The 72089-nt window shown below is 36.1% G+C and overlaps 1 long non-coding RNA gene across 1 annotated transcript; it reads left to right on the top strand.

Moving 5' to 3' along the window:
• The first annotated feature begins 34299 nt into the window (after window positions 1-34299).
• Window positions 34300-55340, top strand: LOC141374080 (uncharacterized). Its single transcript, XR_012380645.1, has 4 exons — window positions 34300-34418; window positions 34957-35011; window positions 54678-54781; window positions 55025-55340. It is a non-coding gene; the product is annotated as an uncharacterized lncRNA (long non-coding RNA).
• Window positions 55341-72089: the final 16749 nt, after the last annotated feature.

Here is a 72089-nt window from a genome sequence, read left to right as displayed (position 1 = left end):
TATGTTTCTTTTGGGGAATATTTTTGAAAATAGATAAAACAATTGTAATTATAATTCAGAGAAAATTACAAACAAACATCAATCTAAATAATTATGATATAACTACATGTGCTAATGAGAAACTAAATTTTCCTGACATAATCATGTTTTAAGTTTGCATAGCATTTTATACATTTATTATTTTCACTGACAATGGTTATACCTGTTATCAACATTCTATGCGGGGGCAGGGCAGGTCACATGTCCAGCCAAGTAGAATTCCAGTTTCCTGTCTTCTGTTTCTGTATTCTTTCTGTTTCCCCACCTCACCTTTCAGGCATTTTGCTGTCATTAAAAGGGCATGGATAATTTTTCATCTTTCCATGAATATGTAAAATTACTACTTTCAGCTCAAAGTTCATTAATTTAAGCTTAAAGTTTACTAATTTCAGTTTACTTTTACAGGCTTAGAGATGCCACCCACATTCTGAAGCATTTACCAACTGCTTTTTAGTGGGTAATAATCATAAAATATTTATTTGTACACCACAACACATCTGAAATTAGCTGAAGCTTGGATTTTACATTTGTGATAACAAATTCCTCTTTTCTGTGTAGATTCTTTACAAGTCATTCCAGGTTTAATGACTTTTGTCATCGAATTAAGATCTCCAGTGAATGGTGGACTTCCATATGTCTTCTAACTATAATTCACCCTACTGTATAATCACAAACTACTGATAATTTAAAATCTATCCAAATGTGTCCGCACATTCCATCTGATGATCAGATACTCTCCAAGAACTGTCAGGCCATTCACTAAGCTTATTCCTGTGATTTAATGTGGGTGAAGGTTCAAACACTTCTATTTCTCACTATCAAACAAGTAGTTTGTGTAGAAGTAATTCAGTGTCTAGCAAGGGAAACCAATTTTCTACCTTCGTTAAGAGCACAATATTAAGACATGCATGGGCGGCTCAGTCAGTGAAGCGTTGGATGTTTGGTTTCGGCTCAGGTCATGATCTCAGGGTCGTGAGATCAAGTCCCGTGTCGGGCTCCCCACTCAGCAGGGAGTCTGCTTGAGAATTCTCTCTCTCCCTCTGCCCTTCCCCTGACTCAAGTGCATCCTCTCTCTCTCTCTCTCTCAAAAAAAAAAAAAAAAGAGTGTACACTCTTTTTATTCAGTGTACACTACAAAGAGCACTAATTATAAATTGTTTTTACTTATTGATTTGAGCATTAGTTTGACTTTAATTTTAAAAGCCAATTTTCATTTCAGACTTTTTCATTAAAACTGTTGTTTTAATCAGTTTGCAGACTGTTTTGGCAACCCTTTTCCTTCTCATGTCAGTTATCTTTTGGGAAGCAGAAAGTGAAAATTGTACTACAGAATTCATAGTATCAACTCCAAAGTATGGCATTTCGAGTTACACTCCTTTTGAATTGCTGCTTAGTAGTATGCTAAAGAATGTTAATGACATGTCTGTCACATTTCTGGAGGGACAGATATCACACAGTCATTAAATCTTGCTTGGTTAGCATAATTATATGGAATTCAGCATTATTTCAGTTTATCAACAGAGTGAGTCACTTGGGAACTGTACAGACAATGTGATCAAAGGGAAGATTGCTGGTAGGGAAGACAGAGGTTAATTCTATTTCACGTTCAGGTGGTGCTCTCATGATCTTGGGCATGTCACTAGCTCTCATGTTGTCTCAGTTTCTCTGCCTTTGACTTGAAGATCAGATGTCCCCCTTTGTGGTTGCTGAGAATATTGTGAGTAAACATTAATAAAAGGAAGGATGTGCTTGAGTTCATTAGATGAGAGATGCTGTGTAAGTCTAGAAATGTGTGATTGAGTCATGACAGGGTTCAGGGTTTCAAGATTCCATCTGGTATACATATTCAGGGAAAAACAACCCATTTTAACAGTTCGGAATCCATTGCTTTTAAGATCTCTTGGGAAAATCACGTCATTCACTTCCACCCTGCTTCATGTAAGGTTTGCATTCTTCTTTAAATTCCCATTGTTCTTTTCTTAATAGTGAAAACACATCTAGGCTTTTTCCCTGTTACAACTCAGTAAACACAATTCCCCAATATGTGATCACCTTTGCAGCATGTCTATGAAGTTGTTAGATTTGGTGTAGTTCATGGAGAACTTCTACTTCAAGCTGAAACATATTTGACCATCGTGGTGTGCTATGTGTGTAACAAGCAATAAATACCAGTTAAGTCATCAATTAGATATAACGTTAATTTGAAGGCTTTTCAAACAATAGTATTAATAGGAAAGTTAATACTAATGAAGTTATATGTAGGTAAAATATCCTTAATCTAGTTTGCTTTATGGTATCTAGGCATTATAGCGTCTATGGCAGGATTGTATTCCTTAGGACTCTGTCCCCTCACTCACCCTCCCAAGAAACAGACTATAAAATAATCCTCACTTACCATCCCATCTGCACAGCCCTTCCTGTCCATCTGGATGTCAGATGGAAGCAAAGAGATCCATGGCACTTTGAAATAACTGAGGTGGCCTGGCTAGCATTTTATAATGCAATATACAAAACTAGGTTCTAATATCCACCTCTCCATTTGAACTATTGCTAAGTGGATAATGGAGGCCACATTTTCCTCCACAGTCACTCTATTACCACATCTTCTAATTCACTATTCTTGAAGTACTTTGAGAGAGCTGGAATAGAATTAAATTTTAAGCAATACTCTTCATTCTCCAATAAAGTACATTGAAGAATCCTCTTCTTTAAGCCCTTGAATTTTTAGTCTTGGGAATGCCTGCCCAAGACAAAAGGGAAAAGGAAAACAGAGAGAGAGGGGGAAAAAAAAGGAAAACAGAGAAAAATTAAAAAAAAAAAAACAAGGAAAATCAAGTGAGGCAGTAAATCTCCAAGAAAATCCTTAGAATATAGAATAAATGAATATGTCAGTCCTCAAAATTTGAAAGCTATCTATTAGATGTCTTCCCAGAATAATATCAATGTCTTGAGAAAAATTTGACAGAAGCAGCACTGTTCTGGTCCTCCTTGCCCCAGGTTTGTTATAAGACTGTATTTCCTGTTTATGGTGGTCTGGGGCCATGTAACTAGTCTGGCAAATAATGCATGAACAAAAGTGAAGTATTTCACTTCTGGACTGCAGTGAGACTCTCCAGGGTGGTCTTTTCCCTCTAACACAATAGGCAATATTCAAACTGTAGACGGTTCAATTTAGCCTGTGTACCTGTGTGCCCATGATGCGTACCTGGTAATGTGCATTTGTCAAGTAGCATGAGCAAGAAATGTCGATTATTTTAAGGCATTGAGATTTGGGGTTGTATTTTATGGCAGCATAACCCACACTAGTCTGACTATTACAGATCCCAAGCTTCATTACAAAGAATTAAAGGATAGTCCTCAGCAAGCACGTTCCAATGTGTTAAGCAATGTTCAACTTCTATTCACTCTAGTTCTTAGACTTTGATTTAATGTTAAATAAAGTGATAACTTTGACCCATACAATAATGCTCATTAGACTTGTGGGGATAATATAAATTATCCTCATATAGTAATTTATGGAATGTTTTATGGTATTTGTCAGATGTATTCAGTAGTTATACCCATTTGTAGAATATGAGTCAATTCTAGGATGAAAAAATATCTACCCCTTATATAATGAGATAGGTTCACCTGCCCCTAGGTGGCTGGTTAGTCAGCCTAAAATATGCTGCTATCCTAGGGGCTCACCATTGTCCTCTACTAATGCCATATCTGGCACACTGCAGTATAAGCAGTCAGATAAAATCATCAGTAAGAGGAAATGTTGAGCCCCTGCCATTATGTTCACTTTGTTCATGAGCCCAGTGGGCATGAACTGGAATTGTTGAAGAAAGACAGTGGAATCCAGAGTGTGAATTATGGTTTACTTGAATGGGAATATCAGAATAGGGGTCCACTGATGGTGATTTACATCTTCCATCTGGTCCTATTTCAAATTCCATCTATGATCTACTCCCTGAAGCTTCTTGTCACCAATCTTAAAACCTTCTTTCCAAATCCCTGTCCTTCTGGTCCAAGAAATTCTTCCTTGTTCATGAATCACCATAGACCTCTATTTCTGACAATCTATCCAGTTGCAAAGCCTTCCACTTTGACCTTCCTAACATAGATAAATTTTTTGGCCTCTGGTAATATAGATCAAGTAAGGAATTAATGGATTGCTCATCTATTTCAATTCTAGAAATGCCATGTACAACTAGTTACCACCAAAAATAACTGAAGATCAAAGCACTTTTATTATCACTTTGGCTCTGCTGCCTGTTAAAGCAACTATTACAATCTTGTCCCTTTTTATTAAGTGCTGCTACTTTGCCTCTGTTGCTCAGGGATTCCATAATCCCACTGAAATTGGAGAGTCTATTTCAGTGTCACCACTACCTTCATGTGTGTCCGACAGAGAACAGACATTACAGGGTTTTGGCTAATGTATTTATCTAAACTGATATATTTCTCAGTTCTGTGGTGAGGGGAGTATAAACTGGGACCTCTCAGAAGACATTATTAAGAGATGACTGAGCTGATTGCCTATAAAAATAATCCATGTTAGCAATCCTATTTCCCTAGGACTTTGGATTTTTTTTCTATGTTATACTAAGGAAATTCTGACATCCCAATTTATTTCATCATAGGCCAATATTGAGTCCAGGTTTTAATGAATTGAGTGAGAAAATATTTAGAAGCACTCCTAGCTGTTCAAACTAGAACTCTAAATCAAGTAAATTCTAGTTATATAAACCCATATTAACAATACCAAGCCTATCTAAAAATGACATCCTTCCCATTCTTATCTAGAACTTCAGAGTACATTTCCATAAATGTCCCATTTTTGCTTTACACATTAAAAATACCTTGCAATTATTTTGATATGGAAGCCTTATTTCTCCTGGTTTACTTGGGTTTTTTGTTTTTGTTTTTCTTTCTCCTGGTTTACTTTGTAATTGGCTCCCTAGGGCATGCTGAAACCCAACTCCACTTATTGGCCTTGAGCAAAGAGTGGAAGTAGATATATTGAAATGAGAAGAATGGCATTCCCTTGTAAGATTACTATTTCATGTGAGGCATTTACTGGGTTATCATGGAAAAAAGAACCAGACACATGAGCCAGAGACGGAAAGGTTGCTTCTGCTGGCCCAGGAGGCAGATTAGAGTTAAGGGGATCAAGGAATTCAGTTATTCAGTTCACCAAATGTCACTGACCAACAATTCAAGTTCTTCTCATTTCCAAGCATTGCCTTAATTTTCACTGAAGAGATCTGGTATGGCTGTGAGTTCTACCTACAGTACAGCTCAGCTATCCTGGTACAGTGAGCATAAGGGACTCGGGGGCTGATGAAAAGAAATTATAATAAGGTGACAGTAACACACAATGAGCTTTATCTAGATAACACATTGGCAGACTTGCACGTGGGAGAAGTCATGAAACTGTCCAGAGGCTATGGCGCAGGGACCACTATTCAGAAAGATAGGAGGATAAGAAAACTCCCAGGGGAGAGAGAGATCAGAGAAGGAGGAGGTTTGTGTCTTTATATAATGTCACTCAACAGTCCAACTGGGAATCTGGGTCAGAGAGCTTTGAAGGGCAGCAGCATGGCATCTTTTACACCTAGAAGACTTATCTATGGCTAGCAGATGTTGGGTATATTTTCATGAGGTATGGAAAGCAGACAGGCTTTCTATAGCTGAAAATATATTCACCTGGGCTCTGATTAAAACAATTGGATGTGTAATAATTTGAGATTAGTGATGACAGGGTTTGAGCTAACAGGAATCATTCTTCTTGCTAACAAACAAGTAAACAACACAGGGCCAATATACAGAGGCCATCTTTGGCTCATTTTATATAACACTGGGAAACCAGAACGCTTCTGATGTTTTGCTACTTCAACTCTGCTGATATAAAAGACAAGATACCATCTTAAAACAGCCATAGAAATTCTTTGGTTCCCTGGTGATAATTTGAGGCATTTGAAGCTCTACATTGCAGTTAGAGTTAGCCATTCCACTCACGCAGTCCTTTTATGCTTGAACCAACATTAATGAATTATCCAAACAGTCACTCAATCTGAATAACTTTGTCTTCAATAGGACTTCATTCTAGGATCAATGTAAGAGATAATTTAAACAGCTGTTTTACCACTGGTTATGGGAATATATCACTTATCATGGGAATATATCCCATCTTCTAATAATTGGACTTTGGTACATAGCCAAACAAAGATTTGCATTTTTTTTAAAGATTTTATTTATTTATTTGACAGAGACATAGTGAGAGCAGGAACACAAGCAGGGGGAGTGGGAGAGGGAGAAGCAGGCCTCCCGCTGAGCAAGGAGCCTGATGTGGGACTCGATCCCATGACCCTGGAATCATGACCTGAGCCGAAGGCAGACGCTTAACGATTAAGCCACCCAGGCGCCCAGATTTGCATTTTTTAAATGTTGATTACCTGCAACCACTTCATGAAGCAATTATTATATCACTTAAATTTCACTAGCAGACAGACAACAGAATTCATTCTAGTCAGTCCAAGGTAGGAGGGGTTTAATAGAAATTAGATGAATGCAAAATTGTAGAGGAATAGGCTCTAGACTAAGTTTTGAAGAATACCGCTCATGCTCTGGAATCCTCTATCACAAGGACACCACTAAAAAGTGTTGAAGACTCTGAATGCTGTTTTTGCTACTGAGCATAAAACCACATCACTTCTGCCATGATACAGGTCAGGAAAAAAAGGATGCTACATCTTCTCTTAACATGACACAGTTCCTAATTAAAGTTTTTGGAGATTGTATCTCATTTATTCATTCATTTATTTATTCTTAAAACACCTACCATATACTTACTACTCAGGGTGCTGGGGACACAGCAGTGACAATATGAGCAAATCTCTTTCTTATAGAGGCAGGAAATTAACAAGGAGAAATTTCTTTATGTACTCTGCCATATAGTAATAAAAGTAAAGTAGTATAAGAGGGAAAGGATAGTGTTTAAGAAAGAGAGATTACTTGGGTGCCTGGGTGGCTCAGACGGTTAAGCGTCTGCCTTCAGCTCAGGTCATGATCCCAGCGTCCTGGGATCGAGCACCGCATCAGGCTCCCTGCTCAGCAGGAAGCCTGCTTCTCCCTCTCCTACTCCCCCTGCCTGTGTTCTCTCTCTCTGTCTCTCTCTATGTCAAATAAATAAAATAAAATAAATCTTAAAAAAAAGGAGAGATTGCTATTCCATGTACCTCTATGAGGGAAAGCTTCAATGATATATGGTAATTGTAACATTTGAGCAGAGAGATCTGAAACAAGGTAAGGGAATAAGCCATAAAGCTTAAACAAGAAGCTTTCAAGCTTTCATATCTTTCAAGAAGATATGATATGCTGTTGACAAGTCACATAAAACAAGAACAGGGAACTAATGACCATTAGATAAAGCTATGTTGAAATCACTGGTGATCTAGACAACTGAATTGGGACAATTACCAGAATGAAAGCTTGATCAGAGCAGGTTCAAGGGAGAATGGAAGGAAAGGAGATAGGAGACAACAAATATAGAGAACCCTTTCAAGGGGCTATAGCTGAAAGGGATGTGGGTTTTTAAAACAGGAGATATTATGAGCTTTAAAATAGGAGATATTGCAACATGTTCATGTTTATATTCTGAGGCAATGATTCAGCAGCGAGTAAAACATTGATAATGCTAAAGATAAAGGGGGGACAAAAGTAAAGGGATATCATTAAAAAATCAAAGTCATAGAATGCAAGTAAAATTTATTCAGACTAGCAGGAGACAACAAGGGTATATGGTGGTGGTATTTGGAAAATATTTTTTGATTGCCTATATTTCTCAGTGAATTATGAGTAAGAACAGGAGGGGGCAGAGGTGGTGTTTTGGAGTTTTGAAGAAAGAAGGCATATAATACCCCATCTAGGTTAGGAAGGGTGTCAATAGACGGTGAAATGTAGAATTGCAAGGCAGCACAAAGAGTACAGTTGAAGCTAATGGTCATGAATTTAACTAAGACTAATCAGCATGGTTGCTTGATTTTCTGCAACCATTTTTACTTCTCAAGTGGCTGGCAGAGTATGAGGAGAATTGGACTTGAGCAGCACTAGTACTTTTCCAAGTGAGTGTGAAAGAGAAATAGGGAAGCAAGGTAGTTGAAGTCATAAGCAGGGGTGTGCTCAGAAAGATGAACCATGCAATAATAATAGTAAGTCGATAGGATCATTGAATTTTATGTCTCAGTTATATAATGTTCTTGCAATTGGGATAATAGAAGCTGTGAGCTACAAATGTAGGAGGTAGTGGACGAGTGAGGTGTTTGAAATAAGAACATAGAGTTAATACATTGTTTGCTAGTGAAACAACCTGAGGTATGACCTTAATAATAGGGGACTGTGGCAAGGCCAAGAAGACCACGGGAGAACAGGAGGCCAAGAGACAGAGAAAACCAAACATATGAAAGAAGTATCTACACAGATATTGAAATCATTATGAGTTATAAAATGTACTGTGTAAGAAGGAATGACAAGATATCCAGAAGCTAAAATCCTGAAGCAATCCCGGTATCATCCTGAGGATGGCTGCAAGAAGGAGGGATAGTAGGTAGTATATCTTGGAAAATGGAATTCTAAAAGCAGAGATGAAAACTTCAAAGGAATCTGGTTCTCATGAGGCTAGGGTGAGGATATATGTGAAGGAGAGAAGCCATATTACGAGGTTAACTTGAGTAAGTGCTAAGGGGAGCAGAAGGAAGGTGCTATGGAATTGTAAGTGAAGAAGTTATTCTTTGTGACTAGATGGTTTGGAGAAGCCATAAAGGAAACCGTATACTTGATTTGAACCTTAAAGAATTGGGGGGGGGGGTTCTTATAAATAAAGGGAAGTACAACAATCCGGGCCCAAGACATAGTATTTAAAAAGTCATAGTCTTGGACTTTCATTATCTTTTCTAGAATGACAATAAACTTAACATGATTGAATTCTACAGTTCATGAAAGGATGCAGTAGAAGATGAGTTTCCTTTTGGGTCTTTTCAGGAAATGTTTAAAGGTGAGGTTTAAATTAGTACAATGGTAGTGAGGAGTGGACAAAAGGACAGTCTCATAAAGAAATAGAGTAGAATCTTTAGTACCAGGCTACTGATACATTTGCCCAGGTGAGAGGAGGTAGAGAAGGTTGAAGAAGTTGGAAGAATGAAAAATGACTAGTGTGTATAACTGTTGAAACTGGATCCTTGGTAATGCCATTGCCAGAGAAGATACTCAGCATGGGCAAGATTTTCAGTGGATGCCAAGAGTTAAAATTGTTCAGCCTTTGTGCTAGCAAGAAACTCAGGTCTGGATCTCAGGAGGAGTCAAATACAGGTTTGGAAGTCCTTAGCTTTGAAGTTATGTTAAAGTAATTTATTTCATTGAATAATTTATTTGAGGAAGAAAATGTGAATCACAGAGGGTTAACAGAGTAACTTGGAAATTAATACTGCCAGTAATAATAAAAAATAACTCCCCGTCAATCTGATATCCCACCATCACTATCCAGTAAGGCCATTCCTGTTGATTTGTTTAATGTATACCTTTTTATTTTATTGTGTTCTTGCAAAATATGTACTATTTTGTGTAACTGTTTTAACTGAACTAAATGGATCTTACATATCCTATTTTTTACCAACCACTGTTTTTAAGTTCCCATTGTGTTACTATTGTGCATGTACCCATTTAGTCTATCTGCTATATAATACCCCAAATGCACATCGACCATATTTTCCCTATCTCTCTCAGGGGTAGACATTCAGGCTGTCCCCACATAACTTATGCCACAAATAACTTATTTACTGGCAAAAATCATGGGCCCTTACCATGCACCAGTCACTGTTTTAGGCATATGAGACACATCAGTGAATAAAGGACATTGCTGCAATAAACATCCTTATACATGGCCTCTTATAGATATGTAAGAAAATTTTCCTAGCACATATATTTAGGAGCACAATCCAGCAAAATTCCTTATGCTTTGGATTTTATTTGGCCATATGCCCCATGCCTGTACTAATCGCCGTATTGGGGAATATAATGACCAACTCAAGTTACATAAATGATTACCCCTAAGCCAGTAGGTAGGGCTGTTTTGGAATGTAGGCAAATGAGGCTAGGGATATCTCACAGAAGGAAATTGGGGAAAGTAGATGGTAAATGAATGCTGAGTAGCAAATACAATAAATATCCTCTATATATGGGACGATAACTTGATGGGGAACCTCCCACCCCTATGCCTCAAAGATTTGAATACATCATGTTGAGGAAAAACATTTTGATATCAAAATAAACAAACAAAAAACAGAGTTCTGATTTGGCACATCTGGATAGCACCAAAGGTTTCCATTTCTCTCAAGCTCCCAGGTGATATTGATGCTGCTGGTACAAGCACCACATTCTAAGAACCACTACTCTAATCTAAAAGTAAAAGTCATTAAATGTCATCATCTACTAGTGCTGTGATGATCAAAAGAAATAATGTCTATTATAGCACTTGATAATCTTAATCATGCCACTTTTAAAATTTTGATTATTACTACTTGTTATGTGAATCTCAAGATAAATAATTACATTAATCTTTGATGGGATTTCAAGAAAAAAGTATAAAGAAAGAATGGGAATAATAAGTCTGATTAGTCTAAATATAAACTTCACTGACTTCGAAAAATTTTCAATGACCGTCTAGGTTTTTAACAATTATTGTTGATCCTTACTAGGATTTCCAGAGAGACTGTGCAATCGTATGTTTAATTTAGTGACAAGTTCAGGTCAGAAAGCTCACTCTTTGAAATATAACCTAATAAAATCAATATAAAATGAATAGGCTCAGCCATCTATAAGATGGTATTTGAAAGGGGTATTAATGAGACTCAGCAAGCCTTTTTGCAAAACCATCAAGCCATCTCTTGTGCCTAACAAAAACCCAAAGTGCCTCAATCTAATTAAGGTGACCAGAATATATTCTCAAGACTACAATTTAACCATGGGAAAAGGAAGCTGTGTTGTTACCTGCTTAATACTATGATGAGCTAAAGTAGGGAGGCAGTTCTCATGGAGAACACAAAAATAAATGACTGAATGGTAAGAATGTATTAATGTATAATCCAGCAATGTCCAGAGAACCTGGTGAATGTACCTGTTAGACATAAAACACTAGAGAGGAATAATTTAATAAATAACAAGGAGAATTAATGAATGTTTACCTTAGTTTTCAGCAAGTAGCTGATAAGATGATGAATAAATGGTTTTCTCGAATTAAGCTGTATTCTGGTTATTGTTTGGCTTTCTAGGTGCTCTAAGAGAGAAAAGGCAGTACCCTACTAGGCACTGAGAATCTCTAATGTTACAAAAATCTAATTTCCCTCTTTTCTTTTCTGCCATTTAAAAGCTGGATTTCTATTACATTGACCCCAAGGAGGTATGTGGAATCATGTAGGCCCTTAAAAATATATTTTAAAAGTTGTAGAGGAAGTAAAGAGGAGAAAGGGGGTTCTTGGGATAGAAAATGTATCTTGGAGAAGCAAGGGGCTCACGGGGGCTTAACTGATCCCATCATTTCTAGAAACAAATTTTCCTAGACTATGGTCTCTGAACCATACATATATCATTGCACATATTGAGAGTTTGGTTAATGAAAGTCCGTTTCCAGGTGTTATTCAATTTTGGATTAATTAGCAAATTTATGTTTCTAGCACAGCAAAGTTTAGGGCCACTCCCTGTGTCCTGTGCCCCGATGATTATATCAGGTTTATCACCACCTTAAGAGTCCCTGATTTAGCAGTTTAGTTGACTTCTTTCTTTAACATTTTTAAGAGATGAAACAGTTTAGTGCATTTTCTCTTAAAATATTTTTAAAAATGTATTAGAGTCTTTATACCTCCCAGTATAGTAAATAAAATATACTTGGGTTTTGAAAAGCATAAATATTACAAATATGATGGTGAATCTCTGGCTACAAATAAAGCTGTTCTTTCATATGTGAATATGTTAATGATATTAATTCAGAGCATCCATCAAAATGCATATTATATTGATGTAGTAATATGTAAAAAAGAATAATAAATTACATCCAATTTCCTAGACATTAATTATGAGGCATTACTAGGCAAATCATCATGATAAATTTCTGCTTTTGGGGGCCATCCAGTTAAGCACCCAATTCTTGAGAAATATGTTAGTGTCCAACATAGCTCCATAATTAATTATAAGACTTTTGCAGTGTCAGAGTGATTAAACTTACTTTGTTTGGCTCCAGAGGGCAGAGTAATGGCCACTGAGTAGAATTATAAGAAGTACAGTTTTTATTTTATTAGAAAGATATTTCTAAGGAATAGAATCTGTTAAAAATTGAATGAACTTGGACGCCTGGGTGGCTCAGTTGGTTAGGCGAATGCCTTCGGCTCAGGTCATGATCCTGGAGTCCCGGGATCGAGTCCCGGGATCGGGTCCCGCATTGGGCTCCCTGCTCTGTGAGTGAGTCTGCTTCTCCCTCTGACCCTCCCCTCTCATATGCTCTCTCTATCTCATTCTCTCTCTCAAATAAATAAATAAAATCATTAAAAAAAAAGAAATCATATAAAAAAATTGAATGAACTTACCCAAAACTGAATCTTCAAGCAATGATTATATGATCACTTATGGGTGATACCGAGGGCATTTGGAAATTACATAAGGAATAGAGCAAGTGACCTCTGAGATCCAGTCCCATTTGGCATTTATGATTCTGTGAAATTAAGGTCTGAGGGGTTTCTATCTGTTTGACTCTAGTTAGTCCTAAAATTCATAAATCTAAATGAGACCACAGAAAAATATACTCTGAATATAAATTCATTCCTTGTAATGGTCCTTTTTCTTCTTTACATTCTCCCACAAGACCATGAGAAACTCCAAGCCACAGTAAATGCCTTGCTTATCTCTGAATTCACAGCACAGTGCCTGACACATTGTTAGCACTAAATCATCGCTGTTAAATGAGTACTGGACAATATTTGGAGATAGTGACATACAATTTTTTCTTAATATATTTATCTTTCCTTTCCTACCATTCAGCTAGAATGGATCTCCATCATATGAGAAGGTATATGGTACATCTAAACCCTTAGAAAAACATTTTAATGGTTATGAAAAAAAATAAAGAAAAAATGGGGCATTCTTGAGAATAGAAAATGTGTCTTGGAGAAGCAAGGGGTGGATGGAAGCTTAACCTCTTCCACCATTCCTAGAAATAAATTATTTTGGGCTGTGGTTCAGTGTCTTTGCAATAGAATTACCAGGCAAAATCAGCAAGATGGGTAAGCAGACAGGCCCAGTGGCAGATCTATCTGTGATTCTGTCCCTCTCCTGCTCTAGGCATCTTGACCTTCTTTCGGTTTCTCAGTAAGGCTGTAATCCTCCTCACTCAAGTACTTCACAAAGTCCATTCACTTAGACTGGTTTCCTCAGTCTCTCTCCTTACTTCCTCCCTTCTCTGTAAGTGGAAGTATCCGAGAATTTCATCCTGTCAGGCAAACAGGAACAGACCAGAAGAATGGACATTGAGTAATCCCCAGTGTGATCTGGTGACCCAGAACTAGAGGCAAAGCATAAAGCCTCAAAAACTGGATTGTGGCCCAACCCTGGGGAAGAGAAAGAGCCCCAAGAGAAAATGAGGTTAGCGTTTTCCAATAACTGATTGAAATTCAAAGTCAGAAATTAAGTGGTTATAGAAAATAAAAGGATCTGTCTTCTATACCCAAGTTACATACTGAGATTCAATCCAACCACTAGTGAATGAAAAGAACCTATCAAATTAGATCAGCAGTTATAGAAAATTATAAGGCTTATATTCATTCAGTTTTTAATGTTTTCACTGGGCATTTGTTCTCTTTTTTTGTTCTTGCTGACTGAAGCTCCACAATGTCACACTCTCTGCTTCCGAATTCTGTTTTAATTAGTGATGACACAATCTAAATCATATTATGAGAAAGTTCCTAAGACTGTGTTCTATGTAGTGTGTGTCTTCCTTTCTTCAACCATCCCATTGATAATAAAATATAGTCAAAGAAGTCCTTTTTTTTTTCTTTAAAGACCCTCAGAGTCATTTCAGCATGTAGTGGATTATTATTTAATCTTTCTTAAGGAAACAATGCCAAGTTTCTGTCTTAGAAGTGTAGTAGAACGATGGCTTCTCAATCCTCCAGTGAATATTTGTTTAAATGCTCCTTAAGTTGAAATTTTCTCCATGCTTGACCTAAATATTCTCTAATGCAGCACATGACCATTATATACTCTTCCTTTCCCCTTGTCCGGAAGAAATATTGTCTCCCTGGCCTCTATTTAATATCCCTTGATGTCATTATATACTGTGTTTTATCTCCCCTCTTCTCATTGTGAGTAGGTTAACAGTGCTCACATCCCTTAACCTTGACCCCTTGCTTTCACTTCTCCACCTCTTCTGCTGTGTAACATGTGAACTCTTCGTCCTGTCATTCATTTTCACCTCGAGTGTACATCTATTTCAAGAGGCAGAGGCTGCTGGGATCTTACTAGAGATTAAAACTGAAGGAGAGCTATTAATCCCAGGGTGGCACTTCTGAATTTTGAAATCAGTTTGAAATGATCAGGCTTATCAAGTGCTGCATGAGGTTTCCAGAGCCCTTTGAATTAAAAGCAACTTGCTCCACAGCATAACAGAAAGTCACTGCTGAACTTAAAGATTGCTGAGGGCTGTAGAATGATCTGACTTTGATCTTGTTACCACTCTTGCCTAAAGTTCTTTCCCTTGCCTAAGAAATAGAAGTGAAAGGTCATTCTCTACACTGAAGCCTTGAGCTCCAGTATGACTTTTTAGTTTTATTATGTAGTACTTCTGGTACAGAAGCTTTCACTTTGGTCTCACTGGACAACTCAGTGTATAATTGTTCCAAGTTATATTTATACATTCATATTTAGTATATAACTTACTCAATATATTAGTTTAATCTTATTTAGTCATATAATTCTATGTGCTAAATTGATATATTTGTTACCCCTCAGTAAAATCTCAGTTCTTGAGGATAAAGGGTATCTCACTTGTTGAACTCTTTAAAGAAGTGACCATTCTGAAGATGTTTTAGGTGATTTTAAAATTGGTACCAAGAAAGGATAAAACATCTAATGTTGATATGTCTATTTTCAGCCCAAATGAATAGCTCTATTCTATATAAATATCTCTTGCTGTTCTGATTAAAACCATTATAGTTTGTATATTGCAGGTGGATTTATGTAGGGTACTATGTCTCTGGGCCTACCAGGTAAAAAAAACAAAAGATGTGAGGTCCACTAATAGGAAAGAAGAAAGGAGCATGCTTCTCTCATCTTACCAATCGATTTACATTTCTAGTCTTGTGAGGGCCTTTGTGAAGGATCACCCAATACCTAAGAGTGAGGTTGACTCTACATTTAATGTCATGCTAATATCAAATAGGTAGACCTTCTCAATTATTAGCTTCCCTAGCAAAGAAAATGCCTCAAATGGGGATATATTTCAATAAACTAATATATTTCACACAAAATCAAGACAATTATGTTCATTCAGGAGCTATTCCAAACCTACAGGGCTAGCCTTATGTGAAATATCAGCAGGGACCATCTGGGACAAGCATTCCATTTGGATTTTTGTATGAAGTAGGAAACAAGACAGGAAAAACCTCTGCATTTGGGGAATTATATTTTTCAGTTGGATAAAGATCAGAGCACTCAGTGGAAAATCCCTGATAATGCATAGAAATGTTCCAACCAATTTATATTGGTACCAAATGGGATCAAATGCATTTGTTAGTTGTGGAGAGATTTGACAAAGTTTATTACTGTTAAGTGTTTTTAATCTTTCAGTGTTTTAATGTTGAAATTATTATTTTAAACTACTTTTATATACAAACTGTCCTAATAGATTTAAAAGTTGTTACTTTAAAAACAAGTAAGTCTGTATTTTACATTTTAAATAAATTGTCTTTCTTTAAAGATCAGTAAGATATCAGTAATTATAGTGATCATAGCTGAATGAATGTTGATCAGATTATAAAACAGCATTTTTAAATAATGGCCTTACTGAAATCTATCAATTTCATTGATTCTATAATTTTTATTTTTGTTTTTGTATTGAAGTATAATTAACATACAGTGTTATGTTAATTTCAAGTGTACAATATAATGATTCAACAATTCTATACATTAAGCAGTCCTCATCATGATAACTGTACCTTTAAGCACCTTTATCTATTTTCCCCCAAACCCCCACCCACCTCCCCTCTGGTAACCACCTGTTTGCTCTCGGTATTTAAGAGTGTTTTTTTGTTTGTCTCTTTTTTGTTTTTTCCTTTGTTTTGTTTCTTAAATTCCACATATGAGTGAAATCATATGGTGTTTGTCTTTTTCCATCTGATTTATTTCACTTAGCATTATACCTTCTAGGTCTATTCATATTGTTGTTAAGTAGCAAGATCGCATTCATTTTATGGCTGAGTATATACATATATCACCTCTTCTTTATCCATTCACTTATCAATGGACACTTGGGCTACTTCCACAATTTGGCTATCATAAATAATGCTGCAAAAAACATAGGGATACTTAGATATTTTTGAATTAGTGTTTTTGTTTTCTTTGTGTAAATACCCAATAGTTCAATGACTGAATCATATGGTAATAATATTTTTAATTTTTTGAGGAAACTCCATCTTGTTTTCCACAGTGGCTGCACCAGTTTGCATTCCTACCAAAAGTGCCTGAGGGTTTTTCTCCCCAAAACTTCTTATTTCTTATCATTTTGTTTTTAGCCATTCTCACAGGTATGAGGTAATATCTTACTGGGGTTTTGATTTGCATTTCCCTGATCATTAATGATATTGAACATCTTTTCACGTATCTGTTAGCCATTTGTATGTTTTCTTTGGAAAAAATGTCTATTCAGGTACTCCGCCCATTTTAACTGAATTATTTGGCTTTTTGGTGTTGAGTTATATAAGTTCTTTATATATTTTGAATATTAACCCCTTATCAGATATATCGCTTGCAAATATCTTATTCCATTCAGTAGGTTGCTTTGTTGTTTTGTTGATGATTTCTTTCACTTTGCAAAAGGTTTTTATTTTGGTGTGGTCCCAAAAGTTTGTTTTGGGTTTTGTTTCCCTTGCCCAAGGATGCATATGTAGAAAAATGTTTTAATGGCTAATGTCAAAAAATTACTGTGTATGTTTTCTTCTAGAACTTTTATGGTTTCAGGTCTCACATTTAGGTCCTTGATCCATTTTGAGTTTATTTTTGTGTATGATGTAAGAAGGTGGTCCAGTTTCATTCTTTTGCATGTAGCTGTCCAGTTTTACCAACACCATTTGTTGAAGAAACTATCTTCTTCCCATTGTATATTCTTGCTTCCTTTGCCATTGATTAATTGGCCATATAAGCATGAGTTTATTTCTGGGCTCTCCATTCTGTTCTCTTGGTCTATATGTCTATTTTTGTGCCAATACCATACTGTTTTGATTAGGACAATATATCTTGAAATTTGGGATGGTGATACCTCCAGCTTCGTTGTTCTTTCTCAAGATTGCTTTGGCTATTTGGGGTCTTTTGTGGTTCCATACAAATTTTAGTGTTATTTGTTCTAGTTCTGTGAAAAATGCTATTGGCATTTTGATAAGGATTGCATTAAATCTGTAGATTGTTTTGGATAATATGGACATTTTAACAATATTGGTTCTTCCAATCCATAAGCATGGAATATCTTGCCATTTGTTTGTGTCATTGTGTCATATTCATTTTCTTTCATCGGTGTTTTAATAGTTTTCAGAATACAGGTATTTCATCTCCTTGGTTAAGTTTATTCCAAGGTATTTATTCTTTTTGGTGCAATTGTAAATGGTGCAATGTAAATTGTTTTCTTAATTTTTTCCTTCTACTGCATTATTAGTATATAGAAATGCAACCAACTTCTGTATATTGATTTTGTATCCTGCCTCCAACTTTATTCAATTAATTTATTATTTCTAGTAGTTTTTGGTGGAGTCATTAGGGTTTTCTATATATAGTATCATGTCATCTGCAAACAGATAATTTTACATCTTCTTTTCCAATTTAAAGGCCTTTTATTTCTTTTCCTTGTCTTATTGCTACAGTTAGGATTTCCAGTCCGATGAATAAAAGTGATAAGAGTGGACATCCTCATCTTGTTCCTGATATTAGAGGAAAAGCTCTCAGTTTGAGTCGGTAATTTCAAAAGCAATTAATTTCCATGTTTTGCTATACAATTACATGTATGATCAAACACCTAAGGACTTAACATTATATTATCAACAACTTTTATTTTCAAGGGGTGAATGCTAGATCTCCTTAGCCATCATAAATGGTCACTAAACCTTACACAAATTATGAGAGGCAAGAACATAAGCTAGCTTTAGGCCATCTTTCAGAAGATTTTGGAACTTTTTAAAACTCTGTTAATAATATTAAGGAAGATAATATGTATCTGAGAATGTTTTCAAAAACCAAGCTAAACAATGTATAGTAGTAATATATCATAAAAGAAGAAACACTGGTGTACAAATATGTGTTTTCTCAAGATTCGTTTTCTATTGATTTCAAGTATTTCTGCAAAGAGGTCTAAATACATAGTGCTTGGAGTTTCAGATGACTTTTAAAATATTATAAATGTATATAATTCACATGTATATAATTGTATAACTAAAATGGAAGCAGTAAGTTTATAGCTAAAACCTCATGACCAAGGTATACTGTTGTTTTGTTTTTGTTTTTCCAAATGGAAAGGGAGATAAAATTGAGACTAATAGAGGGAACTAAGATTTTCCATGAAAATATATGTGGACATGAAAAAATAGACATTTCTAGTTTTGTATTTAAATTACTGAGTTTATCAGATAAAAGTTTTATCAAACAAAAATGATACATTTTCAGATAAAATGAAATGTATACCTCAAATGTCTGCCTAGCTTTGATATATCACTTAGTTGTTTTAATAGAGAAATTGTTAAGGATGTAAGTCTGTATATTTCTAGTGGCTACATTTTTTTTTTATCGTTGGTACTTCTCTTCCTGCAAAATGTTTTCATTGCTTAAAGAGCTTTACAATATAGGAGGCAACACAAAAGAGAAAGGTGCAGAGAGTAAGGAATAGAAATTGTCACAGGCATTAAATGAAATAATGGATAATTAGCTATTTAATATTAACTACCATCTCTTATTTAGAATTGCACAAAACCCAGTGGTAGATGTTAAAGATGTCAAACACATTGTCCCAGCTGTGAAGGAGTTATTTATTCAAAAAGTATCATTATAGTTGTAGGTTGGTCATTGTCTAAATGCCAGGCATTGTATTAGCCTCTGAAGATGCAGGTCTAAAAGCTTAAAGCTCAAGAGAGAAAAACACAAAGCACAGGTAAATAAACATAAAACAGTGAAAGTGACTAGGGCAGAAGTTAGCAGTGTGACTCTGGTGGCAGAGTTACATCAGAATGTGGGTGCTGTGGGGTGAGGGGAATACAAGGTCCAGTTGGTGGACAGTCAGTGAAAACCTCCTCATGGATTGACAGTTGGGCTGGGTGTTGAAAGATGGAGTCAATCAGTCAATGATGGTCACAGGAGCATCCACACACAGAGAATAGTTGGTACAAAGGTGCCGAGGTTAGAGGAAACATGATATAGTCCAGAACTAGCAAATTTATATGTGTGGCTGGGCTTGAGAGTGAGAGGTAGAAATGGCAGCAGATGAGATTTATACATCCATGTATTTATTCATTCGTTCAAGAAATGTATATTGAGAAGTGACTGTGAGCCAACACCTTTGCTAATGCTGGAGATACAGTGGTGAACCAGAGAATCCCTGACTTTATAAAATTTAAAACACATCAGGTCAAATAAAATGTAGATAAGTAATTATAGAAATCAATAATTGTTTATAATGATGATATATGCAACAAAGGAAAAAGTACAAGCTATTTTAAAGATATCTAATTAAGAGGGGTGACTAAAGTGGTGTGGAATTACTGAAAAAAGGTAATTAATTTAGAATGAGCAGGAGTTAGCTAAGAGAAGAGGAAACAAGTGGGGAAGGACTGAGCATCCCATGCAAAGTCTTATAGATTATACTAAGGCTTTGGTATAATTCTAAGAGCACACTGGAAGTCACAGAGGATTTTTATTTTTTATTTTTTTAATGATTTTATTTATTTGTCAGAGAGAGAGAGAGAGAACAAGCAGGGGGAGCTGCAGGCAGAGGGAGAAGCGGGCTCCCTGCTGAGCAAGGAGCCCTATGTGGGACTCAATTCCAGGACCCTGGGATCATGACCTGAACTGAAGGCAGATGCTTAACAGACTGAGCCACCGAGGTGTCCCACACGGATGATTTTTAACTAGAGAAGTGACATGATATAATTTGCAATATCATAAAGATGCCTTGGTCACAATGTGGTGAATAGATTGTAGTCAGGCCGAGGGGAATATGGGCACTATTTAGAAGGCTATGTTGGTAAGTAAAGCCTTGTGCTAGGAGGGTGGCCATAGAGTTGGAAATAAGTAGAAAGATTTTTAAAATATTTTGGAAGTTGCGTCAACAATGTTCAATGGTTGATTGAATAGTGAGAAAGAGAGAAGTATTTTGTGTTTACTTTCAGGTTTGACTCCAATAAACAGGTCATTCATCCTTTGTTGAAATGTGGAATACTAGACATAGAGAGGACTCGGAGGAAAATCAATGACTTGATGTTAGATGTATTAAGTTGAATTGTATTTAAGATATTCAGGTAGGAATGTTGAGTAGGCTGTTTGGACGGGTGGGCAGAGAACTGAAAGAAGATTGTATCCTGAAGAAATAAACTTGGGACAGTAAGATTATAAAAGGGAATGGATTAGGGGTGCCTGGGTGGCTCTGTCAGTTAAACGTCTGCCTTTGGCTCAGGTCATGATCTCACGGTCCTGGGATCCAGGCTTGCTTCAGGCTTCCTGCTCAGTGGGGAGTCTGCCTCTCCCTCTTCCTCTCCCTCTGCCCCTTGCCCCCACCCCTGCCCACCTGTGCTCTCTCTCTCAAATAAATAAATAAAATCTTTTCAAAAAAGGGGGGATGGGCCAAGTCACCTGGGCGGGGGAGGGGAATATTGGAATAAAACAGAAGACGGCTTTGAAAAGAGCCTTGAAAATCTTCCAGAACTCAAGTAAGAAAAGATGAGTTGGGAGAAGAAATAGACAAGGAACAACTAAGTGAGGTATAATGAAATCCAGGGTGAAGTGTTTCATGGAAGTTAGAGTCAGATAATATTTCAGAAAGAGTGCAGTGATCCATTGAATCTGATGAGAATGCAAATAAAATCAGAACTGAAAAGCATCTGCTTGATTTGCTAACATGGCAATTATATCTTGTCAAGGGCTATTTCAGTTGTATCTTAGATATGGAAATCAATATGGGAAAAAGATGTTTGAGTGAGAGATGAGAAAGTAAAGATGAAGGGAAAGAAAAACATTTTGAGGAGTTTGATCTACGAGGGTAGAACAGTGGTACGGCAGTAAGTACAGGGAATATGGAGTCAAGAAAGATTTGTGGAGAGAAGCCGAGTTCAGGTCATAAAGTGCATGACATGCTAAAAATTATCAACTTTTATCTTGAAATGGAGAGGTAAAATCATGAAGACAAGCGTGTCTCTAAGGTTTCTTGGTTTGCAAAACTAGCTGGACATGTGTCACTGCAAAAGGGAATAAAGAAGAAAAATAGATTTGGAAACTTTATGTGCTCTCACTGAGTTTAAAGTGTCTATGGGACTTCTGAGTGGTGTTGTCCAGTAGCTGATATATTTATATGCTTCTCAAGAGAATTGTCTGGGTAATCTAGTTGGAGAGAAAAAAAGAAGTAGCAAATAAATACTGTGTGCAAAACTGAGTTGCATGGAGCCTAAGCCTGTAAGGGATTCAAAGAAGGAAAAGCTTATCATTAATCAGAAATGTAAAAACCATTTTCACTATAGAAGTGGAAATTCAGTCAGTTTTGTAGGGTAGGTAAAATCTTTATAAAGGCAGCTGAAAAGTGGGAAGGGTAGAGACTGTTACAAAAAGTGGTAACAACAAGCATAAAGGCATAGAGGAAGAAGTATGCATGGCCAATAGGAAAGAAAGAGGTCAGGTCAAAATGATTTTTTACAGAATTAACTTGAGTTGAAGTCCACATCAATCCACCAATAAATACATCTTTTGATTTATAAAGACAGAGAGACACATACACACACTAAATTAGGGTTTAAAAAATGGAAAATTTATTGGGGGAGATGAATGAGACATCTGGGTAGTGAGTCATATTTTTACCATGTAATCGCTGTTAACTGAAGTGAGAAAAAGGTGATTTCTAATAAAATTCCTTTATCTTCTGTCATAATTAACAGCTTTGAAAATGCCTTCATATCTGTTAACTTCATTTTATCCTCCTGTCAACATGGAGGTTTAAAGATGCTTAGTGATTGCCTAAGGTTAAAAGCTAGTGAGTGACCAACAGCTAAGCTCTTCTTTCATTACAAACCCTGTTCACCATATAACTGTATTGTGGCCATGTAGGTCTTTCAAATAGTGTAAACATGTAGTTCGTCTAATGAACACTTGCTCATTTAGTTGTTTTGTTTTGTTTTGTTTTTGTCCTTTGTTTTTCTAAAACTAAAAGTTTCAATTATTCTAGTGGAGATAAAGATACATGTTTTTCAAAGATAAGTCCTTAGCAACTTGTGTGAAGGAATCAGTGATGGCTGTAATATCAAGCTTCTCTGTCATCTCATTATTGCCTTAAATAAGAGTGATCTCCTTAAAGAGGTAATGGTATTTGTAAATGCTTCCCAGCTCTATGGACATGTAAAAATCTGAGTGACCACAGATGATAGCCTGTGCTCAGATGTACCTGTTGTTGGGTTTCTATGGAAATAGAGTAACTTAGCATTTTTTTTAAATGCACTTATAGAGATATGTGGAAATAAAATGATGAAAGGATTCTTAATATAGTTGTGTTTTTCCCCTTAGAAAAAGAGGAGCTCTGTTAACCCTTCAATGAAAAGTAAAAATAAATCCTCAAGTCTGTCAGAATTATATCTCTTGATCTATGTGTCTGTTTTTGTGCCAGTACCACACTGTCTTGAGGATTACAGCTTTGTAATAGAGCTTGAAGTCCAGAATTGTGATGCCACCAGCTTTGGGTTTTTTTTTCAACATTCCTCTGGCTATTCAGGGTCTTTTCTGGTTCCATACAAATTTGGGGATTTGTTCCAGTTCTGTGAAAAAAAAGTTGATGGTATTTAATAGGGATTGCATTGAATGTGTAGATTGCTCTAGGTAGCATTGATATCTTCACAATATTTGTTCTTCCAATCCATGAGCATGGAACGTTTTTCCATTTCTTTGTGTCTTCCTCAATTTCTTTCATGAGTATTCTACAGTTTTCTGAGTACAGATCCTTTGCCTCTTTGGTAAGATTTATTCCAGTTATCTTATGGTTTTGGATGCAATTATAACAGAATAGAGAACTCAGAAATGGTCCCTCAACTCTATGGCCAACTAATCTTCAACAAAGCAGGAAAGAATATCCAATGGAAAAAAAGACAGTCTCTTCAAGAATTGGTATTGAGAAAATTGGACAGCCACATGCAGAAGAATGAAACTGGACCATTTCCTTAAATCACACACAAAGATAGACTCAAAATGGTTGAGAGACCTAAATGTGAGACAGGAATCCATCAAAATCCTTGAGGAGAACACAGGCAGCAACCTCTTCAAACTCAGCCGCAGCAACTTCTGCCTAGGTACATTGCCAAAGGTAAGGGAAACAAAGGCAAAAATGAACTATTGGGACTTCATCAAGATAAAAAGTTTTTGCACACCAAAGGAAACAGTCAACAAAACTAAAAGACAACCAACAGAATGGGAGAAGATATTTCCAAATAACATATCAGATAAAAGGCTAGTATCCAAAATCTATGAAGAACTTATCAAACTCAACATCCAAAGAACAAATAATCCAATCAAGAAATGGGGAGAAGACATGAACAGACATTTCTCCAAAGAAGACATCCAAATGGCCAATAGACGCATGAAAAAGTGCTCAACATCGCTTGGCATCAGGGAAATACAAATCAAAACCACAATGAGATATCACCTCACACCAGTCAGAATGGCTAAAATTAAAAAGTCGGGAAAGGACAGATATTGGCGAGGATGCAGAGAAAGGGGAACCCTCCTACACTTTTGGTCGGAATGCAAGCTGGTGCAGCCACTCTGCAAAACAGTATGGAGGTTCCTCAAAAAGTTGAAAACAGAGCTACCCTATGACCCAGCAATTGAACTACTGGGTATTTACCCCAAAGATACAAATGTAGTGATCCAAAGGGGCACCTGCACCCCAATGTTTATAGCAGCAATGTCCATGATAGTCATACTATGTAAAGAGACCAGATGTCCATCAACAGATGAATGGATAAAGAAAATGTGGTGTATACACACACACACACACACACACACACTCACACACACACACACACACACACAATGGAATATTACACAGCCATCAAAAAATGAAATCTTGCCATTTGCAATGATGTGGATGGAACTAGAGGGTACTATGCTAAGCAAAATAAGTCAATCAGAGAAAGACAATTATATGATCTCACTGATATGTGGAATTTAAGAAACGAGTCAGAGGATCATAGGGGAAGAGAGGAAAAAATGAAACAAGATGAAACCAGAGAGGGAGAAAAATCATAAGAGACTCTTAATCTCAGGAAACAAACTAAGGGTTGCTGGAGGGAGGGGGGTAGGGGAATGGGGTGGCTGGGTGATGGACATTGGGGAGAATATGTGCTATGGTGAGCGCTGTGAATTGTGTAAGGCTGATGAATCAAGACCTGTACCCCTGAAACAAATAATACATTATATGTTAATACTAAAAAATAAATAATAATAAATAAAATCCAATGAAAAATAATAAATATCCTGAAAAAATTATATCTCAGCTTAAGAATTATTCCAAATATTTATGTAATAAATTCTGATGTGTTATAGATATTTTTGCAGTCAGAGTATGTTTGATAACTCATAAATTTTAATCAATTTCTCACATAGCATTCTTCTTTAGGAATTTTTTTGGATGATTTGTTAACTCCATTTTATAAGAACTTTTATTCTCATTTTCTTTGCATTAATTAGACCCTTAGGAGAGTCATAAAATGACATGAATTCCTAACAAACACCTGTCAAAAGTTCAGAAATCACAGAATTAAAGCCAGTGACTCACCAAAGTAGTAATTAGTAAATGTTTATTGTGCACACACCAAAAAGACAGTTTACAAACTGGGAGCACTGAAACCAAAACATGGAATCAAAACATGGAATAAGGCTCAGAGATCTATTTTATAAAGCAGCTTATATAGTGAGAACACAGAACTGTTTATTCTTCACAGTTATTGGTTATATTATTAGAATTTTCTTAACTGATAGGGAATTGGTCAATGGTTACCTCATATCAACCTTGGGAAACAGTTTAAGTTTTACTTATGATTTTCAGAGGCATAAGCAAGAAGTGACCCAGGTCAAATTAGTCTTGCAAATAAGCTAAATTGATCTTTGTTTGTATGACTAAATTGTTTTTGTCTGCTCAGGGGATTTTCAAGCCTGGTCTCTGTTTGTTTTTCATTTTAATATACCTGTCACTTATGTATTAATCACTCAACATTTAACCAGGGCTCTTCTTACAGAAGATAGGGCAAAAAAAATACTGTATATAAATATATATACATAGAGGACAGTAATAAACTAGGAGCCAGTTTTGGGGGACTACAAACTACAGAAAGGTGACCTGAGAGACACTGGAGTGGAACTCTGGGTTCCTTGGCTCTGGTTGTCAGTATAATGTAATGGATAAAAGAGACAGCTTCTAGTTCTAATCTGCTGCTTAAAATCTATTTAACAGATAGACATAAGAATCTTCCAGCCAAGATAGAATAACAGGGTCTGGGTTTCCTGTCCTACCTGAAACAACCATTAAAACCAAACAAAACATATGAAAAAAAAATAGTTTTCATGACACAGGGCATCAGGCAAAACAAGACACATGGAGAAGAAATGAAGTAAACCTTACTCTTGCCCTGGTATAGGTAATAAGACAACAAAGGAGATAAAACTAAATAATAAAGCCAAACTGTGGAAAGAGCCGAGATGTCGTTCAACAGATGAATGGATAAAAAAGATGTGGTCCATATATACAATGGAATATTACTCAGCCATCAGAAAGGATGAATACCCAACTTTTACATCAACATGGATGGGACTGGAGGAGATTATGCTAAGTGAAATAAGTCAAGCAGAAAAAGTCAATTATCATATGGTTTCATTTATTTCTGGAACATAAGGATTAACATGGAGGACATTAGGAGAAGGAAAGGAAAAATGAAGGGGGGAAATCGGAGGGAGAGACGAACCATGAGAGACTATGGACTCTGAGAAACAAACTGAGCGTTCTAGAGGGGAGGGGGTCGGGGGATGGGTTAGCCCAGTGATGAGTATTAAGGAGGGGCACGTACTGCGTGGAGCACTGGGTATTATACAAAAACAATGAATCATGGAACACTACATCAAAAAATAATGATGTATGGTGACTAACATAACATAATAAAATAAAATTTAAAAAAAAAGAATACTCAGTTATTCCAAAAGAAGACAGAAAAAGAAGGAAAGGGAACAAAGTTCAGATGAGACAAATAGAAAACAAAGAGCAAGATCATAGACTTAAACCTAACCATATCGATAACCACATTAAGTGTAAATGGTCTAAGCACTCCAATTAATCACAGAAATTGTCAGATAAGTCAAAAAAGCAAGACCCAACTATATAATACCTACCACACAATCCAGCCATTCCACTTCTAGATATTTTCTCAAAGGAAGTAAAACCATATATCCACACAAAGTCTTGTATAAAAAAATGTTTATACCAGCTTTATTTGTAACAACCCCAAACTGGAAACAACACAAATGTCTAACAACAGATGAGTGAATACACAAATTATAGTGTAGCTATATAATGGAATGCTACACTGCAATAAAAAGGAATAAACTATTGATATATGATATAAAGGAATTAATTTCAAGATAGTTACCTTGAGTGAAAGAAGCCAAACAATATAAAAAATAATACATACTGTATGATTCCATTTGAAAAAATTCTAGGAAATGCATACTAATGTAGTGACAGAGCACAGATCAGTGGTTGCCTGGGAATATGTCAAGGATTAGTGGTTGCAGGGGAATAAAGGAGGGAGGGATTACAGAGGAGCATAAGGGAACTTTTGGGGTGATATGTTCAGTATCTTGATTAGGCTAGTGGTTTCAGAGACATACATACATGTCAAAATATATTAGATTATATACTCTGGATACACACAGATTATATACTTTGAATACATATACTTTATTTTATGTCATTTTACCTTAATAAAGCTGTTTTAAAAATCTATATGACCTTGGACAAGTTACTAAAGCTTGAGTTTACTCATCCATAAAGTGTCAAATTTAAAAGGTTACTGTATGGATTAAATGGGGGTACTTGTGTGTCAGAAGCTTTACACATTCCCTGGCACATGAGAAAACCTCACTGGGAGTCTCCAGGGTCCTTTGCAGAGTACCAGATGGTTTATATTCTATTTCCTTCTACCCCCCTCTGACAGTGAATAGCACAAGTGTACATGACCATGAATTTTTATCATGCTCCATAAGACAAGTCATCATGATAGCACTTTTGTGAGTTTGTTGGCAAGAAATTAATCTTCTAGCATTGCTGGGCTGTCTAATGCTTGACTGTAGTAAATTAACTCTTGGATGCTATCCCTGCCCTGAAATCTATCTGTGGGAACCAAACTGCTATTATGCCAAGACTTCTGTTGGACAAAGTGACAGGAGCAGGATGGGGTGGGTGAAAGCTAAAACTAGAGTAATTTTGATAGCTATTTTGATATTCCCAAACTGAAGAGTCAAAATTCATCTAAGACTCCAGATTCATAGCTATTTTTACATAGGTGGAGCATATTTTGATGATACTAAAAGATGCACCATTGTAACAGACTATTGTGGGCCTAATTGTCTCCCCCCAAAAAAAAAATTAATATGTTGAAATTCTAACCCAATACCTCAGAATGCAACCATGTTTGAATACAGGGTCTTTAAGGAAGTAATTATATTATAATGAGGTCACTAGGGTAAGCCTTAATCCAGTATGACTGGTGTCCTTTTAAGAGGAGATCAGGACATAGACACACACGGGGAGATGATGTGAAGACACAGGAGATGATGGGCATCTATAAGCCAAGGAGAGAGGACTCAGACAAAATTAACCCTGCCAACACCTTGGACTTCTAGCCTCCAGAACTAGAGAAAATACGTATCTGTAGTTAAAGCCATCCAATCTGTGATGTGTCATTACAACAGTCGCAGCAAACTAATACAGAGGCCATTTTTATTGCCCTTAAAAAGCCAACATTTTCTCCCTTCTTTCTATTAATACCCACCATCTTCTCTCAAGCCTAGGGAATTAATTATTTTGCTTGGGAGTACTCACTACATCTCTATATGTTTTTATGTAGGTATACAAACTTCCCTTAAAATTCCTCAGTCTACTGTATATATCTCCGTATTTGTGATTTTTCCTTTGTTAATGCCTTTCTGATTTTGCCTGCTGCTGATTGTTTTTCTTGGAAGTGTTGTCTCTTCTTTGGCCTTGTACCACACTCCTATTAGGAACACAGAGGGTTCAGGAATCTTCCTTCTCTTTTCCAACAAGTGATCATTCTGGCTTACACACTGAAATATTTTCTTCTTAATCATTAAACCTAAGGATGTTGTGCCATAGTGATATACAAATCGTTCTTGCGAAGCATCAAGCAAGTTGAAAGATAACATGTATGAGAGGTCATTTTTTTTAAATCTGGGAATTTTACCATTCCCTTAAGTAAACTAAATAATTCAAAGTACATTTTGGTATCATCTTTGGTTAAATATGTATTGGCACCAAAACTGAATATTTGAAGTGACAATCGAGAATAGTTGAAATGATGGCATCTTTGTTGACTACTAGCTAAAGGTTTCCCAGTGATAACTTTGAGGAGGCTCTGAAAGAAGAAAAAAAGAGAAGGGAAGGTCTAAAGGCGAAGGAAAGAAGCAAAGAGACTGAATTTAGTAGTAAAAAATTATTTTCCCCATTGCAGTCCTTTTCTCTACCTACGATATGTTTATACCAAAGCTTTTAATGTTTTTGTCGGCTGCACTTAGTATTTGAGGAGCTGGGACTATTGTTTACGTTCATAATTCTCATTTGACATTACAATTACTTAGTGTGACTAGTGCAATGCAAAAAATGTAAATCCCTAGGCCCATTTCAGACCCACTGAATCAGAATCTTCAAGAGGATATGGCTCAGGAATCTGTGTTTTTACCATGCTTCCATAGACTTTTTGGTCTGGAAACCACTCTTAAGTTCTGTGATGGCAGGGAAAAGATGATGATGCTAGCACTCCCTATTTAAAGAGAAAGGCAACAAGGTAGATAGGGCCCAGGAAAAGTGGCAGCAAATGGAATGGGGAAGTCCACTGGTATTCTGTTGAAATTATTCTGAACGCAGAAAGCCTTGTGAGGCTGGAAACAATTTCTTGTTACAAATAAGAACACTACTTCAGAACATATTGTTAATAGTTCAAACTTCTCAAAAGATCAATATTTTTATGAATTGAGTTCAATATGCCTACTTATAATTGAGTTTTATATTTATAATGATCCTTGAAAATACATTAGGCTACCATATGGAAGCTGAACTTTTCCTTTTAAATCAAGAACTAGAATACATTAATTGCATAAACTACTTTAAACAAATAGAAGTGTGGGTTTTCTGGTGTTTTCCCTCCAAAAAGAGAGCTTTGTCAGTGTGGATTTTAGAAATTGCAAAGACATTTTCAGTAAGAGCAACAGGTAGTTAGGCGCTAATAATTGTCTCCTCTGAAAAAGTGTGAGGGCTACCACTGATAAATAATCATACACTAGGCAGTCCATTCAACTTCTACGATTCTCTGAGTCTTATGTCCACTCTGTACAACACACTATTAGGCTTATTGCTTAGCAATTCTTATAACAGTTATGATATACCCAGTCTCCTATAATTTTAAAAGTTTCTTTTACCTACCTTGTTTTCAGGGGTCCAAGCCTTAATCTATCATGTGTTTCCTGACCCAAGTTACTAACCTGACAAATCTTTAGGTCCCTACCTTGTTTGCCAGTTTCTCTACTTGTGAAAGAGGGTTGCTGGGTATCCTACCTACTGAAAGACCACTCTGATGTTACTTAACTGCCTGGATTTCTAAAAGCCTCCTGTTTTTGAAATCCCTATGACCTATCCCACTAGCCTCTTATAGAACCTCATCCATCAATCCATATTTGACCCTTTGATGCTTTCTACCAGCCTCATTTACCAAATTTTCTTGGATGCTTATGTTCATCTGAGTTTTTCAAAGAAATAGATCCAATATGATATGGATAGATGGATTGGATAAATGATAGATGATAGATGATAGATAGATAGATGATAGATTTTATTAGATGTATTATAAAGAATTGGCTCACATGATTATGGAAGCTAGTGAGTCCAAACTCTGCAGTGTGGGCCAGCAGCCTGGAGATCCAGGAGAGTAGATGGTACAGTTTCCCTCTGAATGCAGTCTGCTAGAAAATTCACTCTGACTCAGGAAGGCCAGTCTTTTTGTTGTCTTTAGACCTTCAAACTTTATGGAGGGCAATCTGCTTACTCAAAGTTCACCAATTTAAATGTTAATCCCTTCCAAAAACACCCTTCCAGCTAATAAAATTAACCATTACAATGCCGCATATCCCAGCCACTATGATCTGCCCACTTGACTGAATTTCATCCCCCAAACATGTGTTGGGTTTATCCCAGTCCCAGTATCTGTCTCTTACCAAAAGAAGGTTGAGTAACAGCTCCTAACTACTCCTAGTCTATCCATTCTGCTCTAGGGAACCTAAATATGCCAAACTACGTAGCAACGAAAATGTGGTAAAGGGCTCAGTTTTTTGAATGAATGAATGAATAAATGAATGGCATAAAGAAGTATCACAAAGATGAAGTTCATGTCTTACATATTCATACAATTTTATTGTTTTTTTGAAAACTTTTACATATACTAAAGTCTTCTATATAAATATATAAAAACTCATTTTTTATTCTTAAAAAAACAATATAACTTTCCAATTGTGATTTAGCAAAATAGTAAGAGCCCAATTTCTCCAGAAACACAGAGAATGAAGAAATTGAGTGTGGCTTTGAAATATTGTCAAATATTTTGACAACCCCAAGTTGTCAAAACTGGGGTTATCACTGGCATTTGGTGGGTTGAGGCTAGGAGTGCTGTGAAACTTCCTAGAATACTCCAGGTAGACCCCACAACAGTGAATTATCTCCAGTCCCAAATGTAAATAGTGCATTGGGAAAAGACTGTCATGTGAGCTGGACCTTAAAGGATTAGTAAGATCCAATTGGCATAGATGGAAAACCTTTATTCCAATCTAAGGAAATTCCATAAACAAATAGGGGATAACAAATATAGAGGTCATTTAGAAAACCATAGTCAAATTCGTAAATGGAAAGGAAGTGGAATACAGTAAATTCAGAAAGGCGGGTTGTTAGGGTTTAGAGCAGGGCTTCTGAAATTTTAGCACATTAAAATCACCTGGAACTTTACTGCGATCACTGGACCCCATTTTCCGGAAGTTCTGATTTTGTACAACTGAAATGAGGCCTGAGAATTTGCATTTCTAACAAATACCCAAGTGATGCTGATGCTCCTGGTCTATGAACCAGATTTTTAGGCCCAGTTTTTAGATAGTTGGATATACCTAAAAAAAAATACCAAGAATTCAACTTCTAGGCAAGAAGAGAGTCATTAATCAAACAATTCTTTAGGATTATAATTCAAATAGCAACATACAGGACACATTGGATTAGGGAGAAAAATCAGTACAGAGAAACAAACCAATTGAAGGTCATGCCAAGAGTCACTGACCCACTTGAGTCCCCTGCATCAGTGACTTGGGAAGCTTGGAAGACCTGGGGCTATGTGCCTCTCTATGTAATTCTCCCTTGACCTCAGCTGTGTAATTATGGTTTGCCTGGAGTTTAGTCTTAGCCATTTATGGTTCTTTGTAATGAATCTCCTGGGACAAACCATAAGCTGACAGTGTTCAGACAAGCTCCCTGGACTGCACTTAATAAGTGGGATTGAGGTCACAAAGCTAGGTGACAGGGCAAGGAGAGTCTCCCTTAGATAATCAAATCACTTAAAAGTGTGTTTCTTTCTGGGTCGAAAGAAAAAAGAACAGAAAATATTGCCACTGCTCCCACTTCATCCCATTTTCCAAATTATGCTTAAGGAGCCTGGATAAAATCCATGCACCAAAGAGCCTTTGTGTAATAATGCAGGATTTGAATAGCCTGTCAAACAGATGATCTGTTCTGGAATCACACCGAATACCTAGGAGTTCTAGCAATCAGAGGGGCTCAGTTTGAACTGATTAGAATGTTTTTCCAAACCAATTTTCTCTTTCTGGCTGGAAAGTATTACTTGCTTTATCTAAGGTGGTTCATAGCACCAGGCCGAGAAGAAAGAAAAAAAGAAAATGTTCCTTTTAAACAACTGATCAGACCCTCCTGAGGCTTAGGAGCTTTATCAACAAACAGAGGTTCTTTATAGAAGCCAGCTGGAGGCTCTTGCCTCTACTGAAGGTCCCTCCTGCATAATGGCTTCTAAACACAAAGAAGAACAAAAAAAACAAACAAACTAAAAAAAAGAAATCAGACAAATGGAACATACATCAAATATATCTGTTCCATCTTTCCTTTCCAAGCTTTTCACCCTCTTTCCAATACAGGAACTGCCTGCCTCTTAATGTTGAGACTAAGCATCTTCTTCTTTTTTTTTTTTTTTTTTTTATTTGAGAGAGAGAGAATGAGAGATAGAGAGCACGAGAGGGAAGAGGGTCAGAGGGAGAAGCAGAGTCCCTGCTGAGCAGGGAGCCCGATGTGGGACTCGATCCCGGGACTCCAGGATCATGACCTGAGCCGAAGGCAGTCGCTTAACCAACTGAGCCACCCAGGCGCCCGAGACTAGCATCTTCTGAGAAGAAATCCTGCCCCAGTCTTGATCACCTCTTTCTCCCCTTGAGAGATCTTATGATCTGTAACCTCGATTTTAAAGTGTATTTTCCTTCCTTAGCTGGCTGCTCAGCATCTCCCCACATTGCTGCAATATATTCACTTTCTTATGCTCTGACCATTATTGTGGATATGTTAATAAACTTATTTTTCTAGTAAAATACATGTATAATTTAAAGTCTGGGCTTAGGACTTCAAGTGGGGGGAAAAATGAAGGAATAAAGGAAGTAATGAGGATAGGAAGGCAGGAAGAAAGGGAGAAAAGGTGGAAGACACCTTATTGCAGTAAAACTGCAATACAGCGAAACAGTAATTTGTCCAAAGATATTCAGTGGTTCCTGAACTTTGGTGTGCATAAATGATGCTAGGGATAATTGTTATGGCAGCTAATTGTAGGGCCGCAGTCCTAGAAACTCTGATACGGTAGGTCTGGACTTGGTCTCTAGGGACTACATTTCTAACATTTCCCCAAAAGTTGATAGCCTGGAGTTACTTGAACAATTTTGCAAGCTTAGATTGTCCCTAATAAACACCATCAGGGTAAACAGCCTGTCCTTGTCAAGATTTGCCAGCTGAGGGAGGAGGGAGGGATGATAAACAGCAGCTGCTTCGATTTAAAATGTCTAGAGAAATAAGCACAGGTGGTAGGAGATTTACCAAACTTCTCCTAAGGGCTCCATGCACCAAGATGGCCATCTGCTTTAAGTACCCTCACCCAGGCAGGCCACTTCCCTGTGTTCAGTTGTTAGGCTACTTTCTCAGACCACTACCCACTGTCTTGTACAAAAGCGTTTTGTTATAGACAGAGTGATGTCCCCTCCCAAAATTCAGATATTGAAGCCCTAACCCCTAATGTGTTGTATTTGAAGATAGGGCCTAGAAAGAGGTAATAAAGGTTAAGTGAGGTCATAAGAGTGGTACTTCATTCTGATAGGACTAGTGTCTTTATAAGAAGAGACATCAGAGATCTTTCTCTTTCTGCAGGAACACAAAGGAAAGGCCATGTGAGGACACAGTGAAAAGGTGGCCATCTGCAGCCCCAGGAGAGAGGAATCACCAGACATCAGCCCTGCTGGCACCTTCACCTTGGACTTTTGGCTCCAGAATGGTAAGAAATTTCTGTTGGCCATGCCTCCTAGTCCATGGTATTTTGTTGGCAGCCCAAGCAGACTAGCACACCTTTCTTCAAAGCTCACTTAGTTATCCTTCAGTCAAGAGACCCTGCTTCCAGCCACTAAAAACTTAATCCTACTTCACTGCTCAATAAGCAAACTCAGGTCCCAGAAAAGCTGTGGAATATGAACATTGGGGCTGGGGATAGGAGGGTGCTCAGAGCTACCATACCCTTTCAGCTCTTACATGAGTTGTAACAAGAATTTGGTGTCCTGGCTTCAAATCCCGTTGCCTTTATTACATTGCTTCTATAAGAAAATAGATTCCATAATCCAGATAACTGAATTTCAGCTAGGTTTTCTGAGTCTTGGATTGGTTATTTTCCTGGAATTCCCAGGAAAGTTCCCAGGAACTCCTGGGAGTCTGAAATAGTTCTGATGAAAACAATCCATTGCTTTTCCTTCTGGTAAATATCTTTATCTTTACTAAAACCAGAACTTGTTTTATCTATGATTGTTCAATTTGTTCAACAGATAATCAGAGTGTGCATTACGTGCCAGACAATGTTCCAAATACAGAGCAGCAAAAGTGAGTAAGACACAGTGAAAAGACAAACAGAAACGAGGAGGGGTATGTCAATCAGGAGTGATAAATGCTACCAAGAGAAAGCCTGGGAAGGAGAATGGGGGAAGGGTCCTAATTTATAGTGGGTGGCTGGAGAAAGTCTCTCCGATATAAACTACAGAACTTTGTAGCAGAGACACGGAGGAAGTGAGGTGTGCCGCCATGTGTGTCTCCAAGCAAAGATCATTTCACACGGAGAGAGCAGCCGAAAAAAAGCTTCTTCAGCAGCACCGTCCATGGTATTTTTTAATAACAAGGAAGCCTGTGAAGCTGGAGGGGAGTACGAAGAGTTGGATAGATCTGAAGTCATGGAAATGACGGACAGTTCATCATACAAGCTCTCCCAGGCCATCGTCATGTTGTTACTCTGTTACTCTGAGTCAAATGAAAAGCCATCGGAGGGAGGAAAGTAAAAGAGCTACGTGACTTGATTTATGTTTTTAAATGATCAATTTCTGGTCATGTGAAGAATAGTCTGCACAGGTCAAGAATGGAAGAGTAAACCAGCTAGAAGCCTACTGTATTATTGATAGATGACAGTAATTTAGAGTAGCATGTGGGGCAGTATAGGGAATTAGTCTGGCACTATATACCTTTAAAAGGTAGAAGCAACAATCTTTGCTAATGATTAGTTGTATTATGTCAGGGAAAGAGAAGGAAATATATATATTGAAATCTTGGTGAATTAAGTAGCATTAGCTATTTAAATAAATGGATGTATTTATCGGCTGTCTATAACAGTTTACAAACCAAAAACATTAACAGTAATCATCTCTAATGATGTAATCATAGAGAATATTTGCTGTATTTTGCTTATTTCTAATGAAAATATATCACTTGTATAATTTTTAAAAGTTGCAGATACATGAAAAAAATTCCCCTGGTCCTTTGAATTTTATGGGATTCAAGACAATATTTCTACTGCATTTCTGATCTGTGGGATTAAATAGAGCAACCTAAAGTAATTGATTCTATCCCTTTATTTCTCTAATTTGGAGATAAAAGATACTAAAACAGTACTATATGTTCAAATGTTTTAGTGATATTAGTTTTCAACTTGCCATAGAAAGTTTTGGCTAGGGAATGAAATAAAACCATGAGAAAAGAAAAAACAGGAATAGAGTCTGGGAACCTTTTTGAAGATGCTTTTCTTCTTTTCTTAAATAGCATTGCCTCTGGCAATTCCCTGGATCCTAGGGATAAAATCAAAAGCATGACTCACCCTCACTTTCAAAAGTGAATGCAGCACTTTTAAACTTTGAATTTTGTCTTTGTGTCTTTAAAGGTAATATATATTTACACACATCTATAGTACTTGTATTCATGCATACCTGGTTTGTAGTGCATTTCCTAGCATTGATGTAGAGGAAGAAAAGACATGGATATCAGATATCAAAGATATGGGACTCTTCATAGACAATGAAAAATAGTAATAGGCTTATCTTAGATTCAAATAAAAGCTTTAGTTTGAATACCATAAAATATTTGCAGACACATTTTATTTTTCCAAATCTTTATGTGTATAATTTCACCAACAAAAAAATTCTCTTGAATGGCAGGGTCTTTCTGGCTTTAAGAACTTCCTAGTAATTTATGTTATTAGTATTAAAAAATAATTTGGGCCAAAAAAATAGTTACATATAAAAATATATTCTTTAAAATAGTCCTAACATTTAAAAGTCCATTTTAAATATATTTTTCTTGAAAAAATAAGGTCATATTAATCCTGGGAAGGTTATATATCAGTGAAGCAATGAATACATAAAAGAAAAATTTAAAAATAATGGTAGGAGAATAACATCATGTTAAAATTTCTAAGTAAAAATGTTTGCTATAGAGCTGAAGGGATTATTAACTAAGTCAATGCCATACCTGAATTATACTTCTAAAAAGATTATGTAGCACTAGGGCCTCACTATAAAATGGTATAAAAACAGCTGTGGCATCAAGCTTCAAAAATAAAAAAAAAACATATAGCCAAATTTTAAGAGAGATAAGATATGTTAATTCAAAAATATCTGCAGGTATCATGAGGATAGTATAATCCAAAATGAACTTCTAGGAAGAAAAAAAATTGTATCACAACAAAGTGATGTTTTAGAATGAAAAATAAACAAATATAAGGATAAAAAGAAATCTAAACATTTTCCTTATCTTTTGGGGGGAGAGCAGAAAAAGAGGAAAGCAGCAACAAAACACTAATTGTAGTAATTCACAATATTCCTTTACAAAATTAATATAGCAAGATGACCATATGTTGGCCATAACACAAATTTCAATCAATTTCAAAAGACTCAAGACATATAAACCATGTTTGCTGACTACAATAGAATTAATTTAGAAACTGACAACAGAAAAATATCTGGAAAATCCCCAAATATTTGAAAATGAAGTAACACACTTCTAAATAAACAAAGTGTCTAAGTGTCTATGAATGAAAAGGGAAATTAGAACATATTTTAACTAAATAATGAAAACATTACAAATAAAAATTTGTAGAATGCAGTTGAAAGAGTGGTTGAAGAGAAATATGTATCAAACTCACAATATTAGAAAAGAGAAAGGTCACAACACGATAGACTTAACTTCTACCTTAAGAAACTAGAAAAAGAAGAACAAGTTAAGCCCAAAGAAAGCAGAAAAAAGAAAATAATCAAGATGAAAATGGAAATCAATAAAACAGCAGAAACACAATAAAGAAAATGAGATCAATAAAATAAGTAAATCTCTAGCCAGACCTATGCAGAAGAAAAGGAGGAAGACATTACCGTTATCAGAAATGAGAGATGTGATATCACAATAGATTCTGTAGATATTAAAAGAGAGTTTTAAAATATTACAAACTACTTTAGACCAATAAATTTAAAAATTTAGATTAAATGGACAAATGCTTTGAAAGATACAAATTACCAAACTCATCAAGAAGAAAGAAATAAAAACTGAAGAGCCTTATATCTATTGAAGAAATTTATAGTTCAAAATATTCCACAATAAGAAAACTCCCATATTGTTTCACAGAGAAATTCTACCCATCACTTAAGGAAGACATAATACCAATTCTACATAAAAAGGAGAGAATATTTACCAAAGTAATGAATGGAGGTCAGCATTTCTATAACAACAAACCTAGACAAAGACATTAACAGGAAAGAAAACTGCAAACTAATATCACCAACGAACATAGATTTAAAAACTAACAAATTTTAACTAATCAAACAGTATACAAAAATGGTAATAGATCATGACCAAGATTATATCAAGCATGCAAGTTTGATTTAACAGTTAAAAATCAATCCACATTGTCCATACATCAGTTCTTCCCACCTTAACTTATAGATTCAATGAAATCCCAATAAAAATTCCAGCAAGTTATTCTGTAGATATTAACAAATTGATTCTAAAGTTTATATAAAGAGGCAAAAGACCCAGAATAGCCAACACAATACTGAAAGTGAACAGAGTTGGAGGACTGAGACTACCTACTTCAAGACTTAAAATAAAATTGTAGTAAGCAAGACAGTGTGGTATTGGTGAAAGAATACACAAATAGATCAAGGGAACAGAATAGAATCCAGAAATAGATTCACATCAATACAGTCAACTGATTTTTGGCAAGAGCACAAGCAGTACAATGGAGCAAAGACAGTCTTTTCAACAAATGGTGCTGAAACAACTGGACATGAAAAAAAGAGAGAGAGAGAGAATACAGATACAGACCTTATACCCTTAAAAAATTAATTCAAAATGGATCATAGGTCCAAATGTAAAACATAAAAATGTTTTTTCCTAAAAGAAAACATAGGAGAAAACCTGGAAGATCTTGGGTATGGCAAAGAATTAAAAAAAAAAATGTTTAAAGATTTATTTATTTATTTATTTTAGAGAGAGAGTAGAGGGGAGGGGCAGAGGGAAGGGAAGAGAGAGAATCTCCAGTAGACTCCCTGCTGAGCAAGGAGCCTGACACAGGGCTTGATCCTATGACCCTGAGATCATGACCTGAGCTGAAATCAAGAGTCAAATGCTTAACCAACTGAGCCACCCAGGTGCTCCAGCAATGACTTTTTAGATACAACACGAAAAGCAAGGTCCAAGAAGGAAATAATTGATAAGTGAGACTTCATTAAAACTTAAAATGTTTACTCTGTAAAAGATAATGTCAAGAGAATGAGAAGACAAGCCACAGACTGGGAGAAAATGTTTGCAAAAGGCACATCTAATAAATAACTGTTATCAAAAATATACGAAGAACTCCTAAAACTCAACAATAAGAAAACAACCTAAATAAAAAACTAGGCCAAAGACTTTTAACAGACACCTTAACAAATAAGATATACAGATGAAAAATAAGCATATGAAAGGATACTCCACACCATTTTTCATCAGGGAAATGAAAATTAAAATAATAACATACCACTGTATATCTATTAGAATGGCCAAAATCCAGAGCACTGACAACACCAAATGTTGACTAGGATACAGGGCTTTTGCTGCTGGCGGGAATGCAAAATGGTACAGCCACTTTGGAAGATAGTTTGGCAGTTTCTTACAAAAAAAAATAAAACAAACATACTCTGACAATACAGCAATCATGTTCCTAGGTATTTACCCCCAAAAAAGAAGTTAAAATTTTATGTTCCCAGAAAAATCTGTACTCAGATATTTATAACAGCTTTATTCATAATTGTCAAAACTTGGAAGCAAACAAGATGTCCTTTCAGTAGGTGAATGAATAAATAAACTGTAGTACATTCGGACAATGCAATATTATTCAGTGCTAAAAAGAAATGAGCTCTCAAACTATGAAAAGACATGGTAAAACCTTAAAGACAATTACTAAGTGAAAGCAGCCAATCTCAGAAGGCTACATAATATATGATTGCAACTACATGAAATTTGGAAAAGACAAAATTATGGAGACATCAAAAATTCACTGGTTTCCAAGGGTTGGGGAGAGGGAGGAATGAATAGGTTGGACACAGAGGATATTTAGGGCATAGAAGGTATTCTGTATGATATTATAATCCTGAATACAGGTCATTTTGCATTTGTCCAAACCCACTGAATATACAAAGAGGTTACTTGCTTACCTTCAGAGAAGCTGCTAAAGCCATAAACTGGCAAGAACATGTAAATTGCCATTTTGAGGACTCACTGGAGGCTCAGTGTGATGGACTAGAATGAAAGTGAGGTACCTGTAGAGGCCTCAGTCCTAAGGGGGCCTCAGCACTTCCATGGAATTTCCCCCCAGAATCCCTCCAGGTCTCTTCAGGGAAAATCATGCTAGAACAGCAGGGTACAATTCTGAAAATGTATCTAGCTAGGGGAAGGGAGTTTCTCTACACTCCAACCTCTCCTATGGCAGAATAGATCAGCCTTAGGATCTCACCTAAAAGAAAAAAAAAAAAAAAAGGTCTACTGGAGACACAGCTTCAAAGAAATACATTAGGAATAGAAATTTATATATCAAAAAAGTATATCTTTTTTTAAAATAATAACTGAAATGGAAGTTCTGATGCAATTATACTTTCATGGAACTGCTCAAAATTTAACATCAAGCCTTCATACAAAGTCAGGAAGAGAGCTAAGAGCCCTCTGTTATAGAAATGCAGAACGTTAAGACTATTTTACTCTTTTCTCTACATTTGTTTAATGTAACCCTGGTACAACCCTGGATGGAGAATGGAGACAATATATTAAAGAGAAATAGAGGACTTTTTATGACATAAAACATAAATGAGGACTTACTTGATAGGAGAAAACAGAGAAAAAGGTAATTACAATCACATAGTATGGTCCCACACAGCTAAATAATGAAGCAAAAGAAGGGAAAAATAAGCAAATAGAAGTCCAGCTTCTAATTCTATGACAGTAATATCCAAACACTAGATCTCTCTAGAACTCGAAGAGGTGACCCTCGTGTCAAGAACATGGCGATGTAAGAATATTCTTTGCTCAACAGGAAGAGAGCTACTGCAGATAGAGGTAAGGGACTTCATCTTCTGGAAAAATGCAGTTTTAATTTGGCTAAAGTTCACATCTGATAAATTTTTAAAGTGTCTGGTAGGCAGTTTTGCTTGTCACAAGATGGATGCTTTGAGTTACAAAAGGCACTCTAGACTTAATTCAGACCAACCATGAGAAATTTTTCATATCCCAGGAGAGATCGAAACCTAGGGCAAATAAGATGTTAACTTAGAAGTAAGGGGGACACTGAGCATGTAGTAAGTCCTAATTTAGGAAAGCACATTTCACAAAATGAGGGGCTGATACCATGACCTGATTCAAGAAGAAAAAGTTAATGCTAACAAATAGAACAATGACTATTAGCTGCAAATGCCCCTTTATGAGAGAAGAGAGATAGATATATAGAGAGGACAGCAAAATAAACTGCAGTGTCTACAAACCTACACCAAGATGGACAGAGGGATTCACCTAAGAACAAGTATTTCGATAGCGCCAATAATAAGCTACAACTCATGAAAAATATTTGCTCGGTACCAGAAGAATAAGAAAACACAGATCTACTACTTAAAAGCAGTGATGTTAGTTATAACAACTAGAATGTCATAGCCCATATATCTTCTGTATCCTCTCTGTAAAAATTACACTGCTGAGTCTACATCCATGTGCTAGGCATCAGACCAAGTACTTTTAGCAGGTTATCTCATTTAAATCTAAATGCAGCACCTTAATGTGTATATTATCATCCCTTTTCTCACAAATGGGGAAATTGACGTTTAAAGAGGTTATGTGACTTGTCTATAGACACACAGTTAGTAGCTAGCAGAGCCAGGATTTGAACTCAAGTAGCGTAACTGCAGAACTCATGCTTTTAATCACTATACTCAATTATTGTTGTATCAGGAAAGATTATTCTTCAGAATGGAAATGACAGAACAAACATGAGTATGAAAATATTGAAGTCCATGAATACTTGAGAGGCATCTAGATGCTCTAAATGAGGTTTAGCCCCCTAGCCAAGATTAATCACCCTTCAAGGAACTAATGCTACATGCCAATGAGATCACTATTGTTCTTGCAATCATCTATGAAGACTAGTGGAACAGTTTTCTGGTATCTAAAGACTGGGGTCAGATAAATGATTTTTCAAGCTTCCAGAATAATGGGAAATTTGATGTTGCTATTTCTGTTATGACCATTCTAGAAAAAATTATAGATGTTCTGTCAAAAGAAGTTAAGAAAATAATTAGTTGGTCAGTGAAGATTAGCCTGTATTCATTAAGAATGAACCATGACTGATGAAAATATTTATATTTCAAAATTTAAAACATAATAAACTAAAATACTAGTGCTTTAAAAAAATCCTTTTTGATCAGAGGAAAACAACAGACAGCATTTATGGGATACAGGAAAGATAATGAACTAAATCATATAGTGCAGCACATTTTTAAGTGGTTGTGCAAGTTTATAAAAAAAGCTTACTAGTAGCACTATGTCAATCAGAAGAAAATATTTTAAATAACTCAGTGCAGAGATTTCCTCCCAAGCCTTTCTGAATCAACAGTTTTATCAACAAAGATATATAGGACATATTTAACACATTTAAGAATGGCTGAAGGGGTAAGAGACAGCAAGTGCATTGTTTTCTAGGAAGTATTTCGATAGTATCTCAACAGAATAAAATGATGGACTGAATCCAACCAAATATAATTTAATAAATATAACTATTTAAATTATGCACTTAATTAAACAAACAAACACCTGCTCTGTTACAGGGTAAAGGAGATGTGATATCCCAAGAGCAAGTGCAAAAACATCTTAGGACTTTGAGTTGACATAGTCAACATGAGTCAGCATTCTGAACTGGAGATCTCATAAGGAGCTATGGCATTCATTCCTGGGCTTCCACAAGTTAAAAATGTCCAAAAGAAAGAAACCTGGACAATCTAGGCTTAGGAAAAAGCATATGAATAAAGTCTTAAGAGAAAAAACACCGAGTATGCTTCACCTGCAAAGTATGTGCTCATCAGTTACAATGCCCTTGGGTGCCAGTCATAGCAACTCCAACTGAGATTGGTGTAAAAATAAGAAATTGCATTTTCTCACATAATAAAAAGTTCAGAATTAAAGTAGTTTTCACGTGGTAATGCCAGATCAAGGCATCAAACTCAGAGAATATCTCTTCCTATGGCTCACTATTGAGAGAAAGAGAGAATGAAAACTTTTTCCAGAAGATATCTCTTATGACTGCTTTGGTCAGAATTGTGTCTCATTACCATTATTTGACACATCATTTGCAAAAGGTGGGATTAGTCCTACTCTATCCAGGACTCCCCAGAATCAGGGAGAGGTCACGTTCCTCTAAGACATAATGATACATGAGGGAAGAAGTAGATGAACAAAATTGAAAGTTCTGTTAGAAATAAAGAGGACACCAACCACCAACTGGGTCCACTACACAATGTCCTAGGAAAATTTTGATGGTAGTTTCCAATTATTTAGGAGTTGCCATATGGAAATATATCTTATGGATTGAGAGAAAGGAATCTGGGATTAATGTTTGGAAGTTAAAAATGGATATACAGCAAGCCAGAAACAAATGGAATTTGCTGCACGATGAATGAGTTCCACACTCGACATGTGTCCTCTAAAGAAAAAGAACTAGACTAGATTACTTCCATAAAGTTTCTCATCCAAGCCCCAGCCCACGATCCTGCAGGTTTTGTCCTGCACAAAAGCCCAGGCTTTTGTGTAGAGAATGAAGTTTGGGCCATTTCAACCTGTAAAATAATGCAGAGCTCTCTGGGAATGAGGCACCTAGTTCAGACAAAGATGCCATCTTTGCCAAGCTATTCCTCCAAAACGTTGACATCTACTGGGCGGAGCACCTTTCTAGAACTTGCACAAAGATGCCATGTGTACTAGTTAACATGACCGTGATTCCAGTGCTAGGTTTCTCTGACTGAATTTAACTTACTAAAGTAGGAAAGAATAGAATTGCAGCTTCAAACTAAGAACAACTATCTTAACACTTTATAGTTTGTAAAGCACTTTCCTATCTTTAAAATAGGTAGTATAGGGACACCTGGGTGGCTCAGTCAATTAAGTGGCCAATTTTTTATTTCGACTCAGGTCATGAATTCAAGGTCCTGGGATTGAGCCCTGTGTGGGACGCTGTGCTCCATGGGGAGTCTGCTTCTTCCTCTGCCTCTGCCCTCCCCCCCAATAAATAAATCTTTTAAAAAATAGGTACTATAATTATTCTTATTTTACAGATGAAGATGCTGAGAACCAAGTTTAAATTTCACCAGTTAGTAAATGGTGGATTTGGGTTTTCCAACCAGATCTTCCTGATTCTAAATCAGTACCATAAAAATAGAAATTAATCTTCTCCTTCCTCCCTTTCCTCCTGTTTCTTCCACTTCCTTTTTCTTCTTCTGCTGAGTTTGCAACTCTTTCTCTGGTAGCAATAATAAAATATTTTTATAATAATAAGACATTTCTTAAACTCCAAAACTCTTTAAGAACAAAATTCTGTCCTTCTATATTATATTGCTCACTAAAGATTTTTATGCTTTTCCATGTACCCAGAAGGTATCAATATCACACTAACGGTCTTTTCCCATCATTTGATTTGCATGTATGTTCCAATTACGGCTCTGCTTCAAGGAAAAGAATGGATTAGATATCAACTCTAGTTTGATATGGATTGAATGGATTTGATATTAGCTCCATTTTTACTATGAAACAGTCACTTCCATGATGACCCAATGTTGAAATAAGTTATATAAAGAATAACTTTTTATAGTAAATTAAAATTTTTGTCAAGGATTCACTGTATCTTACATTTATTACTAATGTATCTGCTGTCACACACAATAAATCTCTCCAATTTCCTTTTCTTTATGAAAATATTACAATATATCCAAGTAAATCTCAGTGCCACTGTACTAAGAATAAAGTTTGAAGGGCATAGTGGTAGTCTTTTTATACATCAAAGTCTGTGGGTCAGGTTTATATTAATAAATGAAATGGAAAATAATAAAAAGTGCAGAATGGCAATAAGGGCTGGGATATTGGATGGGGAACAGGAGTGCAAGGGAGACTTTTCACTGCATTGTTTTTTTCTCTTTTAAAATTTATCTAAATCATTAAAAATGCATTTTCTTGATGAGATAAATGAACAAATACAGTTTGTTAAAATTAAGCTAAATAAAAAGCAAGAAAAAAAGAGGAGGAAGGAAGGGGAAGAGGAAAGAAATGTTGCATTGATATGCGTTTTGCTTAAGTACTAAGTGATCCTCACAAAGTTATCCAGGAACATTGAAGAGCTATCATTAAGTTTCTTGAAAATTCTTAGGACATGGGCTTTTATGGATTTAAGACAAAAACAGAGTCAGGAAGTCAAATTTGGAGAAAAGAGGAGAAATAAAGTTGGGATTTGTAAGGATTCTAATCCTTTTTTAGTACCTTGGGCAGAAGACTCCACATTTTTTGTATTTTTGAGGGATGAGAAAAGAAACTGAAGGAATAATTGTCTGTCTGTAAACCGACGAGACACTTTGAAGAGGGTGAAACCCTCAATCTGCAAATTCAAAGATGTATAATTGACTCACTGGAACTCAGTGGAAAGTTCCCTAGACCAAAATGAAACATGACTCTGGACTGAGTGTAGATTGTGCCACCACAGAGTGACTCCATCTAAAAATGGGATACAGATCCATATTTTATGTGAATATTATGAGAATATACTCTGAAGTACTGTATCAACATCCATTGTCTACGCACCTACAAAATCAAGACACCTCAACAGGAATTCATAGAAGATTATCAGTCATATCCAGACTAGAGTTTACAGTAAAATTGGTTTCAAAGGGAATTTCTGTAAATTATTCTATAATAAAAATTAGAACTGGGCATCCAAGTAAAAATTCAGCAGTAAAATATCTTAGTAAAAACGATATTCAGATGGTCATTGCAAATATACCTCTTTGTCACTTTTAATATTTTGCATTTCTTCACTGGAATTCTAGTGAGATTCTTCTGAGATATCCTCTTTGTTATTATTTTTCCATCTGGAAGTTCTATTTTTTTCCCTTTCCACATTTTTAGAATTCATTTATGTATTATGTTTACTTAACATATATAAGATACTTAATAGATCAGGATAGTAATACCATTTTCCCTCTTACATGTTATCATAAAATCTGAATGAGCTTTAATATTGAGGATCCAAATGCTAGAAACATTTCTGCTAAAAATTATGTAATATTTTATTAAAAATGAGGACATCTTATGAACAATAACCTGTTTCATGCCTGTCAGAGGCCACATGACATATGTAAGATATACCTACAGAAACAGTTCAATTTAGTTTATTAAAGGCCTACAAAGTTTTATTTCTTGAGATGTAAGCTTCCCCAAATACATAGATTAAAAAGATACACTCCTGGCTTTTGTGTAATTTTCTGTCCAGTGGAGGAGATAGATCTCTAAATATCTAAGGTCAATACAGAGAGCATTAGCAGTCTCTGTACACATACGTGGTCCGATAAAGCCAGTCAAGGCAGGAAGGGATCCCAATTCAATGGGCCTCCTTCGGTGACTATTCCAGACTCCTTAGACATCTGTTCCCAAGGACATTGCATTACACTTGGGCCCCCAAATGAGACATACCTTAGCAGATCATAAGCATTTTATTATATGGATCCTGAAACCATGCTCTCAACCTCCCCACTGCAGACTACTATCTATTCTTCCTTATTTTAGTCTTCTGTTGACTTTCCTCTCTAGTTCGATATATTGACTTATCACTACCTGTTTCCAAACCAGCTCTGGTTGCTGATATTTTCTCTCTACCTCAATCTGAGGGTTCTCCAGGCTTTAGAGGAGTATACCAATGCCACCTAAAACAGAGACTAACCTCTCTTTTGGTCCTATGCATGCATCTAAACTAATTTTGCAGCCATGTGTGGTCAACCTCTTGAGTTCTAGTCAGTGGAACATGAATGGAAATCATGCCGCATGTCCAGACATGATCTGTTAAAAACATCTCATGCACAATCCTCTGTGCTCTTTCATCTTCTGTGGATTGGTGCCGAATAAGGGCGGGGGGCCGGGAATGGTAGGCAGACTGGGGAGAAGTAGAGTAAGTTAGTTTTGAATCTAATAAACATCACCTTATCAGACAAAAGAACAATTTATTATTTACATGTGGCAACAAATGTCAACAGGTAAAGAAAATATTTGTTGGAAGGAGAAGGCAAAATCCGCATTTGTATCATGTAGTTGCCTTCAGGTTTGAAGCCAGATTTTGCGCTCTTATTTAAAACTATTAGTGAATAGTCAGAATAATTAAGGGATTTAAATGCAATTTTTTTTTCATTTCCTTTCTTTGTTCTATGAGGAATGGAAAAATACAAATTTAACTGCCTTCAGAATTTTCATCACCTTGTGATTTAGTTTAACTTTTTGTGGCCACAAGGCATTCTTTGTAATAAAACTAAAATGATATGCAGGGGAGCAGCTTCTGGTAATTGATAATTTTTGTCAGGAATTTTTAGGTTGTATTTCTAATTCTGCTGCAGACTAATTAGATTACATTATGTTTGGCAAGTTATGGTTTCTTTGTCAGGCAGTTCTGTGGGTGATGTATTAATATTCTTCTAGAATACTTTTTTACTATGACAGGGGAACTTCTGTGAACACTTACAGGATCCTGAATATGTTCATGTACCCTTTCTTTTATATTTGTAGTTGCTCTCTTTCACTCTTTCCATTTCTTCTAGTTGACTCTTTGTCCCAGATATTTTTTTTTTCCTATGAATGAATGATAACACTACCCATCTGGCGGTTATTTGCAATGGATTGTAGGGGTTTAGGAAAATTCCCTGGCAGAGTGGCATTTACGTTTGTGTCATCTATGACAGAATTATAATTATTACGTTAACATAAATATATCCTTTCTGAAATGTCAAAATGTTTTCAGGCTTCACCAATTATTTTAGATATTATAAATGATAGTGGTTCTTTTTCTCACTTGATCTTGGCCAAAAGGTCAAGAAGCGATTATGGTGGTTCTTCTCTCAAGGGAACTATTATTTTCCAGCTTCCATAAGAGATAGATATGGTCCGTATTAGCATTTAAATATTTCAAATAATAGGTCTAGATGGAAGAGCTTCATAAGTTTTTACATAAATCTAAAGTAATTAACAAAATATAAACTCACAACAGAACAGTAGCAGACCCTGCCTTTGTCAGAGTGATGCCCAGCTTGTCTTAACTATTCATTAGGTTGCTAAGACCACAATTTCCTTTGACTTGTTAATTAGTTGAGGCTTAAATATTTAATTTTAATGATTTACTGATTTGTTTTTTTGCAATTACATTTTACTTTATCGTTACATTATACTGCACAGTTTCCTTTGAAAAGATCTATAAAAGTAATTAAAGACAAAATACTCAGAGTACATATTTTTCATAACTGGACTAAGTGACGGGCAAGATCATAAGTAGAGGAAATTGATGAATTGAGGAAGCAAAACAGATGGTAGAGCTGTATACACATGCCAACACACTCTAGCCTGCAGTCTGTTCCAGATTCTGCTAAAGCCAGAAACATAGTGAAAGTGATACCAGGAGCTTAATCCAGCAGAAAAGGCCCATAGTCCCCTTGGGTCCTTAAAAGCAGGCTTCCTGGCTCCAACACAAGTAGCCCTGCGCAGAGCAGTATTCCACAGAAATGCTATGTTTTCTGACATTATGGAAGTTTGAATGCTAAACCATACGGTCTTTTTCAAGGGGAGAAGAGTCCTCTCTAAATAACTGTCAAGGCAATACATGATGTAGATAAATAGATATCCAGAGACAAAATGGTTCTCTTTTCTTACATGTGGCTATCATTTTTTTTCTTTTTTATGATTAATATTTCCTTTTTTTTTAAAGATTTTATTTATTTATTTGACAGAGAGAGGGAGCTCAAGCAGGGGGAGCGGCAGGCAGAGGAAGAGGGAGAAGTAAGCTCCCTGCGAAGCAAGCAGCCCGATGCAGGGCTCGATCCCAGGACCCTGGGATCATGACCCGAGCTGAAGGCAGATGCTTAACTGACTGAGCCACCCAGAGGCCCTTCTTTGTTTCTTACTAACATGTGGTGGACACCCTACTGATCTCTTACAGTTACACAGATGATTGAAATGATAGTTCTGCTCATAGGTTTATCACTACCTCAATCTGCTGAGAAAAATTTTGAAAGAATATGTTAGGACAATAAGAACACTTGTAAAGTAAATTGAAATAATTAAGTAAATCAAGGTAATTTTCTCTTGGCTTCAAGGTATCTTTTCGGTTGCCAAGTTGATGGCAAATTGATAATTGGACAAGGGTATCCCCAGCTTCTAACCAAGGTCATTTTCAATTAGTGTTCCAATTAGTGCCTTGTGAGTAAACTGCATTTAAGTCATCAAGAAAATAGGAACAAAAGTCAGATTATAGTGGGTTTTAAATATTTAAATATTTACTGAACATTAGTTGTAATGGTGAATTTTAGAAAGAAACTGAATGTCCAGCACTATGGGATTGCTAAAATAAATCATACTATTTCATTCATGGACTATTGGGTAGCCAAGGGAGTCATTTTATAGGAATATTAAATAAGATAGGAAAAAGTGTATGACATAATATTAAGTGGAAGAAACCCAAATCAATTCACTATAAACTGTTTTGATGTTTGCCTGTCTTCCTGATAAGAACAAATAGTAGATTCTGATAATGACTTTGGGTAACTATCTCTTAAAATGGATTTTAGGAGGGAAAGGAGCAACAAAAATGGGGGCAATGGATTAAGGGGGAAAACCATCTCCTTTTGATGGGCAAGTTTTTGAGGGTGGGTGAAGCATCGGTTGCATATATAGGCCCTCACTGAGGAGGAGGGGTGCTATTGTAGGGCTGTGAGCCCTAACTGGTTCAGTTAAATAGTATTACAGTCAGCTAAGACTTCATGACTTCATGAAACAAGTAATTAATCATTTGGGGATCCAGCAGCAGTAAATTATGACAATCCCATAAGGGTAACTGACCCAATGCCAGTCACTGACCTTGGTAGGATAGATGATAACCAGTTTATGGTTACATCCCTACATTGGAACCTAAGACCTAACTTCAGATATGGATGATAAATGGCTTTTCTATCTTTTACTTGTCTTTCAATAACACCTTAATAAATCATTCTTTTTTTCTTTGCTACATTCCTGGTAGAAAGTATAATTCATGAATTGGCCAAAATAAACAAGTAGGCTCAGGAGGTAAAATAATCCTTAAAATTCTCAGTATAATACAGAAGATTCTGTGTAACCCATACAAGCTACTCTAATAAAACTTATAAATTATATATTAAATATCCTTGTTCAAAAGTAAATAGGGGTCATTAGGATATATAAAAATATCAAGGATATAAGAAAGAACATAGACAGTGCCAAATATAGACAACACTAAGTTTTAAGTTAGTCATCTCTGGTACCTTGTCTAGTCAAATCCCAGATAGTATTTTCTTACCCTTCAAAAAATTGGATGTAAGAGAGATGAGAGTCTCATATAAGGGATTCATTACCCTATCATGGAACCAAAATAAGGAGAGTTAAGTAGATCAAGGTCAAAGTGAACAATAATATCTCCCTATAAGCCCACCCATCTCTTTTTTTTATAAGATTTTATTTATTTATTTGAGAGAGAGAGAATGAGAGAGAGAGAAAGCACATGAGGGGGGGGAGGGTCAGAGGGAGAAGCAGACTCCCCGCCAAGCAGGGAGCCCAATGCAGGACTCGATCCAGGGACTCCAGGATCATGACCTGAGCCGAAGGCAGTCACTTAACCAACTGAGCCACCCACGCACCCAAGCCCACCCATCTCTTAATTAGAATGTTTTCTTATTGATACCTCAAAAGTCACCCATAATTTAGACCTCACTGTGTAATATACATTACTTTGTTCAGATATTCAGAATAATACCCAGCATAAACATTTATAAAATGGAGTCTTCCCTGGGGAGAGATTGAAGTGAGAAGAAAATGAGAAAGATGATGGAGGGACATGAGACTTTGCTGGGAAGGGCAGATATAGTGTAGATACCTCCTGTGAGGATTTTGAATCCCTAAAAGCCACATGAAGACTGAGAATCTGAGGACTGGAAGAAAGTTACAGAATGCGAAGCAGAAGAGAAACAAAACCCATATACTTTTTAATTTTTTCCTAGACCCCAAGGCCAGTTTCCACTTAAAATAAGGTTTAATCTTTGGCAACCTATTAATACCAGGTGTCAAGTAACCACATTTATTAGGGGTCTGATCACACTGAACACTCCTAGCAAGTGGGGCCTATATTTTACTCATCTTCTTTAGTCCCAGCAAATAGTAGTAAGATAAGTCAAAGGTATACAAAATTGAATAAGATGATAGCTTCTTTCATGAAACTTAATGCCAAAAAGGAATCAATGGAAAAAAGCAGCTAAAATTTATAACAGGCATATGTTCTAGGCATAGAGGAAACAGAAAAAGGAATAGTGAAAACTGGCTAATATGCTTGAGGGAAGTCAAGTGAGGCTTTACAGAGCAGATGATATTCCTGTTGATGTTTGATACTCATATGGGGAAGAGCAAGAGCAAAGGGTATTCTAGACAAAAGGAGCAGTAAGCCAAAGTCATGGTCTTACTGAAGTCCAATTGTACCTTCAGTGCTATTTTATTTAAATTCAACTCATAACTAATACAGTAATTTGTGAAACTGTCTCACTCCAAATATAATTATTAGACATCCTTTAGCATATCCATAGTGCTTTTTCAGCTCTATATTCATAAAGTTATCTATATGCCAGATCAGGGCTTTTCCCAACAATTCACAAATATAATTAAATATTTCTGAGCCCAAGACATGTGTCTGATATTATCGTTTATCTTTTTCAAGAGAGGAAAAACTGGAAATAAAATTCCCTTCCCCCAGATTGGGAAATGAGTCTGTGATATCTTGTGGTTCTCAGCCCAAGTCATGTTTCAACTTAGAAAGTTTCTTTATGTTAAATTACAGGTGAGCTCAATAAGAGATTTACTATCAGACTCACGTTTATGAACCTTAGTGGAAGGCTGTTATTTCCTGGCTATGGACTGAACTTTATCAACAGTAGTTGTATAAGCATGCCACACATTGGCAGGTACTCTACAAGACTGATGCTTTGAGAAATGGTAGTGCTGTCCTTCAGCAGAATGAGTCAAAAGACTTAAACACTAACAGTAACAAACATGTTTGGAAAGTATGGGAGTATATATTTAGGATTTTATCCACTTACAGTATGTGAGTACAGACCAAAAAAAGAAAAAAAGTCCAGAATGGTCTATAAAATGATTTCCTTGAAGGAACGACATATGAAGATAGAGCAGCTGTGTGTTTGACTTTCTGAACTAGCCTCTTGTAAAGCAGGAATCTATTATTCAGTACGCACACATGATAGTGAAGGCAGCTGTTGTGTTGAGTCCTGTGATTCCGTGCCAAACCTAGATGTTGGAGTGATAAGAGTGCTTAGAAAGTTAAATGCTTGCTTTTTTTTGAGTACTTGCCCACACATGTTTCTAGTCTCTGCTTAGAGAAATCAGATATGCACTTTAGGTGAAAGAAATGGGTGAAAAGTGAGTAAGTGAACCTGGGTCTTTAACTTTCAGATAGCAACTCGATACAGCTAGAGGCTGCTAAGCACTGAAATCCTTGGTGCTTCATAGGATTATTTTCTAAAAATTCCTACATGAAGATATGATTTTCTTTAATTTTTAATACAGAAATCACAAAAGCTATCCAGTTCAACCACTCATTTGACCCTTTGGGAAATTGAAGCCCAAAGAAGTAAAGGGGCAGGTTCACACAGTCAGGACCAGACACAGCTATCCTGGACGCCCAGGATGTCAAGTGTACCAAGGACAACTGGAGGTCATGTACCTCAGGTGTTTACCACCAATGGCTGTTTCTATTTCCCCCTAGAGACCCTAAGTTCAAAATAATACCCTGGCTCCAAAATCTTGCATGTATTATGTAATAATTAATTACCCATAGTTTTTAAGGTCATTCTTCATTGTCCTTCATTCACTCTTTCAACAAATATTTGCTGAGTACTTCTTATAAGTCATGAATTAGATTGTTAATGAAAACAACACAATCCCTATCTTCCTGGAGCTTAAAACACTCTAAGTATTGTACAATATAATTTCATTATATACTGCCATACAATTTCAATTTGCCATAAATGCTATGAAGAAATAGGACAGTGTTCAGTGAAAGAAAATAATGAGGAACTAATTAGTAATTTATGGTAGACTTGATTGTCAGAAGAGGCTTCCTCAAGGATGGGACATTTGAACTCAAATTGCAAAGATGAATAGATGTTGGTCACATGGAGAGGGGTAGGCATGGAGGTGGCAATTCCTGGTAGAGCAAAGGCCCTGGCATGTTGGAGACACTAAAGGGGGGTTAATGCCTGTGGAGAAGGAAAGTCAGGGGTGAGTGATAGAGAATGAAGTTGGAGAGGCAGTCAGGGACCAGATCACATAAGGCCTGAAAGGTTATTCTAAAGAGTTTGAATTTTATTCCAAGGAGAATGGGAAGCTTTTGAAGCATTTGCCAGCAGGAATGTGAATATGATCCAATTTACATTGTTAAAATGATCCACATTTCTGATCAGCGTTTGGTAATTACTAGGGTTAACACACAGAATAGATTTGTGATGGCTAAAAAAATAAATAAATAATAAAATAAAATCACTTAAAAAAGCTTTAATGTATACTGCCTTGGTGCAGAGTGTTGTATAACTTCCACAAATACGGAAGCCCAGTAACCACAGCAGGCAAGACCTCAAAAGTACAACCAGACAGATGCTGAGTTTTCACAGAGGAAGCTTCAAAACTCACCATTCCACCTCTTTGCTCTTTGGGATTCACTCTTACACACCTGACACTCAGTTACTTCTCTTCTCTTGATCTACATACTATGTCCTTCTCCAGGGACTAAACCTCCATTTCTTGTCTGGCTTTCAATCTCATCTCTTTCATCTTCTGATACTTTTATTACCCTCATGACTTTGGCAGTCCTTAGCTTTTACTAGAGCTAATTTTTTTTTTATGTTTGTTGAAGGAATAAATGAATGAATAGATATTATAAATAGCATTTTGGATTTGCTATCGGCCGAGAATACTAATCATTGTATTTATTACTAGTGATAAGGAAATAAAAAGAATTATAATTTAATTATTACTTTGTTTTACTGTCTCTGATTAACTAGGTGCTTTGAGCTGTGTTTCTAGTTTTGTCTTTCTTTTTACCCAATTATCATGATCCTCATTCAGCTGAAATTACTGATACTGAAAGCTGGTTGCATAACACTTTAAAATCAAACATTAGACACTGTAGTATGCCTATATATTGGACATCTTTTTACAGAGTACTTCTGGGGTTTGATTTCTCCTTTGAGACTTTGATTTGACTTATGACCTCCCTGACTTTGTCCGACTTTTTTTCCCGGACTGAAAGAGCTGTCAAATAGTCATGCCATTAAAAGTGTCATGCAATCTAGCCAAAATAATCTCCCGCTGCCTCAGAGTGCTTAAAATTGATTAATATTCTCTTTTCTGTTCTCCTGAGGTCATTTATAACGTTACGTATTTGTCGTCTCCCTGCTGGGGTTCATTTGACCTTGCAATAACATACATTACCGGAAGAGAACACAACTGACGCATCCAAAGCGGGTATGCTTTATTTAAAACAACTTGTTTAAAGCAAGACTTGGTAGGGTACTATATTTATTTTCTTAAATGATGTCTCTGGCAAATTGACAATATCAAATTAAAACCTAGTATTTTCTTAAAGAATTGATGCCTGTCTATGTTCTGAGCAGATAAAACTTGAGAAAACTGTGAATAAGTACAATTTATTATTTGCCACCATTTGTATGGCTCTTTCAGCATTACCTCTTGCTTGCCTCCCCATAGGAAAACCTGTACTCCATCCTTCGTCTTAATCCTTACGGACTGTACTTGCTGGTGTCTGTCACCACTAGAAATGGTTTGGATCAACAAGTGCTCTAAGGTTTTATTGATACTGACTCAAAGCATAATACCCTAGGAATATTGATGTTACTAACGGACTTGAAAAGACCTAGAAGTCCTCAAGAAAGACCTGAAGGAATATATCTTAAATTGTGGCTTTTCAGATGAAGATTTGAACTGGAGCTTCTCTGGGTCTGCGTAAGCTTTCTTCCTACTGCCTCTCAAATCAAACCAGCTAAGCCTACCCTGCCATGTCAGCCCTGGGGAAAAGAATCAAAGCACGTTGTCTCTTATAACATTATCATTATTAAAGTGGGGAAAGTATGAGATCTGGAATTAGATAGATTCATTGTCAAGTTCTAAACAGTTGGCTTAGTCTTCAAAGTGACTGTGTATGTTGGAAGGTGGGCTTCATTTAATATCATTATTTAATTACAGTTCTGCCATTTATGGTCTATATAGTCTTTCAGGTTATTTATTCTTTGTGAGATTTATTTTTCTCATATCTAAAATAGGACTAATAATCTCATCTTCAATTTTACCCAAGTTAATTTAAATAGAATATGTGTAGCAACATGTCCAGTGTCTGACAATAGCGGGTAGTCAATAAATATGTCTTCACTGAATAAAAAGCAACTTCATTTATGTATCCTGTCTCTTTGAAACTAGCATGAACAAACTTTATTTTTATAAATAAAATAAATAAGTATAATTTAATTACAAACTGAGAACAAACACATTTGGTAGACATGCGTGGTATTGAATTGATTTTTTTTTATTTTCTTGCTTTAAAAATCCTCACAATTCAAAGAAAGAAATTAACTTCAAAATATTAGAAATACATTATGTATACAAAACACGCCAATTAAAGCTGTAATAGGAACCAAGTAAATCAACAAATTCCAACCTAATGCCGGTATATAAAAATTTTCCATAGGTATAAAACATTTTTCTATATGGATATACACATTCTTACCTTGAAAGTTGCCTTGGACTTTTACAAACCAGATATGGAGACAGATAAAGAAAAGAGATTATTTTGTGACAAAAGGCTTTAAAAGGAAACACTCTGCTTCCAATCATGCATGACTAAGGCCAGGGATTGCATTGCCACATGCATAAAGCAAATGGTCAGATAACCCTCTGTGTTCTTTCTAATCCACTTCAGGAAAGAGCCATACTATTTCATATACTCTTTTATAGCATCCTTATCAGCAACCTTCTCTTTTCAGTTAAAACACTTCCAAGTCAAATTTCCTGTCACCTAGAGAAAATGGAAGGTTCTGATGATGAGAAATTTCTTGTTTACTGTGCTCAGCATGGCCAGGCCTGCTGTGAGTCTAGAGACACATTGGAAACAGAACAGAAAGGTAGATAACGGGCACAGCAGGGAACCTTCTCCCCCAGCCTGGTGTTTTAAAATATGGCAGAACCAGCTCCTTGGATCCTCTAACCTGGTGGATTGCTCAATCCATATTGCCTGCAATGGCCAGCAAACTTCAGGTTTCGCTCCATGAAGAAAAGGAGATGTTGGGAGAAGTTTTCACCCTTGTCCTTAGTCTGAGTTTGTTATTTTCACTGTTTTTTGCTGGCTTAGTAATAAACTGGAGTGAAATAACCTGAAACTAAGTCTAAACCTACCATTCTCCAAACTAATTAAGGATTCTAATAAATGTTGAGATGTAAGTGGTTTTCAACCTATCTTTTTTTACTGAAGTATAATTGACATACAATAGTCTATCAATTTCAAGTGTGCATCATAGTGATTCAGTATGTTTGTACATTATGAAATGATCCCACAATAAGTCTGGTTACCATCTGTCACCATACATCGTTATTACAATATTATTGACCATATTTCCTATGTTGTACATTACATCTCCATGACTTACTTATTTTATAACTGGAAGTTTGTACTTCTTAATAGTTTTCACTTATTTAGCCTGCCCCCTAACTACTCCCACCTTGGTAACCAATAGCATGTTTCCTGTATCTGAGACTGTTTCTGTTTTTGTATTGTTTGTTTGCTTGTTTTGTTTTTTAGATTCCACATTTAAGTGAATTCATATGGTATTTGTCTTTCTCTGTCTGACTTATTTCACCTAACGTAATACCCTATAGGTCCATCAATATTGCTGCAAGTGGCAAAATTTCATTCTGATTTATGGCTGAGTAATATTCCATTGTGTGTATATATGCTACATCATTTTTATCTATTTATCTATTGATGGACACTTAGGTTGCTTCCATATCTTGGCTACTGTAAATAGTGTTGCAATGAGCATAAGGATGCATATATTTTTTCAAACTGGTGTTTTTGTTTTCTTCAGATAAATACCTACACATGGAATTACTGGAGAGCATGGTAGTTTGATTTTTAATGTATTAAGGAAACTGCATACTATTTTCCACAATAGCTGCCCCAATTTACATCTCCACCAGGACTGTGCAAGAGTTCCTTCTTCTCCAAATCCTCACCAATACTTGTTATTTTTTGTCTTTTTGATAATAGCCAATCTGACAAGTATGAGGTGATATCTCACTGTGGTCTTCATTTACATTTCCCTTATGGTTAGTGATGTTGAGCATCTTTGCTTGTGCCTGCTGCCCATCTGTATGTCTTCTTTGGAAAAATGTCTATTCAAGTCCTCTATCCTTTTTTTTTTTTTTTTTTTTTGTGACAGGAAAGGTGCTCAGTGCTTTGGGTGACTATATTCTTTTTTTTTTTATGTTATGTTAATCACCATACATTACATCATTAGTTTTTGATGTAGTGTTCCATGACTCATTGTTTGCGTATAACACCCAGTGCTCCATGCAGTACGTGCCCTCTTTAATACCCATCACCAGGCTAACCCATCCCCCACCCCTCTCCCCTCTAGAACCCTCAGTTTGGTTCTCAGAGTCCATAGTCTTTAATGGTTCATCTCCCCCTCCGATTTTCCCCCCTTCATTCTTCCCCTCCTGCTATCTTCTTCTTTTTCTTCTTTTTTTTTAACATATAATGTATTATTTCTTTCAGAGGTATAGGTCTGTGATTCAACAGTCTTACACAATTCACAGCGCTCACCATAGCACATACCCTCCCCAATGTCTATCACCCAGCCACCCATCCCTCCCACCCCCAACCACTCCAGCAACCCACAGTTTGTTTCCTGAGATTAAAAATTCCTCATATCAGTGAGGTCATATGATATATATCTTTCTCTGATTGACTTATTTCGCTCAGCATAATACCCTCCAGTTCCATCCACGTCATTGCAAATGTTAAGATTTCATTCCCTTTGATGGCTACATAATATTCCATTATATATATATATATATATATATATATATATACACACCACATCTTCTTTATCCATTCATCTGTCGATGGACATCTTGGCTCTTTGAACAGTTTGGCTATTGTGGACAGTGCTGCTATAAACATCGGGGTGCACATACCTCTTCGGCTCCCTACATTTATATCTTTGGGGTAGATACCCAGTAGTGCAATTGCTGGATCATATGGTAGCTCTATTTTCCACTTTTTGAGGAAACTCACTACTGTTTTCCAGAGTGGCAGTAGCAGCTTGCATTCCCACCAACAGTGTAGGAGGGTTCCCCTTTGTCCGTATCCTCGCCAACATCTGTTGTTTCCTGACTTGTTAATTTTAGCCATTCTGACTGGTGTGAGGTGGTATGTCATTGAGGTTTTGATTTGGATTTCCCTGATGCTGAACGATGTTGCACACATTTTCATGTGTCTGTTGGCCATTTGGATGTCTTCTTTGGGAAAATGTCTTTTCATGTCTTCTGCCCATTTCTTGATTGGATCATTTGTTCTTTGGGTGTTGAGTTTAAGAAGTTCATTATAGATTTTGGATACTAGCCTTTTATCTGATATGTCATTTGCAAATATCTTCTCCCATTCTGTCAGTTGTCTTTTAGTTTTGTGGACTGTTTCCTTTGCTGTGCAAAAGCTTTTTATCTTGATGAAGACCCAATAGTTCATTTTTGCCCTTGCTTCCCTTGCCTTTGGCGATGTTTCTAGGAAGAAGTTGCTGAGGCTGAGTTCGAAGAGGTTGCTGCCTGTGTTCTCCTTTAGGATTTTGATGGATTCCTGTCTCACATTGAGGTCTTTCAACCATTTTGAGTCTATTTTGCGTGTGGTGTAAGGAAATGGTCCAGTTTCTGCATGTGGCTGTCCAATTTTCCCAACACTATTTGTTGAAGAGACTGTCTTTTTTCCATTGGACATTCTTTCCTGCTTTGTTGAAGATTAGTTGACCATAGAGTTGAGGGTCCATTTCTGGGCTCTCGATTCTGTTCCATTGATCTATGTGTCTATTTTTGTGCCAGTACCATACTGTCTTGATGATGACAGCTTTGTAATAGAGCTTGAAGTCGGGAATTGTGATGCCGCCAGCTTTGCTTTTCTTTTTCAATATTCCTGTGGCTATTCAGGGTCTTTTCTGGTTCCAAACAAATTTTAGGATTATTTGTTCCATTTCTTTGAAAAAAGTGGATGGTATTTTGATAGGGATTGCATTGAATGTGTAGATTGCTCTAGGTAGCATAGACATTTTAACAATATTTGTTCTTCCAATCCATGAGCATGGAACATTTTTCCTTTGTTTTGTGTGTTCCTCAATTACTTTCATGAGTATTTTATAGTTTTCTGAGTACAGATTCTTTGCCTCTTTGGTTAGATATATTCCTAGGTATCCTATGGTTTTGGGTGCAATTGTAAATAGTATCGACTCCTTAATTTCTTTTTCTTCTGTCTTGCTGTTGGCGTATAGGAATGCCACTGATTTCTGTGCATTGATTTTATATCCTGCCACTTTACTGAATTCCGGTATGAGTTCTGGCAGTTTTGGGGTGGAGTCTTTTGGGTTTTCCACATAAAGTATCATATTATCTGCAAAGAGTGGGAGTTTGACTTCTTCTTTGCCAATTCAGATGCCTTTTATTTCTTTTTGTTGCTGTGGCTAGGACTTCTAATACTATGTTGAATGGCAGTGGTGATAGTGGACATCCCTGCCGTGTCCCTGACCTAAGGGGGAAAGCTCTCAATTTTTCCCCATTGAGAATGATATTCGCCATAGGTTTTTCATAGATGGCTTTTATGATATTGAGGTATGGACTCTCTATCCCTACACTCTGAAGAGTTTTGATCAAGAAAGGATGCTGTACTTTATCAAATGCTTTTTCTGCATCTATTGAGAGGATCATATAGTTCTTGTTCTTTCTTTTATTAATGTATTGTATGACATTGATTAATTTGCAGATGTTGAACCAAACTTGCAGCCCACGGATAAATCCCACTTGGTCATGGTGAATAATCCTTTTAATGTACTGTTGGATCCAATTGGCTAGTATTTTGGTGAGAATTTTTGCATCCATGTTCGTCAAGGTTATTGGCCTGTAAATCTCCTTTTTGATGGGGTCTTTGGTTTGGGGATCAAGGTAATGGTGGCCTCATAAAACGAGTTTGGAAGTTTTCCTTCCATTTCTCTTTTTTGGAACAGTTTCAGAAGAACAGGTATTAGTTCTTCTTTAAATGTTTGGTAGAATTCCCCTGGGAAGCCATCTGGCCCTGGGCTTTTGTTTGTTGGGAGATTTTTGATTATTGCTTCAGTTTCCTTAGTGGTTATAGGTCTGTTCAGGTTTTCTATTTCTTTCTGGTTCAGTTTTGGTAGTTGTTACATCTCTAGGAATGCATCCATTTCTTCCAGATTGTCTAATTTGCTGGCATAGTGTTGCTCATAATATGTTCTTATATTTGTTTGTATTTCTTTGGTGTTGGTTGTGATCTCTCCCCTTTCATTCATGATTTTGTTGATTTGGGTCATTTCTCTTTTCTTTTTAATAAGTCTGGCAGGGGTTTATCAATCTTATGAATTCTTTCAAGGAACCAGCTCCTAGTTTTGTTGATCTATTCTACTGTTCTTTTGGTTTCTATTTCATTGATTTCTGCTCTGATCTTTATTATTTCTCTTCTCCTGCTGGATTTAGGCTTTATTTGCTGTTCTTTTTCCAGCTCCTTTAGGTGTAGGGTTAGGTTGTGTATCTGAGACCTTTCTTGTTTCTTGAGAAAGGCTTGTATTGCTATATACTTTCCTCTCAGGACTGCCTTTGCTACATCCCAAAGATTTTGAACAGTTGTGTTTCATTTTCACTGGTTTCCATAAATTTTTTTAATTCTTCTTTAATTTCCTGGTTGACCCATTCATTCTTTAGTAGGATGCTCTTTACCCTCCATGTATTTGAGTTCTTTCCGACTTTCCTCTTGTGATTGAGTTCTAGTTTCAAAGCGCTGTGGTCTGAAAATATGCAGGGAATGATCCCAATCTTTTGGTACCAGTTGAGACCTGATTTGTGAGCTAGGATGTGATCTATTCTGGAGAATGTTCCATGGACACTAGAGAAGAATGTGTATTCTGTTGCTCTGAGATGAAATGTTCTGAATATATCTGTGAAGTCCATTTGGTCCAGTGTGTCATTTAAAGTCTTTATTTCCTTGTTGATCTTTTGCTTAGATGACCTGTCCATTTCAGTAACGGGGGTGTTAAAGTCCCCCACTATTATAGTATTGCTGCTGATGTGTTTCTTTGCTTTTGTTATTAATTGGCTTATATAATTGGCTGCTGCCATGTTACGGGCATAGATATTTACAATTGTTAGATCTTCTTGTTGGATAGACCCTTTAAGTAGGATATAGTGTCCTTCCTCGTCTCTTATTATAGTCTTTCATTCAAAATCTAATTTGTCTGGTATAAAGATTGCCACCCCAGCTTTCTTTTGGTGTCCATTAGCATGGTAAATAGTTTTCCACCCCCTCACTTTCAATGTGGGGGTGTCTTTGGGTCTAAAATAAGTCTCTTGCAGACAGCATATCAATGGGTCTTGTTTTTTTATCCAGTCTGATAGACTGTGTCTTTTGATTGGGGCATTTAGCCCATTTACATTCAGGGTAGCTATTGAAAGATATGAATTAAGTGTCATTGTATTGCCTGTAAGGTGACTGTTTCTGTATATTGTCTGTGTTCCTTTCTGGTCTATGTTACTTTTAGGCTCTCTCTTTGCTTAGAGGACCCCTTTCAATATTTCTTGTAGGGCTGGTTTTGTGTTTGCAAACTCATTTAGTTTTTGTTTGTCCTGGAAGTTTTTATCTCTCCTTCTATTTTCAATGACAGCCTAGCTGGACACAGCAGTTTTGGCTGCATATTTTTCTCGTTTAGTGCTCTGAATATATCATGCCAATCCTTTCTGGCCTGCCAGGTCTCTGTGGATAGGTCTGTTGCCAATCTAATGTTTCTACCATTGTAGGTTACAGATCTCTTCTCCTAAGCTGCTTTCAGAATTTTCTCTTTGTCTCTGAGACTCCTAAGTTTTACTATTAGATGTCAGGGTGTTGACCTATTTTTATTGATTTTGAGAGGGGTTCTCTGTGCCTCCTGGATTTTGATGCCTGTTTCCTTCCCCAAATTAGGGAAGTTCTCTGTTATAATTTACTCCAATATACCTTCTGCCCCTCTCTGTCTTTCTTCTTCCTCTGGGATCTCAATTATTCTAATGTTGTTTCATCTTATGGTATCACTTATTTCTCGAATTCTGCCCTCGTGATCCAGTAGTTGTTTATCTCTACTTTTTCAGCTTCTTTATTTTCCATCATTTGGTCTTCTATATCACTAATTCTCTCTTCTGCCTCATTTATCCTAGCAGTTAGAGCCTCCATTTTTGACTGCACCTCATTAATAGCCTTTTGATTTCAACTTGGTTAGATTTTAGTTCTTTTATTTCTCCAGAAAGGGTTTCTCTAATATCTTCCATGCTTTTTTCAAGTCCAGCTAGTATCTTTAAAATCATCATTCTGAACTCTAGCTCCGACATCTTACTAATGTCAGTACTGCAGGCGGTACTGCCTCTTGTTCTTTTTTTTGAGGTGATTTTTTCCATCTTGTCATTTTGTCCAGAGGAGAATAGATGATTGAGAGAATAAAATGCTAACAGGGTAACAACGTCCCCAGGTAATATACACTAAACAAATCAGAAAAGACTTGAAACTGGGAGAAAAGAAAGGGAAAGAAAGAAAAAAGGAAAAAAAGACAGAAATAGATAAAAACAAATAAACAAAAACAAAACAAAACAAAAAACAGAATATGATCAAATATGATCAGGTTGGTTCACAGATCAGTGCCACACACTAGATTTTGGGTATATTTTGGTCTGTTAGAAGAAAGTGCCTCCCAAAATTTTAAAGAAAGAAAAACTTATATATGTACAAAAATAAGGGTAAGTATGATGAAGGGATAGAATATGACTGTAAAGGTGAAAATTATAAAAGATTTTATAAAAGGAATTGATAAGATAAGAAGTTGGTAGAAAAAAGAAAGAATAGGATTTAAAAAAAAAGGAAAGAATGTGATCAGGCAGGAGACTAGAACAAAGCCATACACTAGAGATTTAGGGGTATATTTTGGTCTATTAGAAGAACTATATCCCAAAATTCTAAAGAGAGAACATATATATATATATATATATATATATATATATATATATATATATATATCGGAACTTCTAAAAGTTCCGATTTTGTGCTCCCCTGCTCTATTACTTGTTGGTAGCAGATGACAGAGTCCCCCTCCCCCGCCATCTATCTTCCCGAATATCGCCTCAGATTCACTTCTCTGCCTATCCTACCTTCCAGAAAGTGGTCGCTTTTCTGTTCAGAGAGTCGTTGCTATTCTTTTCTCAATCTCCTGTTGAGTTCATAGGTATTTAGAATGGTCTGATCCCTATCCAGCTGAATTCCTGGGACCATACGAAATTCAGGTCTCCTACTCCTCCGCCATCTTGCTCCTCCCTCTCCTCTATCCATTTTTAAACAGTAGATGAAAAGTCAAAAAGTGCATTCAAACATTTTTGATCCAGTTGTTATTACCTTTTAAGAGTATGGAAGAGTGATAGTATTTGGGCCAGCACTTATTCTCAACTACTGATATATTCTCTGAATCATGAGGATAGAAATGGAAAGATATTTTTGTTTGGGGGTATTTTTGCTGTTAATTTCTGTATTCCCAAAAACTGGAACAACGTTTCTATCATCTAGTAGCTCAATAAACATTTGTGACTGACTGAAGGAATGAATGAAGAGAAAATGTAGAACATACAGTACTTCAGAGAAGAGATACGTGTGGGGGTGTAGAGGATTCTGGTCTTAGAATCAGTGATAGAACAGGAAGTCCTATGCAAATGATACCTACAGAGTCACATCTCATAAATAAGGACAAAGGACACACATTAGAGTTAAAATAAAGGTAAAAAAAACACATGTTCCCATAGCACATAGTAGAAGATGGGTGCCTGGATGGCACAGTCAGTTAAGCATCCAACTCTTGGTTTGTCAGCTAAGGTCGTGATCTCAGGGTCATGAGATTGAGCCCTTTGAGTCTGCTTGAGATTCTCTCCCTCTCCCTCTCATGCTCTCTCTCTAACTCTAAAATAAATAAATAAATAAATATTTAAAGAAAAAGAACAATAGTAGAAGAGACTTGTGGAAGAAAGGGCTGAATTATACACAAATGCGAAAATAGAAAGCAATCATAGAAACACTCTTTGCCTTGAAGAAAAAGTTGTTAATAACTGAAAAAAGATACTGGTAGTTAGAAGTTAACCTGGAGACTTATGATAGGTACAAGAGAGGAGAGAAGGGAAGGAAAGTATAAGATCTTAACAGGTCACAATATCTTATGAGTCATACTCAAGTTTCGTAGTTTCTAGGGACAAATTGAAATGCTTACAGGAGACAGGTAATGAGTGACTGGGGTCCAGTGGAAAAATAGAAAGCATATGCTCCTTCTAAAACCTGCAATCATTATAGCTCCTATGATTGTTTGCCATTCAGAAATGTAGACTCAAAGAGAAGCCAATAATCTGCACTCACATATAAAATCTTCTAATTTGTAAATGTTAGGAACTGATTTAACATTTATAAAAAATAGTTTATGGTACATAGCAACACAGATTTATAAAATATAGCATTGATAAAAAAAAGAAAAGGAATGAGATTTATGGCATAGAATCATTGCTACAAATTACAAACACATTCACATAGAAAAACAAAATTTTCTACAAGATTTCATGTATATTTAGTAACATAACTCAAACACGTTAAAGTCCTGCCTTGGTTATGGGAGACAGAACTATGAGAAATGAGAGGGAAATACCAATTTAAAAAAATCAAGAGGAGGGGTGCCTGGGTGGCTCAGTCATTAAGTGTCTGACTTTGGCTCAGGTCATGATTGCAGGGTCCTGGAATCAAGGCCCACATGGGGCTGCTTGCTCAGCGGGAAGCCTGCTTCCCCCTCTCCCACTCCCCCTGCTTGTGTTCCCTCTCTTGCTGTCTCTCTCTCTGTCAAAAAATAAAATCTTTAAAAAAAAAAAATCAAGAGGAGTCCTACGTGGACATATGATAATAACATACTATGGATTAGGAGTAATATCATCCAATTTTCTGTTTATAAGATAAAAGTAAATGAATAAATATAATTAAAATAAAACACACGGTGAAGACTCAAACAAGAAACAAATCAAAACATGTTAGTATTTGAATTTGGTCTATGAGTCTCTCATTTGAAAGTTCTTATTTACATATTGTCCCCCAAGAGCTCCCCGAATGTGGTCAGAGAATTGGAGAATTTGGAAGAGAATTGGCTAATGGAAAAGTTTAGAGGCCATGATGTCTAAGCACTCAGTTGCCATTGCTGCTGCTGCATCATCTGCTGGTGATTCTCCACTGGGTTTTGTGCAGTGGATAAGCAAGAGAATGAGGAACCAAAGACAAAGAAAAAACATCGGACATAGCAGACCAAATTTGCGCCTAATGACTCTCACCCAGTAAAAAGACTTCACAATACCGTAGGGACTAAAGATTAAGATAAGCATGCTTCTGTGTCTATTTGTGAAACAAGTATCAAAGATAAGTACACACAGACCCTGCTTCATGTGGAAGAGTTTGTGTGTGTAGTATAATTTTCCAAGCCCTGCTTTCTAAATTCAACACATGCTACTCATCAGGGTTCCTCTGTAAATATGAGCCCTCTAAGAGACTGTGGTTCAGGAAAAACAAAAAACTACACACATGGTTTTATTTTTTATATATTAAATGGAGCTAATATATTTCTATAAGTCAGTTTGTTGTCTGACTTATGATGAAACCAATTTTTTATAAGTTTTAATCAAATTAATAATCATGAACAATGGTCATTTTATTTTTCCCTTAAGCCCTAAATTAATCTTTTAAGTTAAGAATGTGTGATTACTGCTCAAGGCTAGTACTGTTTAGAATAGTAAATGTCCATGAATTATATTTCACTTTATTTTAAAAAACGTTTTTTAAAGTTAGGTTTTTAAATGACCATTCTCTCTGGATGTGCTTCTGAAAATTAACTTCTATTAAATGGTAAATGTAAATGATGAAACCCTGGATTGCAAATATAATTACATTAAGTACATAGAAAAACTAACTATAAATTTTTAAGTTTTGAGTTGAACTATTAAAAGTTTGTCCCAGTCCTTATTAAAATAAGATTTAATTCATATGTTATTAAAAGATCTAGATAATGGACGATGTTTAGTACTTTTGAGAGGTAATGTAGGGTTGGTTGGGTTTCCCTACACTACTTCCTAAATATGTGACTTTTACTCAACCCTGCCTTAGTTTCTTCATCCATAAAATTTTGAGATATGTGGGTCTTACCTCTCTGGTTGTTGTGTGAAATTAATTACTACTTAGAATACTGCCATAAAATAAATGTCAGCTACTGCTATTAGTGACATCTAAAAATCAAATGATCATTTGAAAAGATGCATCACACTTCTGACAAGTATCCCGAAAATACTTTTTACACGTATTTGCAAATACATTCATCATCATCTGCTAAAAAGTGATCATTTATATTATCATTTAAATTTATAACTAGCAACATTGCAGTGGAAAAGCATCATCTTCACATCCCCCTATGTCCCTCCCCTCTGGTAACCATCAGTTTGTCCTCTATCATTAACAGTCGTTTCTTTTTTCTTCCAAATTTTTATTTAAATTCTGGTTAGTTAACCTGTAGTGTAATGTTGGTTTCAGGATGAGAATCAAGTGATTCATCGCTTATGTATAACACTCAGTGCTCATCATAACAAGTGCCCTCTTTAATATACATCATCCATCTAGCCCATCCCCCACCCACATCCTTCCATCAACCCTCAGTTTGTTCTCTGTCATTAAGAGTCTCTTATGGTTTACTTCCCTCTTTGTTTTTTCTCTTCCCATATGTTCATCTGTTTTGTTTCCTAAATTCCAATATGAGTGAAATCATAGGGTATTCGTCTATCTCTGACTGATTTATTTCACTTAGCCTAATACACTCAGGTCCATCCACATCACCACAAATGGCAGGATTTCATTCTTTTTGATGGCTGAGTAATATTCCATTGTAGATGATAGATAGATAGATAGATAGATAGATAGATAGATAGATAGACCACATCTTCTTTATCCATTCATCAGTTGCTGGACACTTGGGCTCTTTCCATAGTTTGGCTATTGTTGATAATGCTGCTATAAACATTGGGGTACATGTACCCCTTCAAATCTGAATTTTTGTATCTTTTAGGTAAATTCCTAATAGTACAGTTGCTGGGTCAGTAAGGTAGTTCTATTTTTAATGTTTTGATGCACCTCCATACTGTTTTCCAGAGTGGCTGTACCAGTTTGCATTCCTACCACAGTGCACGAGGGTTCCCTTTCTTCCACATCCTCACCAACACGTGTTGTTTCTTGTGTTGTTGGTTTTAGCCATTCTGACAGATATGAAGTGATAGTTCATTGTAGTTTTGATTTGCATTTCCCTGATTGTAAGTGATGATAAACATCTTTTCATGTGTCTGTTGGCCATCTGGATGTCCTCACTGGAGAGAGGTCTGCTCCTGTCTTCTGCCCATTTTTTAATTGCATTAGTTATTTTTTGGGTGTGGAGTTTTAAAAGTTATTTTTATATTTTGGATACTAACCCTTTATCAGATATGTCATTTGCAAATACTTTCTCCCATTCCGTAGATTGCCTTTTAGTTTTGTTGATTGTCCCCTTCACTGTGCACAAGTTTTTATTTTGATACATTCCCAATAGTTTATTTTTGCTTTTGTTTTCCTTGCCTCGGGAGACATACCTAGGAAAATGTTCCTATGGCTGATATCAAAGAAGTTACTACCTGTGTTCTCTTCTAGGATTTTTATGGTTTCCAGTCTCACACTTAGGTCTTTCATCCATTTTGCTCTTATTTTTTGTGTATGGTGTAAGAAAGTGGTCCAGTTTCTTTCTTTTGCATGTTGCTGTCCAATTTTCCTAACACCAGTTGTTGAGACTGTCCTTTTCTCTTTGGATATTCTTTCCTGCTTTGTCAAAACTTAATTGACCATATAATTATGGGTCCATTTCTGGGTTTTCTATTTTGTTCTATTTATCTATGTGTCTATATTTTTGTGCCAGTGCCATATTGTTTTGATTCTATAGCTTGTAATATAACTTAAAGTCTAGAATTGTGATGCCTCCAGTTTTACTTTTCTTTTTCAAGATTGCTTTGGCTATTTGGGGTCTTTTGTGGTTCCAGGCAAATTTTAGAATTGTTTATTCTAGTTCTGTGAAAAATGCTTTTGGTATTTTGATAGGAATTTTATTTAAAAGTGCACATTGCCAGATAGACATTTTAACAATATTTGTTCTTCCAATCCATGAGCATGGAATGTCTTTCCACTTCTTTGTGTCTTCTTCAATTTTTTATCAGCATTTTATAGTTTTCAGAATAGAAGACTCACTTCTTTGGTTAGGATTATCCCTAGGTATCTTATTATCCTTGGTGCAGTTGTGAATGGGAATGTTTTCTTAAATTCTTTTCTTGCTGCTTCATTACTGGTTTATAGAAATGCAACAGATTTCTGTACATTGATTTTGTATCCTGCAACTTTATTGAGTTCATTTATCAGTACGAGTGTTTTGGTGGAGTCTTTTGGGCTTTCTGTATATATATTATCTTACCATCTGCAAATAGTGAAAGTTTTACTTCGCCCTTACCATTTTGGATGCCTTTTATTTCTTTTTGTTGTCTGCATGTTGTGGCTAGGACTCCCAGTACTATTTTGAATAAAATTGGTAAGAGTGGATATCTTAGTCTTGTTCCTGACCTTAGGAGAAATTCTCGCTCTCAGTTTTTCCCCACTAAGGATGACGTTAGCTGTGAGTTTTTCATATATGGCCTTCATTATGTTCAGGTATGTTCCCTCTAAACCTACCTTGTTGAGGGTTTTTTTTTTTTTAATTATTATTACGAATGGATGTTGTACTTTGTCAAATGCTTTTTCTGCATCTATTGAAATGATTGTATGGTTCTTATCCTTTATCTTATTGATGTGATGTATCATGTTGATTGATTTGTGAATATTGACCACTCTTGCAACACAGGAATAAATCACACTTGACCATGATGAATGATTTATTTAATTTATTGTTGAATTAGGTTTGCTACTATTTGTTGAGGATTTTTGCATCTATGTTTATTAGCGATATTGACCTCTTTTTTTAGTGGTGTCTTTGGTTTTGGTATCAGGGTAATGCTGGCCTCATAGAATGAATTTGGAACTTTTCCTTCCTTTTCTGTTTTTTGGACTAGTTTAAGAAGAATAGGTATTAATTCTTTTTTAAATGTTTGGTAGAATTCTCCTCTGAAGCCATCTGGTCCTGGACTTCTGCTTTTTGGGAGTTTCTTGAATACTAATTCAATTTCTTTGCTGGTTATCAGTCCATTAAAATTTTCTTTTTTCCTGTTTCAGTTTTGGTAGTTTATATGTTTCTAGGAATTTATCCATTTCTTTTAGGTTGTCCAATATGTTGGTATATAGTTTTTCATAATATTCTCTTGTAATTGTATTTCTGTGGTGTTGGTTGTTATTCTCCTTTCTCATTTGTGATTTTATTTATTTGAGTCCTTTCTCCTTTTTTCTTGATAAGTCTGGCTAGAGGTTTGTCACCATTGAAAAAAGAGGCCAATATGGCCGATAAACATAGATGCAAAAATCTTCAACAAATAGTAGCAAACCTAATTCAACACTACATTAAATAAATCATTCATCATGATCAAGTGTAATTTATTCCTGTGTTGCAAGGGTGGTCAATATTCACAAATCAATTTTTTCATAGAACCAGCCCCTGGTTTCATTGAATTTGTTCTATTATTTTGTAGAGTTTATATCATTTATTTCTGCTCTGATCTTCCTTATTTCTTTCTCTGGTTTTAGGTTTTGTTTGTTGTTGCTTTTCTAGCTTCTTTAGGTGTAAGGTTAGGTTATGAATTTGAGAGTTTTCTTGCTTCTTGAGGTAGGCCTGTATTGCTACAAACTTCCCTCTTAGAACCACTTTTGCTGCATCCCAAAGGTTTTGGATTATTGTGTTGTTTTTTGGTTTTTGGTTTTTTTCATTTGTTTCCATGTATTTTTAAATTTCTTTTATTTCCTGGTTGACTCATTCATTGTTTAGAAGCATGTTATTTTTTTAAAGATTTTATTTATTATTTATTTGAGAGAGAGAGAATGAGAGATAGAGAGCACGAGAGGGAACAGCGTCAGAGGGAGAAGCAGACTCCCCGCCGAGCAGGGAGCCTGATGTGGGACTCAATCCCAGGACTGCAGGACCATGACCTGAGCCGAAGGCAGTCGCCCAACCAACTGAACCACCCCTAACCTCCATGTATTTGTGGTCTTTCCAGATTTTTTCTTGTGGTTGATTTCTAGTTTTATAGCATTGTGGTCAGAAAAAAATACATCATATGACTTCAATCTTCTTGAATTTGTTGAGGCTGGTTTTGTGGGCTAATATGAGATCTATTCTGGGGAATGTTCCATGTACACTTGAAAAGAATGTATACTCTGCTGTTTTAGGATGGAATGTTCTGAATATATCTGTTAAATCCATCTGTTCCAGAGTATCATTCAAAGTCATTGTTTCCTTGATGATGTCCTGTTTAGATGATCTGTCCATTGATATAAGTAGGATGTTAAAGTCTCCTACTATTATTTTATTATTATCAATTAGTTCCTTTATGTTTGTTTTTAACTGTTTTATGTTTTTAGGTTCTCCTATGTTGGGTGCATAAATATTTACAATTATTATATCTTCTTGTTGGATTGTTCCCCTTATTATTATATAGTGTCCTTCTTTGTCTCTTGCTACAGTCTTTGTTTTAAATTCTATGTTTTCCAATGTAAGTATTGCTGCTCCAGCTTTCTTTTGGCATCCATTTGCATGATAGATGTTTCTCCATCTTCTAACTTTCAGGTGCTTTCAGGTCTAAAATGAGTCTCGTATAGGCAGCATATAAATTGTTCTTGTTTTTGTTTTTTTTTTTTCCTATTCTGTCACCCTATGCCTTTTGATTGGAGAGTTTAGTCCATTTACATTCAAAGTAATTATTGACAGATATGTATTTATTGGCATTTTATTATCTGTTTTGTGGTTGTTTCTGATTTACTTTGATTCTTTCTTGTCTTTCTTTCATGTTTTGCTGATTTTCTTTAATCATATATTTGGATTTCTTTCTCTTTATTCTTTGCATATTTATTAGTGGTTTTTTATATATGGTCACCATTAGGTCATATATAACCTCTTCTGCATATAGCAGTATATATTGAATTGATGATTATTTAAGTTTGAACCCATTCTTTACTCCTCTCCTCCCTACATTTTAGGTATATGTTGTGATATTTCACATCCTTTTATTTTGTGAGCTCCTTGACTGATTCTTTTTACAGAAATATTCATTTTTATTCCTTTTGTGTTTCCTACTTTTATGCTCTCACTTTTGGTCTTTCTTTTCCACTCAAAGAGTCCCCTTTAATATTTCTTGTAGGGTTGGTTTATTGGTCATGAACTCCTTTAGTTTTTGTTTGCCTGGGAAACTCTTTTTCTCTCCTTCCATT

The sequence above is a fragment of the Callorhinus ursinus genome, unplaced genomic scaffold (assembly GCF_003265705.2).
Source record: "Callorhinus ursinus isolate GAN/ISIS: 27379988/994484 unplaced genomic scaffold, GSC_fseal_2.0 scaffold1, whole genome shotgun sequence".
Taxonomy (NCBI): Eukaryota; Metazoa; Chordata; class Mammalia; order Carnivora; family Otariidae; genus Callorhinus; species Callorhinus ursinus.
Note: the sequence above shows the minus strand (reverse complement) of the source record. Positions and strands in the feature narration are given on the sequence as shown.